Source organism: Echinops telfairi, unplaced genomic scaffold (assembly GCF_000313985.2).
Source record: "Echinops telfairi isolate 266 unplaced genomic scaffold, ASM31398v2 ScPeMD7_3533;HRSCAF=4204_0, whole genome shotgun sequence".
Taxonomy (NCBI): domain Eukaryota; kingdom Metazoa; phylum Chordata; class Mammalia; order Afrosoricida; family Tenrecidae; genus Echinops; species Echinops telfairi.
In genome coordinates, this window is record NW_022107431.1 from 2,041,184 (window position 1) to 2,111,393 (window position 70,210).

Here is a 70,210-nt window from a genome sequence, read left to right on the forward strand (position 1 = left end):
GCGATCGCTGACTGCTGAGATATTTCTTCCACTGCTGATGCTGTCTAAGGGAGTTTCTGGGACTCTATCAAAGCTGAACATTTTATACAATGACTGGACTATTACCACAGACTGTTGTTTTGCTGAAAGATCAAGATTTTGGACTTGTTAATTAATGCTATGATGTGATTGGAATGTAACTGATTTCTGTGTAACTTCTTACCTATATAATGTAACATTTCATGATTGGGATTTGATTAAGAAACATTTGCAAGGGTTTGAGGGAAACATTTCATTAGATGTTGATCAGCTTAAAGAGGATATTTTCTATACATTCAAAGACAGACTCGAGGCATCTCCTGGCTCTGATGTGATTAAGCAGTTGGTGAATGGCATGGAAGAATTGGATCCACATGCTTGGGTTGAAAGCATTTGACATAGCTTAAGCTCTAGTCTGACTGTGTTGTTTATTCATCATATTTTTGATGCCCACAGTCTCGTGTCGCTTCTATAGGAAGCTAAGAGATATGAAAAGAGACCATGTTGCCTTCGTGACACTACTAAACCTTAAACGTAATGCAGAAAGGGGAAATGTGGGATACTAGCACTGAGGGAAATAAAGCTGGGCTTATTCCCTGACTGGTACGAGGGAGTCTGGAAGGCCAGTTTCCAAGGTAGGAAGGCCGCCTCTCTGGGAGTTGGAGATATAGTCCAGGTCCATGCCCCTGAAGTTGTCTATCGTTTCCACCGTTTCTCCCTTAAAACTGTGCTGCCTTAAAGTGAGCACATGATTAATTTATTCTCCCGATAGAAGCAGACATTCCCATTTGGCTCTATTTCTTCCTGCCGCGGCATCCAGCCTCTCATACATTCCTCCAATAGCAGATAGGCATAAGGGGACTTATTCCCCAGCGCCTGGATTCTAAATGTTTCTATTAAGCCTGAATTTTTGGCTATATTAATTGGATCATGAAGTTTTGTCTTGACAGCATTTAATGTATAGAAAATAACCATGTCACCCATGTGGCTTTTGAATTTTATATATAAAACAAAAGGGGGACTTATGGGGGGAGGTCAGATGCTTACAGACCTCCTCCCTGAAGACAGTCACCAGGGAGTAGGCCCTGCTCCCTGCTGCTGGGGACAATGGATTACTTCTCCCTAAGGCTTGCGACCATTAGCTTGGTTCCTGTAGGAGGGGTTTACACCCTACTGCTAATGGCTCCTATGGAGATCCAGCTGCCATCCTGACTCTAGGTTCCGCCCATCTTGTCACAGGTATACCCCCAATCCCTCCTCTTCCTATTGCGTGTATGTCCCTAGACCACCCCCTCTCATTGCTGTATAACCTATAGTGCAACCCCTTCCTGTGACGTATGTCTTTACCTGTAATTAGTGGGCTTGCATGTCCCCCAAGGTATATAAGCCTGGGTTAGCAATAGAGGTCGCTCGCGCTGGTTTCTCCCCGCCTCTCTCCCTCTCTTCCCCTTCTCCTCTCCTGTCCTCTGTTTCCCTTTCCCCTTGTCCTCCTTCCCTTCCCCCTCTCTCCATGTGGACCACCAAGTGGGGCTGAGGTGAGCAATGCTACCATGAAAAGTGTCTGACTCCATTATCTTAATATCTCTTATCTCTCGTGCTCTCAATGACTTTAATATAATACTTATATATCTCAACCATACAATTGTGCTTACTGAACCTGAGACTAGCAGTGGGGGACTGGAACCCCCACCCACCTTTTACTACATGAAGTTCTATAAGTTTGATGACAAGCATGTACCCCAATATCAACTCAGCTGCCGAGTCAAGATCCAGAACTCTTCCATTACCTGGAGGGTTCCCCAAGGACCCTTCCAGTTGTCTTAGGCTGGTCTCTCTAGAGAAACGCAGCTAGTGGCACTTATACATGTAGACGCAGAGAGAGATTTATATCAAGAAAATGGCTCACACCATTGTAGAAGAGGTGAGGTCCAAGTCAGGGCAACTTCTAAGCCAGTGGATCAGATGTTGGTCTGAGGGCTCATCCTGACTCACGCAACTATTGGGGAGGGGCTGCTGATGGACCCAAGATCAGTAGGAAGACCACAGCTGGTGGCCGCAGGAGCCAATGAATCCAAGATGGGCAGGTGAGATGGCAGGCTTCTGCTGGCTCCCAGGATTGTCCGGCAACACGGCAGGCTGCTGCCTCAAGTCCAAAGAACAAAAGGTCGATGAGTCCGATGCAGGATCCTGACCCAGCACAAAGCACGTGAGCTCTTCCACAGGGTCCACTTATACTGGAAGCAGGTCACACTCCACAGGGAAACTTCTTTTCAGTCGAGTGCATCTGGGCTGTGACCTGAATGAGAGCATCACATCCCACCTCGCTCTTCCTTCAACTGTTTGGCTGTGATTACATTGTGTTAGGTCAGGTCATGGGGCATTATTGGCTGTTAACTGCCAACCCACTGAGAATCCTGGCCCAGACACATCAACACAAAAATCTAACGACCACACCAGTCAGGCCCTCACTCGGCCTCCAGATGCAGGAAGTCACATGATCTATCAGATTGACCCAGTCCCGCCCTTTCTAGAACGTCCCATGCATGGACTCATACTGTATGAGGTCGGCTTCCTCCACTCAGTGTGGGCTTGGACTTCCCCCCATGAGGCTGGGTGTATCCACAGTCCTTTCCTTTTTACTGCTGAGTAATATTTCATTGTAAGAACTTACCACAGTGAATGATGGGGGGAGTGCGGAGTGGAGATCCAAAGCCCATTACTAGGCCACTGGAGATCCCCTTGCAGAGGGGTCTGGGGAGGAGATGAGCCAGTCAGGATGCGCTGTAACAACGATGAGAAATACAACTTTCCTCTAGTTCCTAAATGTTTCCTCCCCGCTCCCACTACCATGACTCGAATTTGACCTTGCAAGTCTGGCTAGACCAGAGGATGTACACTGGTACAGATAGGAACTGAAAATACAGGGAATCCAGGGCAGATGAGCCCTACAGGACCAGTGGTGTGAGTGGTGAAACAGGGACGATAGAGGGAGAGTGGGTAGGAAAGAGGGAACCGATTACAAGGAACTATATGTGACCTCCTCCCTGGGGGATGGACAACCAAAAAGTGGGTAAAGGGAGACGTCAGACAGGGCAAGATATGACAAAATACCAATTTATAAACTATCAAGGGCTCATGAGGGAGGGGGGAACGGGGAGGGAGGGGAAAAATGAGGACCTAATGTCGGGGGTTTAAGTGGAGAGAAAATGTTTTGAGAATGATGTACAAATGCGCATTACACAATTGATGTGTGTATGGATTGGGATAACAGTTGTATGAGCCCCTAATAAAATGTTTAAAAAAAATAAAAAGGTATCAGATGAAAAAAAAAAAAAAGAACCTGGTTCATCCAGCCTCCTGTTGGTGGGTGGTTCTCAGTTGTCCGCTCGTGACTAGAAGCTCCCGTGAGCACTCACGTGAGTCATTCTATGTGCCATGTGTTTTAAGTGAATCCCTTGGGATGAGCTGGTCATCCTGCTCTGTGCCATCAGGTGGATGCCGAGTCGTAGTGGCCCTGGGAGGAGAGTCGAGCTTCTGGGCCGGTTTCCCGGGACATCGTCTTCGTAGGAGCAGAGCTTCAGCTCTTTCCCGTGAGCCGCTGGCTGGGTTCCAGCTGTGGACCTTTGGGCTAGCAGTCAAGCGCTTAACCACCGTGCCACCAGGAGGCCAGGGGTTTCTAAAGTGTACCTCAGTGAGGGCAGACTCCTTGGAAAGTCTTGAAGTCGGAGCTGGCCGCAGGGTCCTGCACCCTGGAGCTAGTGGGCCGTCTGGCCCTCCAGGTGGCCTCCATCAGCAGCACCTGGATGGGCGAAGCGTTTCTGAGGAGGAAGAGCTTCCTGTGAAAATGACCTGGGGAGGCTGGGGCTGCTGCGTTCGTGGGTGGCGTAGCGGCTTACTGGGTGGGCTGCAGACCGCAGGGTTCAGATCACCAGCCACTCTGCAGGAGAAAGATGAGGCTTTGTCCTCCGGCCAAGAGCTCGGCCGCGGGAACCACAGGGGCATCTCTGGTGTGTCCTTCAGGGCCGCTGTGCGGTGGCATCCGCTTGACGCAGATGGAACGGAATCTCCCCAAAGGTATCCTGAAGTCCAAGGCCCACCTGTACTGGGACCTCCTTGGAAACGGGGTGTTTTCAGATGGTCTCGGTTGGATTAGGATGAAGTCATGCTGGAATAGTGGGGTATGTCCTAATCCCACAGGAGTGGTGTCCTTAAAAGAGGAGACACAGAGGGAGTGGGCCTTGTGAGGGTGCCAGGAAGGGAGAGGCGAGGAAAGACCCTCCCCTGGAGGCTCGGGGAGGAGCTCGGCTTTGCCAACACCTGGATTTCGGATTTCTAGGCTGCAGGATTCTGAGAGAGCAAACGTGTGTTCTCATCAGCCACCCAAGACAGGGTATTTTGTCTCAGCAGCCAGAGACAAAAGCCGCTTTGGGCTTGGGGTTTTGCGTTTGTACGTTGGTGTGAAGTGTGCATAATGAACGCAGGGAATCTTTAACGAAGCGGTCCCTCCTCTCTGACCAACCGTCCAGCCTGGTGCTCAACGTGGTCTGGAGATACCCCCATCCTGTGGTGCATGCTCTGGGGACAGGTGACAGGTCTCCTTGCAAGCTTATAGCTTCCTTCTCGCATGCGGCATGGCAGGACAGCTGCGTGTCTGCAGGTGGCCTGAGAGGAACCCAGCACACTCAGTACCTGAGGGCTGGGATCCACCAGCATCTCCCAACCAAGCTTCCGCTCACACTCCCTTTCCAGGGAAGTCTGAAAGGGTTCGGCCTCCGCGGATGTGATGGAGGCAGGCGGTGCCTGGTCTCATGGAACTAAGACTGACCAGCAGCCTGAGGCACGTGGAACGTTTTAGAGATCAATTTCATTCCGCTTGGATCCACAAGCAACACCCTTGAGCCAGGAGCTGAGACCTCGCTTGATGACGTAGCACATTGGGCAAATCTGCTGCACAAGACCTCTTTGGAGCGTTCAAGAGCAAAGGCGCTATTCTGAGGACTAAGGGGCGCCTGACGCAAGCCAAGGTGCATGTGAACGTTGGCCAATGAGTAAGGAAGGCTGGAGACCAATCGATGTCCTTGAAGGATGGTGCTGGTGGACAATCCTGGACAGCCAGGTGAACAGGCTCCCGCGCCCTGTAAGAAGCACAGCTGGCATGCTCCTGAGAAGTGAGGATAGGGAGACAGGTGTGCTCATAGGCACCGAGGGCCAACGCGACACCTGTCTCATGGATTTTGGACATGTCCTCAGGAGAGACCCGGCCCTGGAGAAGGACATCGTGCTTGGTGAAGTGGAGGGCAGAGGAAAGAGGAAGGGCCTCACAGAGACAGACACAGCGGCGGCATCAATAGGCTCCCACCTAGCACTGGTGGCGAGGACGGTGCAGGGCTGGGCGGGGTTCCCTTGTGCTGTGTGTGGCGTCTCTGTGCATCCACGCTGACCCCTAATGGCACGTAACTGCAGAGGCGGTTACAAGAGCTGATTTCACACTGGGATGGAGCTGTGTGGACTCTCTCTGATGCACACACTCCTCTCGGGGCAGAAGGGAAAGCGGCTGACCCTCTGGCTGGGGCCACAGTGTGGACCCGTTTCCCACCTGCGGGCCTCTTGGTGTCAGCTCTGGCCATCCACACAGTGAGGTGTCCCTGCCTGGCCCCTTGGGGACTGGCACGTTGGCCCTCGGTTCCCATGAGCTTTGTCCTGCTGAGTCCGAATTGTAGGTTGTGGAGTTAGTTCTGACCACGCAGCCCCACGGACAGCAGGACACAGTGCTGCCCGGTCCTGTGCCGTCCTCAGGACCACTGTGTGTGCTCCAGCCCCTTGTCACGGGTCGGTATATCTCCAGGAGGGCTTCTCTTGTCTTCACGATTCCTCTCCTTCACCAACCACCTGTCCCCCCACCCCTAGAGGCTCGCCTTAGCTGAAGACGCGGCTGTCCACAGCAGGAGAGCCACACTCCGCCCCGCTCCCCTCGGAGAGTGTCCGGTGGCCAGGCAATGGGTTCTGAACCTGACCGCCTGAGTAACGAGGAGAGCAGGCCAGACACAGGGACACACAGACTTGGGGGTGGGTCTCCTACAAGCCGAAGAGTGGAGTAATGACCATCGGGCCACCCAGGTTGGGATTTTCAGATTCCAGAGCTGACAGGGAGCACATATCTGTCTGTCCCTCAGAGCCCAGCCCTGCACGACAGGGGCTTTGTGGTTGTCATGGGACCTGACCTGCAGAGCCACACAAAGGCAGCCTGCATTCCTGAGCGAGTTTGGAAACTGCAGGACACGTATCTACATGACAGCTCACGGTTTCCTATCTTTGTTGTCTCCTCTGCAAAGCTGCGGTCACACTCACCTGAGTGCTGGAAGTAGACAAGGGCAGGGAAGGTGACCTCAGTGTCCCCAGGTGAGCCCCCACGGCCCCTCATGCCTGGGGAAGACATTCCCACCGTGCAGCATCCTAGCCGGCGAGTGCCTGCTCATACCTCGCTCAAACACCCACCCACTGACTGGTGCCACAGGGAGACATCTCCCCAGGCAGGCACGGAGCCGTGCTGGGTCCAGGGACCCATGGGATGGAAGTCTCCTTGGTGGGAGCTGGTGCCCCTCACGACTGTTGACACCGAGCATGTGCCCGGCGCCAGGTGGTCGAGGTGTGGGTGTGCAGAGTGATGGGGAGCTGGTGGCCCTTGATGATGTCACCGGTATGCTTGCTTGCAGGTTGCAGACCACCGGGTGCTGAAGGGGAGGTGTAGCAGTGACATCATCTCCTGTCCACTTGTGAAGGGGTGGAGTTTAGCCCATCAATCAGGTCGCAGTTTGATGACCTCGTTTGGAGGCACTAAGGCAGTGGTCCTCAACCTTCGTAAGGCCACGACCCTTTAACACAGTTCCTCGTGTTGTGATGACTTCCTAACTAATTTTGCTACTGTTATGAATCAGGTGACCCCTGTGAAAGGGTCGTTCGACCCCCAAATGGGTCTCGACCCACAGGTTTGAGAACCGCTGCACTAAGGAGATAACTAGCTCCCTGGAGAAGGGACACACTTCCTCCCTTCAAGACATTCCTGATGACAAGCCTGATGGAGCTACGCTGATGGAGCCAGAGCCCTGGGGCTGGAGGAACCACATGGGGATCCACACCAGCACTGAGATGCTTCCGCCGCCGCTGGATCCACAAGACTTTCCACCCACTGACCTGTGATCTTCCTGCATTTGGCATCATTGCATGTGCTGCGTGAGTCTGAAGAGGAATTTATAGACTGGTATCAGACATATGGACTTGATCTGGACTGGACTGGATATTTTCTTACTATATAATTACTCTTAAATATAAAGCTCGTTCTTAAACATGTAAGAGTGTCTATGAATTTGTTTCTCTAGTCGACCCAGACTAACACAGAAGGCCACACCTGCCTTGGCTTCATCTGGACTCCTCATCGGGCCTCTCCTCCTGGGAGGGCACCTGTCCCTGGCGGATGACCAGAGACACAGAGGACAGCAGCCTGGAGGAGAGGCACCAGGAGGGGCCCGGCGGCAGAGCGGCTGGTTCTCTTGAGCAGTCCTCTGAGGGAGAAACATGCTGCACAACCTCCCCATCCTCCAGGTGAGCGTACAGAGGCGCACACACGAGTCTGCTTTGGGCCCAAAGCCACACAGACCACGTGTGCTGTGTTCAGGGACACCCACATGAGCCGCGCCATGAGACAGGATGTCTCTGCTATCACAAGGACTGGGAGCAGGCCTGCAGAGGAGGGCCATCTGCAGGATACTGGGTTGGACAGGAAAACAGGACAGGGGGTCCCGATGGCTGGCCAGCTGTGGTCACTGGATGCTGATAAGCTATGCCCATGGGTATAAAACAGCTGCCTGCCCCAGAGGGGACTAGAGTCTTCCCCATCCTGGCCAGGGGCTTCCAGGCTGGCCGCTCCCCTCCTTTATCTCCTAGAATCCAGGCCAGCAGCCACTGGAGTCACACTCTGCTCCACACAGGTGCAGCGCCGGCTGTTGGGGCCCAACCACCTCCCAGGTGAGGCCTGCAGGGGACAATGCGGTTGTGTGTGGCATCCGGTGTCACCCAACCCTGACCAGAGCCAGGGGCTGCTGCAGGAGTGAATTCCACTCCCAGGCCAGGGGGTGCTGGGACACCCATGATGCATGGACCCCCTGGGCCATGCTCTGTCCCTGAGACAGCTGGCTGGCCCAGGTGAGCCCATGGAGGCCAGCTGCCTGGGGTTACCTGGTCACCACGTGGAGTGGGACCACGCTCCGCTGACGGAGTCAGGATGAAGCGGGGCTCCACCTGGCCTTTTCTGCAAGGAAATTCCATCCACATGGATCACACCTCCCGCACATACCAGCCTTCCTGGTCAGCTAGCACCGCAGGCGGAACCAGCTCCCTGGTGGCAGGTAAAGGAAGCATCCCATGCCCAGGGGTCCATGTGTGAAACTCTGGTGGCCTTGCCTGCGCACGATTCTGCTGAGACCAGTTGGCTCACCATGTCCCCATGTCCAGCGCAGCCAAAGGTCCCAGACCTTCCCTGTGAGAACTCATGGTGACAGCTGCAGTGGCGGTCCATCGCCCTGAGGGCCTGCCTTTCTCGCTGCCGCCCCTCCACTTCACCGAGCAAGAGGTCCTTCTCCAGGGACCCAGAGGACCTGAGACAGTCTCCCCGTCCACAGTATGTGTGCCCGTCTCACCAGCCCCCTTCGCTTCCATTCCTCTTCTTTTTGTGGAATGCATCTGTTTGAAATGAACTTGTTTGTCAAGGGAGCGTCCAAGGGCCTCTCAGGTTACTTTCCCACCTTTATTTTTATTTTCAGCCATTCACACAGATATTCCATCTGAGGGGTAAGGGATTTGGAGGGAGTCTGTGTTTGTTTGTTGACTTCGCATACCGTACACACTCACACAGTCCACCTCAGCCAACCTGCAACCACATCCCTTTCGACTCTCCATAAAGGTGGTTCTCCCCACGCCCTCCTCCCCCCTCCTCAGTGTCCTGCCCCTCCCCCCCCTCTGTTTCTGCCCCTGTCCGGGGCCTTCTTCCACCAGCCATGGAAGTCTTCCCTTTCAGTGTGAAACCAGCGTTTCTTATCATCGTGGTGTGATTACGCATTTCGCCGTGTAAGATCGACTAGCTTGGCTCCACTGTTCTCTGATGCTGTGCCCGCCTGGCAGTGTTGAAGGGCACTGCCATGGTTTCCATCCCGCAGAACAGTCCATTGGGTCAACGCACCAGAGCTGGCCGATCCGTTGCTCTATCAACGGGGCTTGTGGTGGCTCCCGGGCTTTCTCTGGTACGGAAACTGCTGCAACAAACGTCGGTGTGCACCTGTCTGCTCGCTTTGTGTTCTTGATTTCCTTCGGGAACACGCTCGCAGAGAGGTTGCTGGCTCCTACGATAATTGTGTGTGCCTCTTCCTGCCTGCACTTCTAAGACAGATCTGTTTGCTATTCGGGCCGTCCCTGGCATCTTTAACCTCCTTCTCCAGCACCAGAACTCGAACACACCGACTCTTCCTCAGGCTTCTCTGTCCGCTGTCCAGCGTCCACACACACAAGAGGCAGTTGAGAACTCCGTGGTCTGGGCCAGGTGCACCTGCCAGGTGCACCTTTCGTCTCCAAAATGGCACCTCTGCCCTCCCCCACCTTCAGGAGGCTGTGCAGCAGACTTCCCCAGTGCGGTGCAGTGTTTGATTTCTCAACCGCTGCGCCCACGGGCACTGACTATGGATCCAAGTCAAATGAAATCCTCGGCAGCTTCAAGCGTTTCCTTATCAGTTTTCTTATCACGATGTTGCGTATTGGTCCCGTTGTCGTGATTTTTGTTTTCTGTGTGTGAAACTTTCACCTCCGTACTGAAAATGTGCAGTTTTTGATCTTCATCAGCAAGTGCTTCAAGTCCTCCTCACTGTCCGTGAGCAAGATTGTGTCATCTGCATATCGCAGGTTGTTAATAAGCCTTCCTCCAATCCTGATGCTGCATTCTTTGTCATATAAGCCAGCTTCCCTGATGATTTGCTCAGCAAACAGACTGAATAACTATAATGAGAGGATACAACCCCGTCTCACACACACACACAGATATCTTGATTTTAAACAAAGAATTCTTCAGTATTGAAACTAAAAGCTTAAATGTTTCCTCACCTCTAAATTCAGGCAAGGTATTTTCATGGTCCTACTTTGGCTCTCTCCGGAGACTCAAGCATCATTCCTATCATCAGGATCACATTTTCTAACTACCCGCCCTTCTTTGTCTCCACGTTTTGCCTCCTAACACCGTAACTATTAATGCATCTTGATAGCATATTTGTTCAATACCAGACTGCAGAAGTTAGTCAAAAACAATAACAACCCTTCAATTTCTTCATCTTTGGCATCTGTGGCCAGTGCATAAATTTGAATAATAGTCAGAGCTGACTCCACAGCACTTAGCAACCGTAACCACAGCAACCAACTCCACTGCTCTTAGTAAAGCACAGCACTCACTCCATGGCAACTGACTCCGCAGCACTTATCAACTGCAGCAGGCGTGCAAGGCGGACGGTGTACCCACAGCATCCCGGGGGGTGCGAGGAGCAAGAGCGGTACTGGCAAGGGCACCTGGGCATCTCCATCACAGATCTGCCTGATACGTCACCACGTGGCTCCGGCAGCGAGTTGGGAATGCTGGAAGGCCCAGTGAGGAGGACAAGGCCTTGGCATTGGGCCCCAGGGTCCTGCTTGGGGAAGTGGGTGTGCCTCTAGGTTCTGGGTATGGAAGTCCTTCCCTGGTCCTGTCAGGACAGGGCTGCTCTCAGAATTTGACACGGAGGACAAGGGGACCCCGAGGCCCCAGCATCTGGGTCCAGTGATAGCTCGCTGCCCTCACTGGGGCAAGTTTGGCTATAGGGGACAGTTCCCAGGCAGATGCTGGGGCCACACTGGCCTGTCTGCTTGTGTGCAGCGCTGGCCCTACGAATCCACCACGTAGAAGCTTGTCTCTCTCCACACCCCCAAATGTAAGTGCACAGGGGGCAGGGGGCTTCCAATAACCCCACCCTGAGGAGCAAGTACCCTTGCATCTCTAACAGATGAAGAGCAGGGGCGACCCTCACCATAGCACCTGCCCTGCCCCCGTGGGCAATGCCATTGGACCGCAGGACGGCAAACGGCTAACAGCCCACAGAGGTCCAGATGCCTGACTGGATGCCTGGTGTGTTAGACAGGGTTCTCTAGAGAAACAAAACCAGGACACTTATGATTTTATATATGTATATATGTATGTACGTACACACACACACACATACACACACACACACACACAAAGAAACAGCTAATTAGTCCACAGAGCAGTACAAATGGCTCAGTTCAACTCACTTCTGTGAGGCAGTTAATACACTGGCAGTCCTTCAACTCACGAGGGCTGCTGGGTGCAAGTCAAGGAAGCAGAGAGCGGAGCCTTCTGTGGAGCAATAGAGGCCGTCTGGCCACAGGCAGCAACAGCAGGGCAGGCCACCAAAGTCAACCAGATGACAGGGTCCCATAGTCCCAGCTCAAGTGATGTAGACACCTGCAGTGTGATGGAGGAGGTCTCGAAGGAACCTCACACTACAGTGACACAGTCCATGGATTGGGTGTCCCACAGGGAGTGTAGCTTGCAAATTGAGGCAGAGAACCAGCTAAGGCACCCCAACACTGGTCTGATCATCAGAGAGCAAGAGACGGAAAGGTGAGGCTCGCTGAACCATTTCGCTCTTTGTCCTTCAATTAAACTGCAACCTTATTAATTTCACATGTGTTTACTGGCCAGGTTGGCACAATAATCCTATATCCATCACACCTGGCCCCTCCGTGGTACAGAGAAGGAGAGAAGCCTCCGGAGAGGAATCACAGCTCAGACAGGAGCCCAGAGGCGCAGTGGGCTAAGTATTGGTTTGCTAACCACAAGGTCTATGGTTCAAACCCTCTAGCTAATCTGACGGAGAAAGATGAGGCTGTCTGCTCCTATAAAGACGTACAGGAAACCTGTCTACCGTTGTTGTGGGTCAGCGGGCATGAGGCTGTTTATCAGCAAGCTTAAACCCAACCTTGGAGTTACTTCTAACTCACAGCAACCTCCTACAGGGTTCCTATAAATCTTTACAGGAGCAGACAGCCTCCTTTGTCTCCCAAGGAGCAGCTGGTGTTCTCGAACTGCTGACCTTGCGGTTGGCAGTTTGATGCTTATCCGACAGCGCCACCAGGTGGTCACAGCTTTAACCACTGCAGTTACAGTGACTGGACTTCCAGCACACAGGCTTTTGTGAACAGTGAAAGGCATGAGCTCTTTCGGGGGACCGTTCCCAAACATTCACACAGCAAAGCACACCTTGCTTTGCTAAGCAGCCTTCTTTTATGTCTCCCACAGAAGCCCTTGGTCCCTGGGTGGCACCGGAAGGCCGGTGGTTGGAGGCTCAGAGAAAGGCCCGAAGACCAGCTTCCAACACAAACAGCCTGACACAAGGGCATCCGAAGCCATAGTGGGTGCCGTGGTGTGTTAGTCTGGGTAGACTAGAGAAAACAAAACCAGGGAGACTCATTTATGTATAGGAAAGAGCTTTGAATATTGAGAAAACATCCCAGTCCAGATCAAGTCCATAAGTCTGATACTAGCCCATATGTCTGATACCAGTCTATAAAGTCCTCTTCAGACTCACGCAACACATGCAATGATGCCGAATGCAGGAAGATCACAGGCCGGTGGGTGGAGAGTCTTGTGGATCCAGTGGTGGTGGAAGCATCTCAGCGCTGGCAGGAGTCTCCACGTGGCTCCTCCAGCTCAGGGCTTGAGGGTAGCTCCATGTGTCTTGTCAGCAGGAATGTCTCACAGGGAGTGAGCCTGAGTCCTACCTCCACGAGCTACTTATCTCCTTAGCCCCTCCAAATGAGGTCATCAAGCTGCAGCCTGATTGACCCCTCCACTCTGAAGTCTGAAATGGATAACAGATGGTGTAACCACCACACGTGGAAACGGGTCTCTCCTATCAAACTGGGGCATCCTGTTGCTTTTTGAGGAGCCCGGTGTCGTGGTGGGTTATGTGTTAGGCCGCGAATCAAAGCCACATGGGGTTACTGGGAATCGAGACTGTCAGGTGCCTTCCAGTCGGTTCCGACCCACGGGGACCCCACGCACATCAGAAGGAAACACGCCGGTCCTGCGCCATGCTCACCATCGCGCTGATGTTTGAGCCTGCCACTGCAGCACCGTGCCCCCCGTCCATCTGGTCCAGGGTCTTCTCTTCGGCTGCCCCTCCTCTGCACAGAGCATGTGTCCTTCTCCAGGGACTGGACTCTCCTGACAACCCGTCCAAGGCACGTGGGACCGTCTCGCCCTCCTCGCCTCGGAGGAGCGCTCTGCCGTGCTCCCCCGGCAGCTCCGTCTGTCCCTTGGGCCACAGTACTGTCAGGGTCTTCAGCACCAGAACTCAACGCGCGATTCTCCTCCGGCCTTCCTAATCAAGGTCCGCCGCCGTCGGCCTGCATGCGGCGCCACTGAAAACGCCACGGCTCGCGTCAGGCGTGCCTCAGTTAGAGGTTCGTAACTGCCTCTCTGCTTCTCCGAAACCGAGACGGCCTTAATTACCTCCTGGGCTTTGAGGGCCGCAGACTCGGTCTCACGCTTGGCTCAGGAACCGGGGTTGCGTCAGGCTGCGTGAGGCTGGCTTGGTTGGGAAAGGCGGACCCAGCAGCCATGCGGAGACTGTAGGGCCTTTTCCGTTCCTGCAGAGTCCTGCCCTGTTGTGCTTTGCCACTGGACGATCGAGACCCTCTCAAGGACAGTCCGACGCAGGAAGCGCAGCATGGGGCCTCAGGGAGCTGGGGCCGCGCCCTCGGCTCACCTGGGCCTCTGTCTGCGATGAGCCGGTTTGCCTTCACTGGACTGTCCCTGCAGCTCTCCCAGAAGGGACCTCAGGGCGAGGTCCCCCAGATCCACGGGGAAGTTCATGGAGAGCGAGTGATGGCCTACTCCATTTGGGGGGATTTGGGGGAGGTTTGCTTCAGCTTCCACAGCATTCGGGGTTGAAGCAAATGAACAGGTGGTGTGTGGTTGCAGGTCGGAAGTCGGGAGGGTGTGGTAGAGAGATAAGGAGCCTGCCCTTCGGAGTCTCAGGGCAAGCAAGATAAATCATTCCCTTGGGCTGTCACCATGGGAGGCAAAGCAGCCACAGGCCATGAGAGGAGGACCAGGCAGACCTCAGGCAGAGGACATGATGGTCAGTGCCAGCACTGGTCCTTGTCCAGACCTCCCCCCATCCTCCAACAGCTACCCCCTCCTCCTTGTTTGTTTGGTTTGGGGGTGGACTCGGAGGGAGCGGGCTTCGGCAAAGGCCCCTGGTGCAGAACTTGGCTGGACCTTGGTGGCAGGCGGCGGAGGCGGGCTTTTACGGGAACACAGAGCCCCCCGGTCGGCGTGGGGAACACCAGCCATCCATGAAGGACGCAGAGGGTCGTGGGGAAAAGGCAGGAAGGAAAGAGGAGGCAGACATGGAGGGTTCTGAACGGAGAGTAGCCGAGGCCCTGGAAGCAGTGCTGAAGCCACAGAGCAGCCGGCGGAGGGGACGTGTGGCAGTGAGACCCACAGGAGCACCCTTCCTCTCACAACAGGAGATTCAGGGGGGTAATAGCCAAACCGGGCTCAGCTCACGCCCTGCCCACTCACAGCCCCCCTGGGGGACAGGGTAGGACCGCCCTGTGGGTTTCTGGGGCTTGACTTTTTACGGGAGCAGAAAGCCCCTCTGTTTGCTGCAGAGCGACTGACTGGTGGTCCCCAACTGCTGACCTTGCTGTTAGCGGCCCGACACTTAACCCACCAGGACACCAGGGCTCATCGAAAGGCAGCTGGGTGCCCTAGCTGGATAGGAAAGACCAGTTTCCACGGCACCTGCTCTGGCTTCGGATGCCCTGGTGTCCGGCTGCTTGTGTTGGAAGCTGGTCTCCGGGCCTTTCCTCCCAGGCACTGTTTAGTAGATCTCAACCTCCAACCACGGGCCTCCCCGTGCCACCCAGGGACCAAGGGCTTCTATGAGGGAGACCAAAAAGGCCGCTTAGCAAAGCAAGGTGTCCTTTGCTGTGTATATGTTTGGGAACGGTCCCCCCAAAGAGCTCAGTCTCTGTGCTGGAAGTCCAGTCACTGTAACTGCAGTGGTTAAAGCTGTGACCGCCTGGTGGCGCTGTCAGATAAGCACCAAACTGCCAACTGCAAGGTCAGCAGTTCGAGACCACCAGCTGCTCCCTGGGAGACAAAAGAGGCTGTCTGCTCCTGTAAAGATTTATAGGAACCCTGTAGGAGGCTGCTGTGAGTTAGAAGTAACTAGATGGCAGGGGATTAGGTTTAAGCTTGCTGATAAATAGCCTAAATCCCATAGCCACGCAGGTGGTCCTGCGTGTTAGGCAGCTAGAATGGCATGGCACCACTGCGACTCCCAGCTCTTGGGGTCTTAGGCTTCTCATGCACAGCGTGCGCAGGAGGAGTCCTGTTGACTCCGTGGCTACATGCTCCACTGCTAACCGAAACAGTGGCAGTTTGAACCCATTTGCAGAGAAGATGAAGCTCCTGTCTCCATTAAAGTGCAGCCTCTGGGGCAGTTCTCCACCGTCCCATAGGCCACGAGCAGTGGAGGAGCCCTGGTGGCCACTGTTGGCTAGGCGTTGGATTGCTGATCAAAGGGTTGGTGGTTCAAACCAGCCAGCCGCTCTGCGGAGAAAGATGAGGGTACAGCTTACATGAAGATTTTTTGGCAGTGGGTTTTTGAAGTGTTATATTGATGGGTTTGAATTAAGGTGTTCTTGAAGAACACTGAAAGTACCAGGGGTTCTCCGAAGAACAAACTGCTCTGTCTTGGAAGAAGTACAGCCAGAATGCCGCGTAGAGGCAAGGATGCTGAGGTCGTTCTCAGGAGGGACCGGTGCTGGTAAAGCGGAGGGGCAGTGAGTGACGCGGTGGCTGCAGCCCTGGGCTCAGATGAAGCAGCAGTCACAAGGGTGGTGCAGGACTGGGTGGTGGTGTGCTGTCCTCGGGGATGTTCTCAGTGGCCCCTCAGAATAACCACAAGAATGAGGTGCCTGGTGGCACAGCGGTCAAAGCACTGGGCTGCTAAGCAAAAGGTTGGCAGTTCAGACCCACCAGCCATCCTGAGAGAGCAAGCTGAGGCCATCTGCTTCTGTCGAGATGACAGTACTGGGATCCCCTTGGCGCAGTCCTCCTCTGTCCTGTAGGACCTCTGTGAGCGGGGATGGACAAGGGCTCCACCTGGGGGGCACGCCTGCCGACAGAAAGGCGTGAGATATCCAGAGCCCCCAGAGCAGGGCCTGGCAAGGGTGCAGGCGCTACTCCCTGTCCATCTATCTGTCCATCCTTCAGCGCCAGGGCACTCTCACCACATGAGCCCTCGCTCCCAGTGGCTGCAATTCATTTGGGGAAGGACGTGGCTGAGAGGCAGCCCACCAGGGGGACAGCTGTCTCCACCAAGTGGCTCTGATCAGCATGGGCCTGTCCTGTCATTATCCGGCTGATGAGGCTCCCCATGGGAGAGTCTGCCTGAAATCACACACTAATGGCTGCTAATTACACGTCTCACAGCACGCTCTCCGCCCAGGCTCCGGGGTCTGGGGGGGATACCAGGCCGTGTTCAATCAAGAGCTTTAAGAAACGGGGAGCTCGGAGCTGAGTGCAGGACCAGCACTGTTTGCTTCTGTTGTGCATAGGCCGCTGTAGGTCGGAACCGACCCAACGCACCCCCCACCCCCTGCGCCAACCCGCAGCATACAACACCATAATGCAAACACATCTCCCACCCCACCCCCCCCACCCAGACTTCCTCACGCAGCGTCAAGCTTCCCCGTGCAGATGAGCGGAAAAGATCGTGGGTCGGCCCAAGCGCACCTTCATGCTCAAACGGCCCTCTGAGCCTTCGCACTCGAGTTCGACACAGCCTCTTTCCAAGGTGTCACTCCGTCTCCTGACGGCTGCGTCCGTGGGTGTTCGTTGTGGAGCCACGCACACGAACTCCTTGACAATTTCAACCTTTTCTCCACTCATCACGATGTTTCTTATGGGCCCAGTGATAAGGGTTTTGTTTTCTGTTGAGGTATAATCCACCCGGAAGGCTTTTGCATTGGATCTTCATCAGGTAGTTCTCTGCATAGCGTAGCTTGTTAATGAGCCTTTAGCCCATCCGGACGCCGCCTTCTTTACTTAGGCCAGCACCTTGAGTTATTTGCTCAGCATTCAGATTGATTAAGTACGGCGAAAGCATACAGCCAGGCCACGCACTGTTCCTGATTTTAAACCATGCACTTTACCATTGTCTTGCCAGAACAAGCACTTCTTGATCGATGGGCAGGTTGTACATAAGCACGATGGAGTGTTCCAGAATGCCCTTTCTTCACAATGTTATCCAAGATTCCGTTTGAGTCACACAGTGCGTTTGTGCAGTCAGATTTACACAGGTAAATATCATTCATCTGACACCTTCCCATCCTCCCCCAAATCTGGCTGGAATGTCCAGCAGCTCCCCACGAACTGAGTGCTGCAGCCCTTTAGAAGGATCTCCAGTATCTCTTGCTTCCATATGACAGCAATGATATTCTTTCATAATGTCTGCGTTTTGGTGGATTGCTTTTTCTCTCTTTGAAGTGGGCACAACTAAGGCTTTCTTCCTGTCGGTTGGCCAGGTAGCTGTTTTCCAGGTATTTTGGTATCAATGAGTGAGACCTTCCAGTTTTGCCTCAGTTTGTTGAAAATATCACTATTGGTATTCCGCCAATTGCTGGAGCCCTGTTTTGTGTTGTTGGTGTGTGTGTGTATCAATACCTTCAGTACGACTTGGACTTCTTCCTTCCCGACTATCAGTTCTTCCTTCCACAGAAAACATGGCCACCAGAGGGACCTTCCCGTCGAACTCAGCCAGTCTCAGCCAGAAGCTGGAAACAGCCCCAATTCCCATCCATAGAAAACTGGATTAAAAAAACCTTGGTTTATACACAGAATGGAATACTCCACATCCCTAAAGAACAGCGATGGAACCTTGAACCTAAGCATCAAGTCAGCTTCAACCCCTAGTGCCGTGCGCACAGCAGAAGGAGACACCCCGGAGCCCGCGCCGTTCGCCCATCATTTCCTGTGCCCCCGCCTGTGGATGAGCCACCGTGCCAGCCCATCCTGTTGAGCGCCGTCCTCTTTTGAGTCACCCCTCCACTTGGCCAAACATGATGTCCTTCTCCAGGGACTGGTCTCTCCTGAAATTCCACTTCTCCAAATCAATGTGGATTTCAAAACAACCCGGGGCAGAGCAAACATAGTTTAATCCAGTGAATGTTTGGAAAGTGGAATTGTCACCTGTGGCCCATGCAGGGTCCCGAGGAGGCCCACGTGGAGAGGTGAGTAAATTCAAAAAACACAGAAAATGGACTGGGGCCTCTCAGAAAGGCAGCTTGCTGGAGTGGGGCAGGTGGGCTGTGCAGGGCGGCGTCCATGGTTTGGTGAGGGGCCTCCTTTGGACAGCACTCCGGGGCATTTGAGCAGCGTGAGCCCCCAGGCAGTGCCCACAGTTAACACACCTGGCAGCTAACCAGAACAGAGGCAGTTTGAATCCACCCGGGGATTCCCAGGCAGGAAGAACTGGAGGCTCCTGTAAGGGACGCAGCATAACAAAGCATAGCTGTCCTCTGACCCCCACGGGGGTGGGGGTGGGGGGCCCAGGATACCATGAATTGGAATCAGCCAGTGGCACAGGGTTGGCTCTGCATGGGGAGCCCGCTGGGTCAGTGGTTACACGGCTCTACAGCCAACGGAAAGGGTGGTAGTTCAAACCCACCGCCCACTGTTGGACAAAGATGGGGCCGGTCGTCTGATTCGGCAAAAACCAGAGACCTGGAAACCACATGAGGTAGGTCCATTCTGCCCCAGGGAGGGGCTATGGGAGCTGGACCCGGTGGGTGTGAGTAGACAGGAGACAAGTGTGTCGCACAGCCCCCCCTGTTGTCTGGGTCCGGCCCTGTTTGTGTGAGGGCTATGTAAGGTGCTTCCAAGCCTGGTCTGACTCATAGACACCCTGCATACAAGAGAGCAGTGGACACGCAGTCCTGCGCCAACCTTACAACGCTGGTGTGTTGGCATCTATTGGTGCAGCCACCCTGTCAGTCCATCCTGTGGAGAGTCTTCCTCTCTGTCCCCGGCCCTCCATTGTACAGGACATGACGTCCTTCTCCAGGGACTGGTCTCTCCTGACAACATGTCCAAAGTACGTACGATAAAGTCTCCCCAGCTTTGTCTCTAAGGACATTCGGGATCTACTTCTTCCAAGACATTTTTTAGCAAACCATGGTGCTTTCAGTATTGTTCACCAGCACCGTAATTCACCCAACTGCATGAATTCTTCTTCAGCCTTCCTTGTCCAATGTCCAACTATCACATGCATCCGAGGCAAATGGAAATACCACAGCTTTGGTCAAGCACTCCTCAGTTCTCGAAGTCACCTTCTTTCCAACACTTGAAAGAGGTCTTTCTTGTACGGCGGGTTTGCTCTGGACAAGGCATCCCTTGATCTCCCGACTGCTGCCTCCGGGAGCACTGACCGTGACCCCAAGACAGAGGCCCCAGTCTGCGTCTTCTGGTCAGCTCTCCTTGGAGAAGGCAGCTCTCCGCGTCCTCCTTGGATTCGGACGGGGGGCTCATCCTCTGGGGCTAGTGTCGACAACACCGGGCTTCTCGGCATGAGGACTTTGGTGTCTGACACGGTTTCGGTGCTAACCATCAGGTTTGCAGTAGCTAATTAATCTGAAGTGGACAGCCTTCTGTGTCGCCTGTTGTTCGTCTGCTGAAACCTGTTCACTCTGCGTGGCCCTGCTGGTACTCGCAATACCAGGACACAGCTCCAGCATCACAGTGACACACAAGCCACCACAATATGTGTAGAGCACAGCATGTGCCCAGCCCTTCTCAGCAGTTATGGGCGCTTGGTCAGGAGTGGAAACACGCACAAGAAGGGGTGAGGATGGTGAGGTGGGGAATCAATTATCTAGTCTCCTTGGAGGAAGGCCGTGCCCATGCAGGTATTTCCAATGTCCCCTGCATGGCCGACCCCCTTGGCCCCATCTTGCAGGAAGCCATTCTGTGACCTGCAATGTTAGACCCCAAGGATTGCCAAACACCAATCAAGGCCACTCGGCACATGGGCAGGTAGATGCGCGATTGGCCAGGTAGCTGTCTTCCACCCGTCTTGGCCTAAACCAGCAAGTGAGTGCTTCCGGTTCTGCCATTCTGCGTCAGTTTGTTGAGACAGCTGAACGGACATTCAGTCGATTCCTGGAAGCTCACCGGTCGTCAGTGCCCTCGGCGCAGCGCGGCCTTCTTTCTTCAGAAAGGTGAAGATGGAGGGTGTGGTTGAGCATCGACCAACATTTTTTGGTAGTGACTTGTGTATTTGTATTCGTTCCATCTTCTTTTGATGATCCCTGCAGCGCTGAATATTTTATCCGTGGATTCCTTCAATGCTGCGACTTGAGGCTTGACTTCTTTTTAGTTCTCTCCGCTTGAGAAAATGCTGAGAGCTTATGTTCTCATTTGGTTTTCTAATTCCAGGTCTTTGCACCTTTCATGATAGTGCTTTGCTTTGTCTTCTTGAGCTGACTTTTGAAACCTTCTGTTCAGCTCTTTGATGCCATCATTGCTTCCCTTTGCTTTTGCTGCTCGGTGAGGAAGAGCTAGTTTCAGAGTCCCTCCTGACACCCTCTTAGGTCTTTTATTTCCTGTCTTTGCGTTTCTATTTGTTTGTTTTGTTTTGAGCAGAGGCCCAAAGTCCGTCCACTCTCTCAGTATGTACATTGACCAATGCCTCTATTTTTATGAATTCATTAGTTACACATGTGCACACTTATGCTTATTCCTCTATTCGTGGCTTTGCTTCCTTGATCATTGGTTTCCTTTTCCCTTCCTCCTGCCCCACCTTCACACTCGCCCTTCTTCTGCCTCAGTAACTCCTCTCAGCTAGATTGCTGCTGCTCCAGCACCCACATCTTTCCCGTCTCTGTGATGACCTCTGTGATGACGGGTGGTGGTCTTGGTACCCTCCCACAGCTCATCAGGCCCCCTGTCATCAGTGTTCAATGCGTCCGAGCTCTTCTTGAGACGGTCTCCGGGCCACGTGGGACAGACACAGGTTATTCTTGGCTCTCGGGGACTTGCTTTAATTTTCTCTGTCTTTCACCTGAATTTGAAGACGAGCTGATCTGGTCGGACTAATGGAGAGAGACAGTCATTGTACTCCTCGGTATCCCTCCCAAGGAGGCCCACACGGTGGGTAGTCTCGTTTATGTGGCTCAAGAAAGGGTATCTGCGGTAAATTAACTGCTGGTCTTTCAAAACCCGATCGCACAGGCTTTAGAGGCGTTTTGATCACCAAGGTCTTGTCCTTCAACCACTGGATCTGCTTCTTCGTGTCCGACTTTCTCATTCCGATCGCCGGTCTTTACCAGTGGACCCTGATGGCACGTTTGTCTCTGCAGATGGCCGAAGCTGGTGGAAAACCCCCGACTTCTGCATATGCAGCCGTGGTGGCCGCTGTCTGCGTCTGACTCATGGCAGTATTAACTGCTCTTCACCGACCGGACAGTCTTCGCTCCATTTGTCATGAAGTTGCTCACCGAGACAGGGCTGCGGAGTTCTCTCCACCTTTATGGTCATGTCCAAACAGCCACCCGCCACTGGCCAGCTCTCAGACCGTCATTCTGTGGTGGCTTCCTGATGCAAAGCACGATCCGTGCTGAAGGCCCCATCTTCGGGGTTCACACGCAAGTGATTCAAGTCTTGATTACACTCGGTAAGCGGGGCTGTGTCATCGACCCACTGCAGGCCTTCCTCCCACCCTGATGCCATGTCCCCTTCACACAGTCTAGCCTCCCAGATCACCGCTCCACATGCAGACGAAACAAGGATGGTGAGGATGTACAACTTGGCCCACCCCTTTCTGGATTTTAAACCACACAGTGTCCCCTATGCACACAACAGCCTCAGATAGAGGCCTGGGTTTCTCAAGAGCACAATGAAGTGCCTTCACATAGTCGCTAAAACACAAGTCAACGCCTCTCTGGTCTTCGCACCTTCCAGCCAAGACCGAGCTGAGGTCAGCAACGCCTCCCTCATGCCGCCTGCTTTTTGAACCCAGCCTGGATCAATGGCAATTCTGCTGCAACTGTTCTTCTTTAGCAAAACGTTCCTTGCGCGTGATATCGATGATAACAATGTGCAATTCCTGCATCTTGTTGGATCGCCGTTCTTGGAAACGGACACACATATGGATATCTTCTAGTTGGTGGTTACGAAGCTGTCTTCCAAATTTCCTGGCACAGACAAGCAGATGCCATGGTGTTTCACCTAAACGGTATTCCATGAGTATATTTTCTGCTGATGTCATCAGTGGGGCTTGGGCATCCTCCTCTTGACAAGTTTTGATTATTTGCTGCCTTCTGAAATGATTGAGTGCCAACCGGTCCTCTCTGGAACCCTGGTTTCTCTGTATTCCTTTCATCTTCGCTGGATGATCCACCAGTTTCCAATATTTTGACCTTAGAATGCTCCAATATTACAATTGAGACTTTATTATTTTTCCCTTCAGTCCTTTCTGCTTGAGAAATGGCGAAAAACATTCTTCCCTCTTGATTTTCTAACTCCGTTTGCGCAAACCGTTTACAGTCGACCTTTCCTTGTCTCTTCAAGCTCCCTTTTGAGATTCTCCACCCGCTCTTCACTGCAGCATGTCTTCCATTTGCTTAGCTGCTCTACAGGAGCAGGCAGCGGGTTGGTTTGAACTGCCAACCTTGCTTTTGTCACCAGGGCCTCCTAGACCCTGGCATATGCCCTTGAAGAAGGCACCTCGTGGAGTTATCACCGCAAAGTGAGAATACTGGCTTATCTGATGAATGTTGCAGAGGGGAGCGGCTCATCCGGGGGGGCGGCGGAAGCTGCCCCCCACCCCCACCTAGTGCTTCACCACCAGGACCTCCCAGTCGGCCAGATTATGAGCAATATATATATCCAACAGTCCAAAAAGAAGGGCTACACCCCAGAAAGCACACTTTTGGCAAGTGCATTCAGGAAGGTTTCCTGGGCATCCCCAAACGCCGCATGGCCACATGTTTGAGGAGTGAGGTTTGAACACGGACACGCACTAAGTGAACACACGCATACAGCCGGCATGTGACAAACGAAGGCTGGCTCCTGAACATCCTGCAAACACTCACTGGACCATAGCCATTCAAACCCACCCAGGGCCCTCGGACAAAGGCCTGCTGAGCTGTGTCCGAAAGATCCCAGCCCCCGACAGCCCAGTGGAGCAGATCCACCCCGCACACGGGGTGACAGGGGTGGGGGGGTGGGGCCGCGGGGAGTGGACTCCACAGCATCCAACCACAAGAGCACTTATTTGGAGCTGTTCATCTGTATGCAATGAGCCCCAGCAGTGCAGTAGATTACCTGTGTGCTGCCAACCTCTAGGCCAGCAGTTCGAACCCACCAGCTTCCCCTTGGGAGAAAGATGAGGCTCTCTGCTCCCGTGAAGGTTCAGAATCTCAGAAACTGACAGGGGCAGGTCTACTCTGTCCCAGGGGGTTGCGACTTGGTGCCTGCTGTTCTTAGGTGCCGGCCAGTTGGTTCCAACTCAAAGCCACCCAGGCACAACGGGACACAACCCTGCCGGGCCTGCACCTTCCTCACCATTGTGCTTACGTCGGAATCCGTGGCTGCAGCCACTGTGTCCATCCATCTGCCCAGGGCCTGCCTCTTTTTGCTGCCCCTCTGCTTGACCAAGCATGCCGATGCAAACGAGTCCACGAGAGCCAAACCACGACCTTGAGTCTATCCCACATGGACTTCTAGGACATCTCCAGCACAGACTGGTTAGCTCTGAATGCTAATGACAAAAGACCGATGACCTCTGAGAGGACGTCCAGACCAGCATCCATGAGGAAAGCAAAAGGTCATTTAAAAGACAGGAAAGAGGGAAACAGTTGAGTGGATGTGGGAAGAGTCTCTTTGTCATGGAGCAGCGAGGGCCCATGGAGGAGATGGTGACGTCAAAGACTTGAACAGAGGATTTCAAAGGGCAGCTCGCTCGAGAAGACTCAGGGGCATGGTGGGGAGTTTGTGCATGTCCATGTGGACAGTGAGCTTGCCGTGCTCAGACAAGGCCAGGAGAGGTGGGCCTGGGGCTGGTGACCAGGCCGTGCTTGGGAGGAGAGAAGGGGAGAGAGTAGAGAGCTCACTGCTGGCCAGTGACAGCCAGGTTCAGTGCCCTTCTGAGATCAGCTGACCCCAGGTCACTGTTTGTGAATGGCCAGCCCTCAGGCATCGGCACCATGCTCAGACCTGGGCCAGTGGCAAGGAAAGTGGGTGTCCTGAGCAGCTCACCAATTTTCTACATCCCATTCTTTGCTGGCAGCCAGCTCCAAGCTCACCAAAGGTCGACAGGTGTCTTTGCCACAGTGGCCCCGGGGGGCTGGAAGGTCATTGTGCCTCCATCTGGGTCCTTGTTTCCTGCTGTCCTGCACAGTCCACCGTGGTCCACGAGAACACCCCTTTGCTCAATTAGCTCACCATCCCTCTGGCCTCACCTCCCTGCCTTTGCCTCTTCCCCTTCTTTTTGTGACAAGGGTTTTAGAATCGACACCTGGCTGGGGCCAGCATTTGTCCGGGGTCCGTCTGCAGGGCTGCCAACTGGAGCCACCTCCATCCCAGAGGCAACACCACCTCTTCTCTTTCCAGGGGCATTTCTGTCCCCTCCCTGAAATGGACAGCACAGTGGTGGCACAGGCAGGGGAGCAGCTGTGAGGACGGCGCAGGCGGCACCGTGGTTTGTGCGGCTGGGCTCGGGGTTGCTGTGGGTCATTAGAACATCATCACTGAAATGGGATTCCTCTTGCAGGTGAGGCAGAGCCGAAGCGGACCCATCTGCTGAGAATCGGCTTTGGGGCTGACACCCACAGGGTCAGTGGTTGGGACTCACAGGAGCTCCCGGGAGAAAGATGAGGCTGGGAGTAGCCTGCCTCTGTCCCACGGGTGGCAGGGTGGTGCAGAACGCCAAAGTGTGAACCAAGGGAATGAGACGCACCCATCTACTGTTACTGGGACACGGTGATGTGAGTGACAAGGGTGACATCTGTCCCATGGCGGCCTGGGGCCTGCAGTCCCTGATGGCGGCAGTCACTTGCTGGAACCTGTGAAGAGGAACCAGCCCGGCACTGCATGGTCCAGGGCCCAACCCTCTCCCAGAAAGGACTGCCCAGGGGGAGGCTCCCACAGAGGACTTCCAAGAAGACAGCTCAGCAAGTTGTCCAGCCTGTTCCCGAGGAGATCAAAGCCGTCCTCCCTGCCCAGCAGCAAGCGTCCCAGAGGAGCGCAGGGACAGACAAGGTGAGCAGAGACCCAGGGCCACAGCAGGTGTCCAGCACCTGCCTGGGGAGGACGCTGTGGAGGTAAGGTGGATGAGGAGGTCCCTGGGAAGGGAAGGTGGATGTGTTCTTAGAAGAAAAGACAGCCCTGGTGGCTGACACATCGCACAACACATGTCTTTCCATGATGATTGGTCACAGGGAATGAATGGGCCCAGGCCCCATGTCTAAGGGGGGGCCAGGGCCAAGGGGTGGCTCCAAGAACTGAGTGGGAGACTGCAGTTCACAGCCCCCAGATGGGGCCTTTTTTGAGTCCTTGTGCCCAATAGCTTCACTGCAGGGGGGGGAAGGCCCAGGAGGTCCAGCCGACAGAGTGGGCTGTGCAGACCTGCAGGGCCCGGTGGGCAGACAGGGCTGTGATTTGCGATGTGCGATGGGGCAGTCATGGCATCTGTCTCTGTCCGACCCCTCAAGGGTCTTCAGAGGGGACGTGGGTGTGAAAACGATACTCCTGGGAAGAAAACAGCATCATGTAACGTGGAAGCCAACATCACCAGGGAATTGACTCAGATACAAGGGCACCCACGTGTGCCGGTAGGACTGTGCTCCTCTGGGTTTCCAACGGCTGCTTTTTTGATGAGAGCACCATAAAACTTGCTTGTAAGACGTTGAACTTCCTTGCAAGACATTGAACTACCTTACAAGACATTGAACTACCTTACAAGACATCGAACTACCTTGCAAGACTTGAGGCACATCAAAGAAGCAAGCACAAGAAACTCCACTTTAAAGAAAAAATAAAATGTAATATTGGGACCCAGGCCAACACTTACATCAAAGAAGCCACCACAAAAATGTGAGACCCCTGATAAGACTGAGCTGAGACCTGACGGACACCCAAAAACTAGCCGAGTCACCTAAAGTGTGGAAAAACCCCGATAAGACTTGACTGGGACAGTGAGGACATCAAAGAGCCAGCCAAGCTGTCCATTTAAACCCGGGTAGAGACCCTGACCTTTAGAGAGCTGGGAACCAAGGAGACATCAACTCCTGCTCTCTCCAACGCTACCTGGGGTGAGTACACCGATGAGGCAATGCTGGTTGGGACTATGGTGCTATTACAAAATGTGTGAGAAGTGTTATTACTATGCCTTTATGCTCATAGTTGTTACTCTGCCCTTATGCTTATAGTTGTTTGCCCGTAGTAGTTTGGGTACTATTTTAGATTGTTTGATGTGTGTTTGCAGTGAACAAAACGAGCATTCGAAAATGTCTAAGAGGGTTGAGTAATTATTGATCACGCCGCTCATGACATTTTTCACACGTAGATCTCCTGCTCCACTGGGTTTCCAACAGCTGCTTTTTCACACGTAGATCTGGTCTGTCTGTCTGTCTTTCCTTAACAGTTTTATTAGCACTTCATCTACCTGTCATACCATTCAATAATTCAATCATGCCCTGTCATCCCTTCCAAGGAGTTCCTTGCAGGATCAAGCCTACAGTCTCAGCCCAGGAAACTTGGGTTAACCGTTATCTCCACCCAGAGACTCCAGAGTAGAAGTAGGGTGTGTAGTCCAATCGATCTGGCTCACCATGACCCTGTAGGACACAGGAGCAGCCTCCCACAGGGGCCTCGAGGGGAGCCTTAAGGCGCCCAACAGGTAGAACCAGCAGGCCAGGTCTGAGACAGCTTCTCAGAGCCAAGCTTCTCTCTGCATCTTGCCCATCGCCCGTGAGCTCCTGGGAAGGAGGACCCCACCTCATCCTTGCATCTGTAGTTCTTGGTGCTGGAATTGCCAGGAGGCGGGGCTGCCTCCGTCGTGGGATATCGTGGAACCCCTGCCTCCTGTGCAGGGGCTGCTGGTCCGTCCAGTCCGTTCTGACCCGACGCCCTGGTGTGCAGCAGGAAGAGGCGCTGCCGGCCCCGCCCCGCCCTCACAGCTGCTAGAGCTGTGCCCATCAATCCCACATCCCACACACATTGCCGCATTGCAGCCCACTGCGGTAGCCACGGCACGAATTCATTCCTCAGGGGCCTTCCTCTTTCTCAGTGACCCTCCACTTTACCGACACGAGACCCTTCTCCAGGGACTGGCCTCTCCTGCTCTCCACCTACTCATGGCTAAGGAGCACGCTGGACCTCCCCAGGGGCAGGTGTGCTCATTCTTCTGGAAATCCACGGGGCATTCAAGATTCTTCGCCAACGTCCTCCTTCAGCTGCATCGAATCTCGGTCTTCCTTATTCACTGTCCAGCCTCTCCCTGCCTCAGAGGGCAGTGGACGCATCACAGCCGGGGGCGGCTGCTCCCACGTTAGCTCCCAAACTGACCTCTTTGCTTTCCTAGACTCGAACGAGGCTGTGGTGGTCACATCATCTGTTGTCAACTCGAGACAATAAGAGTGAAGGGGTGGAGTCTAGCTTGCCAAACAGGTCGCAGCTTGATGACCTCATTTGGAGGTGGGACACATGCTCACTCCCTGCAAGAAGTTCCTGTTGACAAGCCACATGGAGACACCCTGATGGAGCCAGAGCCCTGGAGCTGGAGGAGCCACCTGGAGACCACGCCAACACTGAGATACTTCACTGCCACTGGATCCACAAGACTTTCCACCCACTGGCCTGTGACCTTCCTGCATTCGGCATCATTGTGTGTGTTGAGTGAGTCTGAAGAGGACTTTATGGACTAACTTTGGACATATGTGCTAATATTGGAGACTTGTTCTGAACTGGGCTGGGGTGTTTCTCAATATACAGTCGCTATTTAATGGAGAGCTCTTTCCTATACGTATATACGTCTCCCTGGATTTGTTTCTCTAGTCTACGTGGACTAGCACAGGGTTTTTTGCTGCAGAGAAACCCCACATACCGCATCGCTTGATTTCTCGACCACTGTTTCCACGGGCATAGAATGTGAACCCAAACTTCATGAAATCCGGGTGGCTTTGATCTCTCTGTGTGCATCCTGATGTTCACACTAGGCTGTGATGAGCTTGTCTGCAAATGTTGGTAAGAATCTTCCACATCTTCATCTTGGTGCACCCAAGTGAAGAAGTCGCACGAACTCACCTTCCTCATGGGCATGTGGATCTTCCCCTATCACAGACGATGAAGTAATTCGGGAGGCAGCATGCAATGTTCCTAACAAGAGTTGCGACACCATTCCACTTCAATGTGCCACTCCCACCGTAGGTGTTACAGGTGTGGCTGACCGTACGCTGAGTCAAAGGTATCAATGGCAGTCTCTTTCAGCTGGCCCTCACTGAGTAGCCGTGGTGTCGTCGTGGGCTGGCTCACGTTGGTCTGCTAACAGCACTCACGTCAGCCATGAAAACCCACCAGGCCGCTCTGCAGGAGAAAGAGGAAGCCCTCTGCTCCTGCAAAGAAGATGTGCAGCCCTGGAAACCACCCGCGGGTGTTCCCCACCATCCCAGAGGCGCTCCAGAGGTGAGATCGAGCAGGGTCAGTGGAGTTGGCACTGTTGTGTTTGGGTTGATGCACAAGATTGCCATCTTTATGCATCCCAGTGCATTGTTGATGGCCTCAAAGTTCACTAGAGCTTTACTTCACGCGTTCCACATTCTGATGCTCGTGGGTGCTTGCAGCTGTTTCTTTTCATTTGGAGCCACGTCAATGAACAAAGGCCCCAAGGCTTTGCGCTGACCACGTCATCACGACCCCATCAGACCATGACATCATCGCAACCACGTCATCAGACCACGTCATCACAACGATGTCATCCCAACAACACCATCAGGCATGCCATCACAACCACGTCAACAGACCACGTCATCACAGCCACGTCATCACAGCCACGTCATCACAGCCACGTCATCATAGCCACGTCATCAGGGGCGACTGCTTGGAAGGCAGCTCTTTCCCAGCAGGATGTGCCTACCAGCTCCAGGACTCCTCTTCTGGCTCCCTCCGAAGACATGGCTCTCCTGTTCCTGAGGTCCCCGGTATAGCTGCTCTTTGGGCCACCGACAGGATGGAGGCAGCCTGGTGGTGCAGTGGGTCACGAGTTGGACTGCTAGCCGCAGGGTCAGCAGTTCAGAACCACCAGCCACTCCTCACAGAGACGGCTCCCGTAGAGTTACAATGTCAGAAGCTCACAGGAGCAGTTCTACCCTGTCTTATAAGGTCGCCGGGAGTCCGTACTGACTCGACGGCAGTGGGTCTGAGTTTTGGGGGTCCACGGGGGATATCATATTATTAACTGACCAATCAGGCTAAGAAAAACCCTGGGTATCAGGGCTACTGATGGTCTAAGTGCCCTGTGTGGCTTCCCCCTGGAAAAGCATGGGCTCCACTTTTAGGGTCCAGGCCACTGTCTGGGTTCCAATCTGGGGTGCAGATCAGCTAGTTAACCAATGTGGGGTGTAAAGAACATTCCGGAGACATCTCTGTGGCAGGTTCTTTAGGTCTGCGCCCCCAGGAGGCCCCGGACAGCACATGTGGATAAGCGCTCACCTCCCTCCAGGCTGGCTGCTTGGGAAGGAAGAGTTGGAGTTCTGCTTCTGAAAGGGCAGGGCGGCGGGAGTGGGGGGCTCTGGGAGTTGACTCGACAGCATGGGACAGCCCCCACCACAGGCATCCTCTTCACACAAAGGGCAAAGGGTCCCCTACCTTGTGCCCGCTCGACATGCAGTTTACAGCCACGTCTCTGCAGTGACCCTCCTGGAGAGTCAGACCACAGGCTCAGAACTCTCACACCGCATTGTGAGTCATAATCCTCCCCTAGTCCTCATAAGCCGGGGTTTTCTCCTTAGTGGAACCAGAGCCAGGCCCTGCCATCTCCTCTGCCCCTTCTCTGCTTCCTGGCTCTTCCTACTGAGGGCCAAGATGTACCCCAGGTCTGAGCCCAGTGACCAGGTACAAGGTACCTGCCTCAAGGCCCAGAGCAGCTGAGAGTCTGGGACGGGGAACCACGCACCCTCTGCCTGATCCGGTGCCCAGAGGACAGCAGCAGGCAGATGGGGTCCCGCTCTGGGGGGGCTGTGTGGAGTGTGAAATAGGACATGGGACACCTTGTGAATGTGTCCTCTCCCCAGCTGCTCTTGCTGCCTCTGCTGGCCAAGGTTCCCGGAGGAGCTGTCCTGGAGGAGATGGAGGTGGGGCGTAAGGAGGTCAGGCGGCCCTGTGGACTACTGGGATGGGGCAAGGGGACGCGAGGACTTGGTCTGCCAGGATGGGAGGTCTGGGCAGGGCTCTCCTGGTGCTAGGCTGCCAGCAGCTTGGGGTGCTGTGCTCCCCTCTGTTTCTGTTTATGCACCGCCCAGGCCCGGAGTGCTTCCAAGAAGCAAAGTGGGTTGCCATCGAGTGGACCCCAAACCTTGCACCCCATGTGTGTCTGGCACAGCGTTCCGTGGCTGGTGTTTCAGAAAGAGATCTCCAGCCTTTCTGATGGACTTGACCTTCCAACCTGGGGTCGGCAGATAACGGCTTAACTGTTTGCACCATGCAGGGACACCGCTGGTGGGTTTCAACCACAGACCTGGCATTCGCCCAGCGCTCAACCCACAGTGCCGCCAGGGCTCCTTGTACCGAGTGTGTTCTCCTTTAAAAGACCGTGTGCATTGTATGGGGAGGTGGGGGGGTGTCCTTCTTTAGCCAAAGGACGGGAACTCCGTGCCCAGGCATCAGACGCGAAGGGAGAGCAGTGCCATCCGCAGACCGCTCACCCCGCCTGCCCTGCCCCAGTTCTCCGTCCACGCGCTTCTGCAGCCGTTGTCGGGTGACCTCCAGGAACATTGACCTGCGTGTTATGTGAACGATGCTGTTCTTTAATGTGACCTTCTCTCGGGTCCTCTTTCTTTGGAACGGGCACAAATACGCATCTCTTCCAGTTCAGTTGGCAGGTAGTCGTCTCCCGAATTTCCTGGCACAGGTGAGTGAGCGCTTCCAGTGCTCCACCAGCTTGTTGAGACATTTCCACTGGTAGTCCATCGATTCCTGGAGCCCTGGTCTTGGCGAATGCTTTCTTGAGCGTCTTCCTTCAGCACCTTTGGTTCTTGCTCATGTGCTCCCTCCTGAAATGGTGAGGTGTCAACTAGTTCTTTTTGACACAGTGACTCTGTGTGTTCCTGCCATCTTCTTTGGATGCTTCCTGCTTCATTCAATAGAATGCATCATTGCCCATAGAATCTTTCAATATTGCAACTCAAGGCTTGAATATATTGTATACTATGTATACAAGATATACTATGTGTTTTGTACATAGTATATATTACATAGGACCCTTAGTAGTTACTCATTCAACTGTGTTCCATGAGGTTGGCAGTTCAAAACCACAAAACACCTCTTGGGAGGAAGATGAGGCTGTGTATTCCCATAAAGAGTTACAGTGAGTCAGCATAGACTCAATGGCAGTGAGTTTGGCTTGGGTTTTGTGTTGTTGTTGTTGTTGTTAGGTGCCATCAAGTTGGTTCTGACCCATAGTGACCTTGTGTACAACAGAAGGAAGCCTTGCCCAGTCCTGCGCCAACCTCACTAGTCTTACTGTGCCTGAGCCCGTGCCAATCCATCTTGTCTTCCTCTTTTTTGCTGCCCCTCTACTTTGCCAAACATGATGTCCTTCTCCAGGACTGGTCTCTCCTGACAGTACGTCCAAAGTATGTAAGATGAAATCTCACCATCCTTGCCTCTCAGGAGCACTCTGGCCAGACTTCTTCCAGGACAGATTAATGTGTCCTTTTAGCCGCCCACGGTGCCTTCAAGATCCTTGTCCAGCACCACCATTCAAATGCAAGGGTTCCTCTCATACATACTGGATACTACGAATCCTTGGACAGCATAACAGACATGCACACGACAGAGTGCACTATATACAGTCCAGCTCCATGCCCTCCTTCGGTATTCTCACCTGCTTTGGGCTTGTGATCGGAAGGGGAGGGACTGCTAGCCCCTGGAGATGGGCATCATGCTTGGTGAGCAGCGGGGCAGTGACAAAGAGACAAGTGACAAAGTGACAAAGAGAGATGGTTGGCACAGGGAGATGGTTGGCACATCCTCAGGGAGATGGTTGGCACAGAGCCTGCAGCAGTGGGCTCAGAGGGTACCCTGACTGAGAGGAGGGTGCAAGGCCAGGCCAGGCTTCCTGCTGTTGCCCTTGGGCCGTGGGGGCTCTGCGCTGACTGAGGCTGCCCGGCAATGCATGCATGAGGTCACACGCACCCCATGCACCTACCAGGAAAGGGACGCGTGCTCCTTTCATCCTAAAACGAAGCATTGGATTTGAATAGACGTCTACACAAAGCACTCTCGCTCCATCACACCCAGGAGTCAGCAGCCTCTCTTTCCGCAGTGGTCAGCAAAGCTCTCCCAGGGGTCTGAGTGGTTTCCAGAACAAGTTCTGATGGAGTGACCTGCATAAGCCACAAATGGGCTTTGCTGCCTCCAGAAGCAGAGCAACTGCTGTCCAGCGATGTCCCGGGGGTGATGGGGAAGCAAAGCAGCAAAAGCCGTCTCAGGGTCCCCAAATTGATAGGGAACTGCCAGAGGTTCAGGCCAGGTTCTGAAGAGATCATGGAACAAGGGAAATTCATTGCCGATGTCAGATGGACCCAGGGTGAAAGCAGAGAATACCAGAAAGATGTTTACACGTGGTTTATTGACTATGCCAAGACATTAGACTGTGTGGATCATAGCAAACGGTGGATCACTTTGAGAATTCCAGAACACATCACTGTGTTCATGTGGAACTTGTACGTGGATCCAGAAGCAGTTGTATGGACAGAACAAGGGCTTACTGCATAGTTACAATCAGGAAAGGTGTGTGTCAGGGTTGTATCCTCTCGCCGTATTTATTCAATCTGTGTGCTGAGCAAACAATCAGAGAAGCTGGATTTTATGAAGAAGAATGCGGCATCAGGATTGGAGGAAGGCTTATTAACAACCCACGATATGCAGATGACACAACCTTGCTTGCTGAAAGTGGGGAGGACTTGAAGCGCTTGCTAATGAAGATCAAGGAGGGCAGTCGTCAGTGTGGATTGCAGTTCAGTGTAAAGAAGACCCAAATCCTCACGACTGGACCAGTGGAAACATCACGGTGAATGGAGGAAAGTTTGAAGTTGTCCAGGGTTTTGTCCTGCTTGGACCCACAATCGGGGCTCCTGGAAGCAGCAGTTGAGAGATCAAGAGACAAGTGAGGTAATTCTGCAGCACAAACCTCTTCAGAATATCGACAAACAAGGGTGTACGTCTGAGGACTAAGGAGGTTCAGCCCAAGCCATGGTGCTTTCCACAGCCTCATACGCATCGAATATAGAAGGATAAAGAAGAACGGATGCATTTGAATTGTGCTGGGGAAGAATATTGAAAGTACCCTAAAAGGACAAACAGATCTGTCTTGGAAGAAGTACGGCCAAAGTGCTCCTTAGAGGCAAGGATGAGGAGACTGGGTCTTACATACTTTGGACATATTGTCAGGAGAGACCAGTCCCTGGAGAAGGACATCGTGTTTGGTCAAGTGGAGGGGCGGCAGAGGAGAGGAAGGCTCTCAAGGACATGGCCGGACACAGCGGCTGCATCGATGGGCTCTGGCTCTGGCATGGGCCGACGGTGAGGATGGCGCAGGACCAGGCCGGGCTTCATTGTGTTGTGCAGTTGGTGGGGACCAACGTCATGGACCCCAATGACCACCACAACCATGTGGCCCCATCCCTCCCCCATAAAAAACAGGTTCTTCAGGGATCACAGGAAACTGATCTCTATCTACAGTTAATGACAAAAAGCTATAGCTACATTTCTCTAGTCTGTCAGATCACCACCCCCTGAAGCCCCCTGCCTCCCTACTGAATGGGGCATGCTGCCTGCCTGGCTACTTCTCTGCACGGCCTTGCTAGTCACCACCCTGACCCATGAAGCTTCCAGGGGCATTTTGCTGCCAGGGAGAGGATTGCCCCATTTCGGATTTCCAACAAACTACAGCTGAAGGTATGTTCCACATCCAGAACTTGGAGTGGCAGCAGGATACGTCTCCCACCTCCCCATGAAGCGACCTAACATCACCGGGGCTCTGTCCATCCTGAAGCCACATAGCTCCCTGGGACGGTGTCAAAGGCCATGCCAGCTTCCTGGCCACTTCTCTGGGCATCGCCACAGACGAGTGTGTTGTTGTGGTCCCGGGGACTCCCACACACCAGAAAAGAAACACAGCCCAGTGCCCGTGGCAGGTGCGTGTCCGACGCTCGTGATCCGGAGGGTTTCCGTGGCTGGTTTTCAGAGGTACATCGCCGGGCCTTTTTTCCTCATCTGTGTATGTCTGGACGCGTTCAGCACAGCAGCGGCCCAGCCTCCGCTGACCAGCGGGTGGTGGCCAAGGATGAGAGGGACACTGCCCGGGGATCCCCCAAGGAAGGCGGGGACTCTGCCACTGAGCCCCACTGCCCCCATTGTCCAGAGAACGGCCCTCCCTCACAGGACTGTGGGCTGCTCGGACGTGCCTTGTAAACTGTGGAACTGGTGTTTCCAGTTTCTGCTGAGACAGCCTGTGTAGGTGGGCCCAGAGGGCTGGGCAGGTGTGTCACCCGTTGGGCATAGCCCTGTAGACCTTGCCGCGAGCTGGGTGTGGGCTGAGGGAGGGGGCGGCGTCTCGGCAGTGGTACTCGGCCGCCCTGCATCCTTCTTGGCAGCACTGGTTTCGGCGGTGGCCCGTCCCAGCCCCCACCTGCGCACACGTGCTTCCTCCAAGCGGCTGCTGCTTGTGAGTCAGCAGAGGGGTCCTTTCTCGCCCTGCTGGGGTGTGCATGTGTGTGACCTCAGTCACCTAGGGCATGGGATAACAGAAAACAATTTTCTGTCTGGTGGATCCTGGCTCATGGCACCCCAGGTGAGCAGAGTGGAGCTGTCTTCCAAAGACTCCCCCACGCTGCCCCTGTCTTGGGGTGCTCTGGGCTGGGTTTGAGCCCCTGAGCTTGGGTTTAGCAGCTGAAAGCTTAAGCCCCTATGCCACTGGGGGGCTTCTCTTGCCTGGGAAGGTTGTGGGGTGTGTGGGTGCATCTCAGGGGGTCGGTTGGTGCGTACATGTGTGTGTCCCTGCAGGTGCATGCCTGCATGCTCGCCGGCCCGGTCAGAACCAGGGATCTCGCTGTTCCCACTGCATACACATACCGGGCTGTGGGTGGATGTTGATGGGGCTTCAGATGTCAGGCCTCCCAGACAGGGGGCGGGGAGCAGGGGGCAGAACTGAAGCCCCAGGGTTTCTGGCACTCCCTGGTAGAGTGAGGGGCACCTGGGCCTCATCAACCATCCCCGGACAGGTGTCCGCCGTTCTCAGAAAGCCCAAGACTGAGAAGGCAGGAGCTCACAGTTGTCCCAAATGGAAGCACGTGCCAGGGTTCCTGGGGGTGGGCGAGGTGCAGGGCCTCTGGCACTGGACATTGCCCAAGATGGAGGATGGGAGGGTCCCCAGAAGGCCCAGACTGTGGGTCCCCTCAGCATTCCCCAGTGAAGGGTCTGCCTCTGAGGAGAAAAGGTGAGCGAGAGGTCTCAGTCAAGACCCCACAGAGCCCACTCACACAGATCCCCCCAAAGAGCTCTGTAGGTCGGAGAGGGGAGAGGGGCATTTTCTGCAGATGTTTGTCCTGCTGGCTGTGGTCATGCTGGCTTCCTGTGGCTCCTCCTTCCCCTCTGCTTTCTCCCATTTGCACTCGGAATGTTTTCCTTGGAATGGGAATAGCCGCCCTGGACTTTGGAAGCAGATAGCTCGAATCCTCGGTTTCAGAGGTCGGTACTTAGAGAGGGATTTTGCCCCAGGATAGAGTCCGCCCATCGCCTCACCTGCCCAGATAGGGTGGTTCAGAAGCTGTGACTTGGGGTTCAGAGCTGATGTTGGAGTGGGCTGGGATTTGGGGGAGAATGGGAGAGGCGGATGCGTGATGTCTGAGGGAAGAACTTGACTGCAGGGAGGAGGGAGGTCAATTGGTGGGGCTTTATAGAGTGAATTGTGCCACGCCTCCAGCTGTGTGTTGGAGTCCTAACCCCCAGAGTTATGAATAAGGAGCCCTAGTGCTACAGTGCGTTGCATACATTGGGCTGCTAACCCCAAGATCAGCAGTTCGAGACCTACACCTGGTCTGTGGGAGAAAGGTGAGGCAGTGAGTGTTTTACAGCTGTGGGTACAACCCTGTCGGCTGAAAACAGGACTTCTTTGTCATGATACTCAGACCATATCAGAGGTAGAGTGGATCCTAGCCCCAGTCACCTCTGAGCTAAGAACAAACAGGCAGACACAAACCACATGAAGTTCCACAAGCACCCAGGGGGCCCAGGAACATGGGGGTGGGGCGCAGGGTGGTCCCAACGCTGCGGGAGACCGAGATCCTCCCCAGGCCCAACAGAGAGAGCCTGCCCCTTGGGCCAGTGTTCTGAACTCGGTCTTCCAACTGTGAGAAAACAACCTTCCCTCCTACACAGCCCTCCCCGGTGCCTGCTGTCTTCCCTCAGCCCGGAAGAAGCCGAGGTGGGCGGTTACATGCGTGCGTACCCTATCCCACCTCACATGCTCGTGTGCACAGGGTGCCTCCCTCCTATTAGGGAGGAAAGGGCTCTGAGGCTTCTGCAGGTCTTGTGGTGTCGACAGAGGGAGTGGGGTGAGGGAGCACATTCCCGGCCAGAAGCAGGGCAGTTAACGACAGGGGCACGTGTGACGTGGAAAAGTAGACCAACAGCTTCCAGGGTTTTCTCTGTCCGAAGACCCTAGAGCCCGGGGCAGGTGAATTGCACCAACAGGTGAGAATAGTGCCTCCGAGAGGTAGCTGGCAGACTCCTCCCATCGAGTCAATGCTGGGGCAGGGTGGAACTGCCCTGTGGGTGTCTGAGACCCAACTCTTTACAGGAGGAAAAAGCCCGGTCTTACTCCCAAGGTGCAGCTAGTACTTTCGAACTACTGACCTTGTGACTTGCAGTCCAAAGCATAACCACTCGAGCTTGTGAGACTGAAGGAGGGAGTTCTGGAATCAGCCGTCAAGGGAGGGAAGGCTGGGACGGCAGGAGAAACTCTGGGGAAGGCCTTGTGATACCCCCATGGTGGCGTGGGGTCATGAGACTTCAAAGGGTCAGACCCCCGGCTGTGCAGATAACTTATACTCTGCTACCAACTAGAGGCTGGGATTCAAACCCAACCCGGTCACCGGGGAAGGAGGGCCTAGCAGCCTGCATGGGTAAAACATTAAACTAGCCAGTTTCACTGCGGAAGGCTCCGGGGTGGTGGTGTCAAATTATACAGTCTTGGAGAACCTGAGACTTTGGCCCCTGGACCCTAAGGCCATGTGAACCCCTTTCCGCAGAAGGTGAACTGTGTATCTTGAGGTTGGCAGGCACACGGAGTGCTTTAAGACTAAAGTGCACTCCAGGTTCTGTGCCATTGGCAACTTCTCTGCATGTGTACGGCACCGCCGTACGTGCGTGAGCGTGTATAAAATGCAAAACATGGCAATAAGCACCCGCCCACAAGGAATCGCCAGGCCGGCGAGAGCTCAGGATTTCTTGCCCCATCACCAAGTGGCAACGGGGGCCTGCGGGTGAGGGGTTCATCCAGCGGCCCTCCTGGGTCTGGCGGGCATCCTGGGTGGCAGCGGCAGGAATGACTCAGGCGAGGGGGAGACTGACATTGGGGAACAGTCAGAGAGACGGCTCCTCCTGCCTGTCATTTTAGGGGGCCCCAGAGCTCCTCGGTGGCTGATGCTTGGCCCTTGACCTCGGCACCATGGACCCCAGCCTCAAGAACGTGCTCGTGGTTTCCTTCGGCTTCCTCCTGCTGTTCACCGCCTACGGAGGGCTGCAGAACCTGCAGGTGAGTGCATGCCCTCTATCCCCGCCCGCCCCCCCAATGGCAGGACGGGGAGAGCGTGGCTTCTTTGGATCCAACCCCCCCTCAAGTTTCTCTCCCCTCCAAACAGCCCCTTGGAATAGCAGTGGTCTTCATGTTTGCTCCCCTGCAGCGTCCCAGGCAGCTGTCGGGGGTACAGATAGCTGTGGGCTGGACAGCTACCTGGAAAGTCCATGGTCTAGATGGTCCATGCTCCCAGAAGGTCCCAGCCTGTCACTGGCACACCCTAGGGCAGGTCTGTCACTGCATCCTCGGGGACCCTGAGGCAGAACCAGCCAGCAGCAGCAGCCAATGCTCCAGGAAGGACACACTGCTCCGCCCTGGACCAGGCTCAGGGCTAGAGATGGGAAGTCAGGCTTCCCTGAGGAGGAGAGCTGGGACTACGGCCCTCTCCGAGCTCAGCGACAGATGCACGTTTTCCTCCGGCTTCTCGCTCATCCCGCCTTACCTGAGGTTTTTAGACTGTGAATACAGGGAAGGTCTCTGTTCAACAACCCATAGCTATTTGGACATACTCCAGGCCCGTGAGCAGCCTCGCTCTCAGACAGCGAGCGCTGCAGAGTGGCTGTGGCAGACGTGGTTATGTCCTCCCCCCCTTCTCCCCGTTCCGAAGTCCTTCCTGTTGCTCAGGTGAGTCTCCGCGCTCCTGTCCGTGGAGGTCTTTCTGTCTGTGTCTGGTCATCGTTGTTGGGTTTTTGCTTGCTCGCTTGCTTCCTGCCTGGGTTTTGGTATGGTTTTCTGCGTGTGAATCCAGGACAGGGACATCTGTAGAGGCAGTGGGATTCACGATTGCCCAGGGGCGTGGCGGGGGAAGGGCGGGGATAGGGAGCTGGCAACAGTGGGCACGAGAAGGTGTCCTGAAAAGGATTGGGGTGATGACTGCTCACGCTCTTTAGGACCATCAAAGATTAAATTGTGTGGTACGTGAGCTATGTGCCAATAAAAATGTAGTAACAATGATGGAGATGTGGGGGATGGGCTGCAAGAGCTGAGCTCAGTCCTGTGATAGACACATTCCTGTAATCATGATGATCCACAGGTGGGTGGGTATGGACAGACAAGCTGAACCAGTGTGGGAAGGACAGTGAGACTACGCACGCACACACACACTCACATATGTGCACATCTCAATGTGTGTGTGGGCGTATGTGTATATATACATATACATGTATATGTGTATGTGTGCATATATATGATTGACAGAGGACTGTACCTTAGCATCCTCAATCATTTGAAATCCAAAGGGCAGCATTTGCCGGAGGACAGAGTTCAGATGCCAGGAAAGTTTAAGCACAAACACGGGGAGGAGGTGGGGTGAGTGATGGGCCTTGTGGGGATGTCACGAGAGGGATGCAGCAACGTGTGGGTTTCTGAATGGAGCCTGGCCCTGCTCTGTCAGCCCTTCGCTTCATTCACAGTGAGATGTCACAGAGAAAACAGGACTGCAGAATCTCGGGGGAGCGACTTGAGGGGTTGCTTGCTGCAACTGGCCACAAGTCCCTGAACTCAGAGATGGTGTGTGTCTCAGCTCCCCTCTGCAGAGGGGATTCACCAGACACTTTGTCTCTGTGGGGACCCTGAAAATGGATCTTGGGTTTCCACTGTTACCCATAGCCTTCTGCAAACCGGGTGTTCACACTGTAAGCTCCAATACCACTCCCTCCTTGGATTTATCCTTGGTTATCGACAATCCTTGGATCACACAGGCTGGTGTGCTTCTTCCATGTGGACGCCCACTTAGATGGCTGCTTGCTAGAGATGAGCCTTTAAAATGCCAGACACTGTTCTATCTGACTGCCAGGCACGCAAATGCAGGGAAAGTGCTTGCAGCTGGCCTGCCTCCAAGTGACAGCACAGGTGTCCGGACAAGGTGACTCATCTCGCAGAGAGAGGTGCGTTTGCGATCACCTAGCAAAGATGGGTGCTGTTCCCACTTTGGATGTTCAAATGTCTTCCTTTTAGTGGTCTGAAGTCCACTCAGTTCTAAGGCATGCGTGGACTCAGAGTTGAGTCCCTGCCAACGCACACTGACTCAATATGGCAGATGAGGACTGCCCCCAGGATTTGCAAGGCTGTAAGTCTTTCTGGAAGCAGACCGCCTCATATTTCGCCCATGCACCCATGGTTGGATTTGAAATGCCGGCCTTTTGGTTGGCAGCTCAACGTGGAATCCACTGCACCCCCAGGGCCCTCCGAGAGACCAAGACTGCTGCTGCTAGGCACCATCAAGTTGGTTCTGATCCAACAGGATGAAACACTGCCCCGTCCTGCACCACCCTCACAACTGCTGCTGTGTGTGAGGCCACTGCTGCCGCCCCACGCCTCTCCGTTCCTGTGAAGCTCTCCTCTTTTCTGCGGAACTGCTTTACCCAGCAGGGCGTCCGTTTCCAGGCCTGTGTCCCCAAATTCATGAGACAAAGCCTCGTTGAGCCAGTTTTGAGGGCTTGCTTGCTTGTTACATCGAGTTGTAATCCCACATTGAAGGCTTCAATCCTTGATCTGCATCAGCAAGCCCCTCAGGCCCGCCTCACTGTCTGCAAGCACGGTTGGGTCACCTCCGTCTCACAGGTGGTTAATACTCCTTCCTCCAATCCTGATGCTAAATTCTTCTTCAAACAGTCCAGCTTCTTGGATTATCTGCTCAGCACACCGACTGAACAAGTATGGTGAGAGGAGACAGCTCTGACGCACACCTTTGCTGATTTTAAATCATGCAGTATTCCTCTGTTCTGTTAGCAGAGCTGCCTCTTGATCCATTCACAGGATCCAGATGAGCACAGTGACGTGTTCTGGAATTCCCACTCTTCTTAACATTTGTTGTGACCCACAAAGTCAAATGCCCAGGCATAGCCAATCGAACACAGCCAAGACCTCTTTCTGTCCTCTTCTGCTTTCAGCCACCATCCATCTGACATCAGCAATGATAGCCCTTGTTCCACGTCTGTGTTAGTCCAGGTAGACTAGAGTAACAAATCCAGAGTCACTAATATGTGGGTAAGAGAGAAATTTATATCAAAGTATACTTTTATATTAAGAAAACATCCCAGCCCAATCCAGATCAAGACCGTAAGTCTGATATTAACCCATATGCCTGATACGAGTCTGTAAATTCTTCTTCAGAATCACACAGCAATGCAATAATGCTGAATGCAGGAAGATCACAGGCCAGTGGGTGGAAAGTCTTATGGATCCAGTGGCGGTGGAAGCATCTCCACGCTAGTGTGGGTCTGCAAGTGGATCCTCCAGCTCCAGGGTCCTGGTTGCCATCAATATAGCTCCATGTGTCTTGTCAGCAGCAGCGAGTGTCTCTGTGTCCCACCTCCAGCGAGCTATTTATCTCCGTATTGCCTCCAAATGAAGTCATCAGGCTGCGACCTGATTGACAGGCTAGACCCCACTCCTTCGCAATTGAGAAGAGATTATGTGACTGCCACAATGTCCTCTTCGGGATGTGACTGGAAATTCTGGCAGCTCCTCGTCTGTGTTCTGCCGTAATTTCTGTGGGATGATCTTTAGCAAACTTTCACCTGCGTGTGACATTAGTGATAATGCTCCCGTAAGCTGAGCATTCTGTTCGATCACCTTTCTTTGGAATGGGTGCCAATACGGATCTCTTCCAGTTGATTGGCCAGATTTCTTCTCAATTTCTAAATTTCCTAAGTAGATGAGTGAGTGCTTCCAGGGCTTCACCAGCTCATGTGCACACTTGACTTGGTAGTCTATCAATTCCCCGAGCCTGGTTTGAGGCTCTTTCCTTCAGGACCGCTAGGGCTTCTTCCTTCAGTACCTCTGGTTTGTGATCATACGCTGCCTTCTGAAATGGTGGAATGTTGACGCATTTTTTTTGGTACCGTGTCTCTGTTTATCCCTCCATCTTCTGTTGAAGCCTCCTGCATCATTCAATATTTTGCCCATAGAATCTTATAACATTGCAACTTAATTTGAGGCTTGAACTTTTCTTCAGTTCTTTCAGCACAAGATCTGCTGAGCGAGCTCTTCCTTTCTGGGTTTCTGACTCCAGGTCTTTGCACGTTTCACTGCAATACTTTGTCTTCTTGAGCTGCCCTTTGAAATGTTCTAGTCAGCTCTTCGCTATCGCCATTTCTCCCATGTGCTTTGGCTACGCACCATTCGAGAGCACGTTTCAGAGTCTCTTCTGACACCCACTTGGGCCCTTTCTTTCTTGTCTCTATCCTGTAGGGTGCTCTTGATGTTGTTCCATAGCTCAACGGGTCTTCTGTCATTCAGGTTCAATGCACCAAAGCAGGTCTTGAGGCGGTCTTGAAATTCAGGGGGCATAGACTCAAGGTGTATTTGGCTCTTGTGGACTTGCTTTAATTCAATTTCACCTGGAACGTACATATGAGCAATTGCTGGTCTGTTCCACAGCCGGCCTCTGGTCTTGCGTTGGCTGCTTATCTTCAGCTTCTCCATCGTCTCTTCCCGCAGACGGAGTGGATTTATGTGTATCCATCCTGAGCACTCCATGTGTACAGTTGCCATTTGTGTTGTAGAAAAGATGTGTATGTGATGAAGAAGTTGTTAGTCTTGCAAAATTCTATCATGTAAACTCCACCTTTGTTTCTATCACCAAGGCTGTATTTTCCAAACTATTGTTCCTTCTTCTTTGTTTCCAACCTTTGCATCCCCATGGCTAGTAAGGATCAATACATTGTCATTGCATGTTTGTTCAGTTTCAGACCAAAGTAGTTGATAGAATTCAATTTTTTTCATCACTACCTTCAGTGGTGTGTGGATAAATTTGAATAGTTTTCGTTACTGGATTTCCTTGTATGTTTATTGATATTATCTAATCCCAGAGAGTGTTGTACTTCAAGATAGATATCGGAATATATTTTTTGGCAATGAATATGAAGCAAGTTCTCCTGATTTAGTCATTCCCACCACAGTCAACCATATGACTGACTCAAATTGGCCAATACCAGCTTATTTCAGCTCACGAATGTCTAGAATGTTGATCTTTATGTGTCCCATTTTATTTTTGATGACTTCCAATTTTCCTAGTCATACTTTGTACATTCCAAACCCCAATTATTAATAGATGTTTGCAGTGGTTTCCTCTCATTTGGAGTCATGCATACGAAGGTAAAGGCTTGCTCCATCCACATCATTACGGTCGACCACATGGGAGGAGTCATCTCCTTCTCCATATGTTGACTGTCTTCTGACCCGAGGGGCTCATCTCTGACAATGTTCTGTTCCTGTTCCTGAGATTTCAGGGTCTGACAATGTTTTGCTGCTATCTGTGTTTTTCTTTTTTTAAACATTTTATTAGGGGCTCATACAACTGTTACCCCAATCCATACACACATCAATTGTGTAAAGCACATTTGTACATCGTTTCTCAAAACAGCTATCTGTGTTTTTCAGCAGGTTGTTCTTCAGACGTGGGTAGTCTTCGTAGGCTGTTCTGACTCTGGAAGCTCTGCTGAGGCCTGTTCACGTTGGGTGACAGTGCTGGTGTTGGAAATCCCAGTGAGCAGCTTCCACACCCCAGCCACACACAAGCCACCACAGTGCACGACACACGGGCAGACAAGGGACTTTCGAGTTTTTCCCTTTGCTGCAGCGTAGGGAGTAGAAAAGAATTTGAATCATGGTTTTCAGGGCAGAGAAATGCTGCGGCATTTCCATCAGCAAACTGAGAAGGGAGCCCATCGACACATGCTCATGTGAATATATATTTTTAAAAGCTGAGCCACCTCTCTCCCGCCATACCCCCGAGCACAGAGCTATAAGCAGGCACTCCCAGGTAACCCCGACTCTAGAGCATGGTGATCAGTTTCCATTTCCCACCAGACTCCAGAGTTTTGAGCCCACTCTCCATTCTTGCTTTCGGTGTTAATTAAGCAGCACAAATTGTGTTGCGGAGCGGGGCTCGCGTTGAAGCAGCGCCCTCCCGTGCCTTCACGCGGGCTGTCCTCCAGCTGCCTGACACGGAGGGAAACCACGTGCCTGTAGGGTCAGCAGTTCTCTGATAAGCCGAGAGAGCTCAGCTCCACGCACAAGTGTCCCAGGGGGCCCTTGATGACAGGGGGACCCCTTGACCTGTGTCTGGAGAATGGGTGCTGTGTGGGAGGAGAGGTGAGCATGGACAGAGGTGAGGGGCTGCGGTGTCTTCTTGGAGAAGGTGTGAGGTGCAGAGCCAGGAATGAGGGGGGCCAGGCTGAGTGAGAATCCATGCAGGGGAGATTGCCCTTGACCCAGGGGATGGGGAATGATGGTAGAAAAAGAAGGGATGCTTTAGGGTGTGGGATCCAGAACTGTTGTGCTGTGTCTCCTGGCAGGAAGGGGTTTAATGGTCTGGGCACTGGGAGTGTGGCCGTGGGGTCTCCTGGGCACGCGTGGAGGTCTTTCTGACCATTACCGAGCTCTGTGGCCGGGGCCTTTCTCCATCTTTAATGTGAGGTGTGGTGCCCCCACTGTCTTCGCCATCTCCCCAGTCTCTCCATGCCTCCAAGCTGCCTCTTCTTACAAGGACACCGGCCATCTCAGAGTAGGCCCTGCTGATGGCCCTCGGCAGGACCTGGTGGGCAGTGGGTAACCGCAGCCATTCTGAGTCAGATAGGCCAGTCTGTCTGCGCCCACACCAGTCACAGCCCTGGAAGCACCATGAGGCAGAATGGAGTCTCAGGCAGATGGGCTTTGGTTAATGGACAGCTGGGTGGCACAAAGAGTTAACATGCTGGACTTCTACCTGAAGGGGTGGCAGCTTGACCTCCGCTCCCCTCATGGCCACCTGGAGACGGGCCTGGTGGCTTCTTCAGAAGACGCCAGCCTCAAGGACCCTGTGGAGCAATTTGCTCCACGCTCAGGGCAGCCACAGGTGGGAACCGACGTGTGGGCAACAGCTCGGCTCTGCGAGGACAGTGCCTGAGAAGGCTGCTATGCTGGTGTCCGGCCCCTTGCTGACCTGCCAGGGCGGCTCTCTCAGACGGGGTCCACGCCCCCTTGGGAGGGGACCCTGTGGCAGCCACTTCTGCTTCCCTGGCGTGTGACTGACGTGTCCTGGAGCACATGCATGGGGTGGGGGAGTGGGGGGTGTCTAAGCTGGGCATGTGCGATCATGAGACAAGAAGAGATGGAAGGAACTGCTGGGTTCAGGCCTGGGGGTCATTCTCCTCCTCCTCTTCCTCCTCCTCTTCCTCCTCCTCTTCCCCCCACCCCCAGACTCTCACTCTCCCAGAGGCATCTGGGAAAACCATGGCTTCCTCCTCATTTCAGCGCCCTCACCCACCCCTGTCACCGTGAAGACAGATTCCTCTGGAAGCCAGAGGCCACCCTGCTCGCTGGGCCAGCCCCCAAGCGCACCCCCCCCCCAACATGAGCACCCCTGAAATGTAGAAAGGGCTCTCATGAGCACTTGCCTAAACCGGTCCTGGGGCCATGGAGGCGAGGCCTGGCGACTAAGACTACAGCCCACGGAGCCGTGCCGCATGGGCCACCCACGAGCGGAAGGAGGCTCCACAGCAGTGGGTCCACGAGGCTCAGAGCTTACATTCTGTGTCCTCGTCACACCTGTCACGAGGCGTTGGGGCACGGAGGTGGCTGGGAGCGAGCCCGTGGCTGGTGGCTTTGGCACATGGAGGTGACTGGCCCCTCCTGTGGCTGGTGGGAGGGGGGGATGCCCTCTGACTGGCTATTGTCTCCACAGAGCAGCCTCAACAGTGAGGAGGGCTTGGGGGTCACGGCCCTCAGCACCCTCTATGGCTCCATCCTGCTGTCCTCCATGCTCCTGCCCCCCGTGCTCATCAAGAGGTTCGGCTGCAAGTGGACCATCGTGGGGTCCATGTGCTGCTACGTGGCCTTCTCCCTGGGCAACTTCAAAGCGAGCTGGTAAACCCGCCCGCCCGCTACCCCGCAGTCCAGACACCTCGCTCCAGGGGCCTCTGTGTGCCCAAGGGCAGCTCTCCAGCCCTGGGCACTGTCCCCACTCAAAGGGAGGCCTGGTGGGGCGGTGGGATAGCGTGCAGCCGCCAACCTAGAGGCTGGCAGCTCAGACCCCACAGCCGCTCCTGGGGAGAGAGAGGCCTCTGCTCCATGAGGTCAGCCGCCCGGGAGCCTGGGTTGGCCCTGAGCCTGGGCCCACTCTCCGGAGGGGCCTGGGTTTACTTTCCTGTTTCAGGGCCTGTTGTCCCCATTTCTGCAGCAGGGCACCGCGTTGCCTGCCTTCCTTCCAGTTCTGAGGACGACTTCCCCAGAGCAGGCTGGCTCCGATGAGTCCTGCCGGTGCCGCAGTTAGGCGTCTGGCTGCTAACCAGGAGGCCTGTGGCTGGAGCCTACCTGCTCTGGAGCCCACCTGCTCTGGATGCCCACCTGCTCTGGATGCCCACCTGCTCTGGATGGGAAAAGGCGGCGGCGGCGGTCTGCTTCAGCAGACAGCAGTGTAGGCAGGCCTTCTGGGCTGCCCTGCATGAGATTCCCACTTGATGTCAACTTGAAAGAGTCTTGGCTAAGACTCCCCTGGCCACACCCAGGGTTGGCAGTTCAAACCCACCAGCTGCTCTGCAGGAGAAAGATGAGGCTTTCTGGTCTCCTAACGCCTCCGAATCCCACAGAGGCCGTTCTGTCCTGCACTTCAGGGTTTCTGCAAGTGCGAATCAACCCCAACTCAGTTCGTATAGTTTTGCCTTTTAATCTTGAATCCAAGATGCCACCGTGGTGCAGACGTTAAGCACTGGGCAGTGTCAGCCTGGGCTGACAAGAGAAATCCAATGACACTCATCTCTGTATAAGAAAGAACTTTATATAAAGAAATAAGTATACATCCAGAAGGCGTCCCAGCCTGCGATACTAGCCCCCACGTCCCTCTTCAGACTCACACATGCAGCAATGCCGAGTGCAGGGAGGGCAGAGGCCAGGAGACCCAAGGTCTGTGGGAAATGGCTGGGCTGTGGCAGCTCTCAGGGCAGCCAGCCAGCAAGCAAGAGAAGCAGGAGAGAGAGAGAGAGAGAGAGAGAGAGAGAGAGAGAGAGCCACATCCCCCCAAGGACACAGAATCAGGCTGTGCCCTGAGTGACGGGTTTGACTCCGCCCCTAGCCAGGAGTGTCGACTTGACCTAAAATCATGACTACCACAGGTGGCTAAAGGAAAGCCAGGGATTGAACCCACCAGCCACTTTGAGGGGCTAGAGGCTCATCCAGAGGGCCGTCTGGAAACCCTGAAGGGCAGGTGCGTGTGGTCAGGCTGCAGCGGCCAGTTGAGATGCAAGCAACCCAGGCACCAGAGAAGGAAACACTGGCCGGTCCTTTGCCACCCTCACCGCAGCCACCATGTCAAAGGCCATTGTCACACGGCCTACAGGGCACTTGGGGTCGGAGTCCACTTGATGGCAATGGTCATGGGGGCCACTTGGGATGCTCAGTGGCACCTGCATCAGGCCTGGGCTTCCTCCACCCAGCCCCACCCCCCCACCTCCATGCACGGCTGGATGGTTGGCGAGGTGGCCTGCTTTTGAGAGAGTGTGTCCCTGCCTCTCTCTCCAGGTACACTCTGATCCCCACCTCCATCCTGCTGGGGTTGGGGGGCGCCCCGCTCTGGTCTTCCCAGTGCACCTACATTACCATTTTGGGGACCATCAATGCCGAGAAGACAGGGCGGGCCAGCAAGGACGTGGTCAACCAGTACTTCGGCATCTTCTTTCTCATCTTCCAGTCGTCCGGCGTCTGGGGCAACTTGATCTCCTCTCTGGTGTTTGGCCAGACCGCCACTCCAGGTGAAGGGCCCAGGGCGGGAGCAAGGGCCGGGCTGTGGGCAGGCATAGGCCTGGCCCTCATGCTGCTGGCTCCTGGGTGGTGGGAACTGTCCACCTGCTGGCCTTGCAGCCAACACGTGGGTGTTGACCCCTGCAGGGCACCATGCTCTCCTCTGCAGAGGCTCTGCCCTGCTGCCCACGGACACTCTCCCAAGGCCCACATCGCAATCCTGGGGCAGCTGAGCCCAGACCCTGTTGAGCACCAGCATGACCTGGGAGCACTTTTTTTTTAACTTGTGTTTTTGATGGCCAAGTTCAGTTTTGTCAGGAAAAGGGGCCCATTACCTGCACTTGTTCCCAGAGCCTTCTTCTTTGAGTGTCTGCAAAAAAGAATAGCAGCTTCTACCCCCCATCCCCAGAGTCCGACCTCCCTCACCTGGCCCTCCCCTCACCTGACTCTGTCTGTGAGCACCTGGCCCTCCTCTTACCTGTCCCTCTGTCCCTGAGCACCTGACCCTTCCCTCACTTAAACATCCCCAAGTGTCTTCCCCACACCTGTCCCTCCATCCCCGTGCACCTGTCCCCTGCCTTACCTGCCCACCACTCCCCCTGGCACCGGCCTCACCGTGTGCTCTGTCCCTCCCATCCGCCCCCCGCTCCCGCCCCAGAGTCCATCCCCGAGGAGCAGCTCCCGTCCTGCGGGGCCAGTGATTGCCCGACGGGCGGTGTGTCCAACAGCAGTGGCAACAGCACCCAGCGCCCGGCCGAGAACCTGGTCTACACTCTGGTGGGCATCTACACAGGTGTGTGCGCTCAGGGGCCCTGGCCGAGCAGACTCTGTGCCTCCCAGGCACAAGCTCCTCGCCAAGCCGGGTCTCCGAGTCCTAAGTGGCTGAACCCAGAGCCACCAACAGCGAGAGGGGGGTTCGAGGCCACTGGGGAGAGCCTGGGAGGAAGGCCGGCGACCCGTCATCTTCTACGCAGATCCGGTCTGTCTGCCTTTGCAGGGTTCTTTTGTTTGTAATCTGCACAACCCTGGCTTTCTACGATCACGGGGGCTCTGCTCTTCCTCAGCAAGGGCTTCAAGCCCCCCTCATGCTCAGCAAGGGAGGCTGAGCCATCTGCATGTGGGAGTGGTTTGTAAGCCACCCTCCAGTCCTGACGTCACACTCTGCTTCAGACAGTCCAGCTTCCCCGATGATTTGCTCAGCATGCAGATGGACACTCTTCTTGGTGTTAAACCATGCTGTCCGTCCTGTTCTGTCCAAACGGTTGTCTCTTGGCCTACGCACAGGAGCCGCCTGTCCTGAAAAGTCCCGTTCTTCCCAGTGCTGTCCGTAGTTGGATATGCTGCACACAGTCGAAAGCCTTTGCTTAGTCAGCAAAACACAGGACGCCTCCATCGGCTGGAAGCTGAGAGGCTCAGGTTGGACGGCACCCCCGTGCTTGTGTCAGAGCCCAGGACTGCAGCCCCCATCTGCCCATTCACCCAGGGCCTTCCTCTTGCCCACTGCCCTTCCCCATTAGCAAGCATGGCATCCTTCTCCAGGGACTGGCCTCTCCTGACAACAAGGTGTGTGAGACAAAGTCTCACTGTCCTCGCCTCTCAGAAGCGCGCATGCCTTACTACTTCTGAGACAGATCAGTTTGTCCTCTGGCAGTCCGTTCTCCTCCAGCACCGTCACTCAGATGCCTCCATTCTTCTGTGGGCCTCCTTGTTCAAGTCCAACACATCTGGGATCTCCCACGGCAATGCAGATGAAGCCATTGCAAAGACCGTGGTGTGGGTCAGGTGGAACTTAGTCTTCAGAGCAAGCTCCTTGCATTTCACATCTTTAGAGAGGTCTTGTGTGGCAGAGTGGCCAGTGCAGTGGGTCTCATGACTGTGGCTTCCATGGAGGTGGTCTGTGGGTCCAGGATCGGAGGGTGGGTCTGTGCTTCCAGTAGAAGTGCTTCATCTCAGCTGGGCCCACAGGCAGCCCTCGCTCTGATCCTCACGGTCAGCCATGCAGTCTTTGGCCAAGGGCCTGCTCAACACAGATACGGTCTCTGTAGATGCTAAGTGCCCATGGACAAGTCTTTCCAGCCTCAATGTCCACCGAAGGCTTTGGCTCTAGCCCCAGGGTCAGCAGACCCAGCTCCCTAATTAAGTGTCTGGAGGTACATCCTCTGCAAGTGAGCACCCTCCACCAAAGCCCCCAGCTTGACGCACCGCTCCACAGACGGAGGCCCACCACTCGCTTCATCTGGAGCTCTGGCCCTTGGCTCCACTGCTGTCAGGGCTCCTGGGTTGTGCAGGGACCACAGGGCCCAGAGGACATGCTCCGCCCCGGCTCTTCACTCTACATGGTGAAGGGTTAGGGAGAGAGAAGCCCAGGTGGCAGTGATAGACACGAAGGTGGCCGGCTGGTGGAAATACCTGAAGGACCAGGTGCCTCCAGGGTCTGACGTCTGACAGGTTTCCCAAACAGGATGGCGGCTTCGTGGCAGACGGGGAAGCTGCAGCCAGGCGCTGGCAGCAGGGTCCTCCCCAGCCACACAGTGGCCCCCTCCATCCCCGCAGGATGCGGCGTGCTGGCAGTCTTGCTGATAGCGATATTTCTGGAACCCACAAAAAATCTCCAGCAGAGAAGGGAGGAGGATCAGAAAACGTCCCTCTTGTCCAACGTACTGTCCACGTTCAAGCTGCTCAGAGACAAGCGGCTGTGTCTGCTGGTTCTGCTGCCCCTGTACAGCGGCTTCGAGCAGGCCTTCCTGTCCGGCGACTACACCAAGGTAGGGGGGGCCCAGACAGCAGGGGACCGGTGGGTGGCACACGTTCTGCGTGTGACTGAGAAGCAGGCCCTGCGAGGCCCTGGTCAAGGTCATGGTTCTGGCCATCAGCTACTTCCCAGGAATGGCCAGCTCCCTCGGGCTTTATCTCGAGAACAAACGCCGCACACACCTGTTGCCATTTCTTCAGGAGAAGCCCCCAGGCTGACTGGCAGGCCTGCTGGGTCCGCACACATGGCACGGAGCCTCCCTTTCACTGCAAGGGGCACCTCCAAGTCCCTGGGGCACTGGCTCCCCTGAGGCTGCAAGCTACCAAGCGCCCTGGTGCACACAGAATGGACACGGAGGCCCTTGAGACTGACCCCTCACAGGGCCCTCTTCCTCCTCCTGGCCTGAAGAGGACACCAGGCACCCCAAATACCGTTTGCCTGATTAGACTTGGTGTGCTGGCCACCCCACCCCCCCAGTGGGACCTGCTCCATGGGGCTGGGAGAGGACCTGGACTCACTGCAGGGTGACCTCCTCTGCTGAGACCCCTGCCCCCTGGACTCCAGGGAGGGATGCCCCACTGGTGGCCCTTGCCCCACAGCCTATCTCCTCTTTGCAGGAGAGTGGTGGGTCCCTCTTCCAGAAAGGATGGGGGAGCAGGAAGAGTCCGGCAAGGGTGCACTTGGTTGCTGTGCCCCATGTCCCATCCCTGGAGGGCTAGCCCACCCCATCCCACCCCATCTTTCTTCTCTCTACCCCAGCAGTCCCTTCCCCTCAGGAAGGCTGGGAACAAAATAGAAAGGGGGGGGTGCATTGGGTTTGATGATGGGTACCTATCATGCATTTGGGGTGCACGGGCCAACACAGCATCTGAGGAGAGCATGACTCCACCCCATGGTGTTTTAGTTCCATTTAAGCCCCCTGCCCTCGGGGTGCAGAGGGGGCTCAGGTCCCCCCCCCCCAGTGTCATCCATCCTCACTTGCTGTCCCAGCCAGACCTGGGCAGGGGCCCATGCATACCCCAGGTCTAGGTTGTCCAGCCATGAGATGAAGCTGTCCATCGAGGGTCCCTACACACACCCCTGGCCAGAACATCCGGAGTGGCCGAGACCAGCCCAGCCGCTGTGAAAAGTGGCAGGGGCAGGGCAGAGGGCAAAGACACATGGGAGGAAGTGTGTCCAGACCAGAGTCCCAACTGGACCATCTCAGAAAGACCAGCCTTGCTCACATGCCCTGGGCACCAGAGGGCCCAGCGGGTGTGTTGGCTGCTACCTGGTAGACACGGTCCCCTGGGAACCAGAACCCCTGTTCCCGGGACCCACCCCTCAAACCTGCGCCTGCCCCACAGTCCTACGTCACCTGCGCCCTGGGCATCCACTTCGTGGGCTACGTGATGATCTGCTTCGCGGCCACTGACTCGCTCTGCTCCCTGCTGTATGGGAAGCTGTCCCAGTACACGGGCCGCATCGCCATCTATGCCCTGGGTAGGTGTGTTGAGGTCCCAGTCTGTCACGCTGACACCCTCCCCTCCCAGTCCCCATTCCTAGCTTGGGGACAACCGCCCACTCCAGGGGGTCTCTGGTGGTGCAGCCTCTGTGCAGCCCAGCTGTGTGTGCAAATGGACTTGGGAAGGGCACCCCCAATTTAAGGGAATCGCTTCACCGGGGGCTGCTCACCTGCCTGCAGTCCCCGCTGAACCCATAGGCTCGCTCAGCCACCTCTGTCCCCGTCTCCACGGTGGTGGACACTCACTGAGCTGTGGCCCATGCATCCACTCACAGCCCTTCCCCGCAGGTGCGCTGACCCACCTGGGCTGCATCACGGCCCTGCTGCTGTGGAAGCCACGTCCGGAGCAGCTGCCGGTGTTCTTCGTCTTCTCCGCCCTCTGGGGGGTGTCGGACGCTGTGTGGCAGACCCAGAACAACAGTGAGTCAGGCGGCACACCGCCCGCCTTGGTTACTGCGGGCCTGGGCAGAGAAGCAGGAGGGGGGCTTTGTGACAGGGCCAGCCAGTCCCTAAGGAAGGGGACATCGTCTACCCAGGGCCTGAGGAAGCAGCCAGGGACCCAAGACAGACTGGTCATGAGGGGACGCCAAGGTCTCAAGCCAGGCCGGTGGGGCTGGACAGGGGGACAGCCAAGCACTGCCCCCCATGCCAGGTCTGAGACCGCCACTGCGTGGTCACTCAGACCCTGATGTCACAGGGGTGGCCGGCTCCTCCAGGCAGCGTCCCCTGGCCACAGGCCTGCACTGCTTCCTGAGGGCCACCCTTGACTGTCGCCGTCCATACCACAAGCCGCACAGGGCTCCATCAGGACTAGGGACATAGACGAGTCACGCTCAGGCTGCAGCTGGGAGCCCCGGGGAACTGCCAGCCCACGGGCCTCTGCGGGAAGAGGAGTCATCAGGGGGTGCCCCCACCTGAGTGATCAGGAGCAGCTCCTGCAGGGCTGAGATGTCATCAGACCCTGGGTGTGCACCTGGCCATGGGCAGGCTGCAGGTGGGTGGCGAGTCAAGGATATGCAGCCGCTGCCTCCAACCAGATGCAGCAAGCTCCTCTGGGGATCTTGGGGGGCTCTGGTGGTGCAGTCACTTAGGCATAGGGGTGCTAACTGCAAAGTCAGCAGTTTGAAATTACCAGCCACTCCTCAGGAGAAAGGGTGACAGTCTCAGAATGGTCCCCACTCGCCCCGGGGCGGTTATATCCTGTCTACACCGTGGCTGTAACCACAGGCTCAGACACAGGGACAACTGGGAGGCTGGTGCAGGGCCAGGCAGTGCTTCCTTCTGTTGTGCACGAGGGTCGCGGTGGGTAGGGATGGACTCAGGGACATGTCATGACAACAACAATGGGGTCCTGTATTTGTAGGCACTGGGTGGCCCTGCGTGAGGGAGAGGGACCAGCGCTGGGCCCCATGGGGCAGTCCTGCCCCACCTGCAGGGTCTCTGAATCCCATGGGGGAAGTTCTTCCCTGCCCTGCAGGGTCTCTGAATCCCATGGGGCAGTTAGCCCCTGCCCTGCAGGTTCCTGCTGAGTCTGCATGGACTCACTGGTCTTGGGTTTGGATTTGAGCCATGAGGAGCCTTGTTCGTCCCTCCCTGGACCCCCAAGAATCCTTGTGGTCGCTCTACCGGGTCTTCACCGGCCAGGGCTTCTGTGAGGCAAAGGCTTAGTCAAAAGCAACCAGCACCCACCCACCCACACCTGCTGCCCCACGTGTGTACTTGGCCTCACAGAGACCCCTCCAGGGTTACCGAGGCTGCTGGGCTTCTTGGGAACGGACCGCCTCCCCGCTCCCTCCTCTGGGGCGGGCGGCCTTGTGGGAGGCGGGTGTGCACGTAGGAGGGGCCTGTGGTGACAGTTTAGCAAGGCAAGGGCCTTCTGGGCATGAGGGCAAGGAGGCTTGGTGACATCGCTGGGCAGGACCTCTCACCTGGCCCCTCCTCCACAGCTCTGTTCGGCATGCTGTTTGAGAAGAACAAGGAGGCGGCCTTTGCCAACTACCGCCTGTGGGAAGCCCTGGGCTTCGTGGTGGCCTTCGGCTACAGCACGTACCTGTGTGTCCACGTCAAGCTCTACATCCTCCTCGGGGTCCTGGCTGTGGCCATGGCAGCCTACGGCGCCGTCGAGGCCATGGAAGCCAGGCCCCAGGCCCAGCCTCTCACCATGCAGGAGATGGACCCTGCCCCGGACAAGGGGCCCCAGACACACATGTGACCCCGGTTGTTCTCAGAAAGTGTCCCCACAAGGGGTCCCTGGAGGCCCCTCAAGGGGCATGGGTATGCTTACGGGGATCCCAGCAAGCCCTGCGGCCGTGCTAAAACATGCTCTCCTCTCCGCCTCCACTCCATGCACCCCGGGAGCTGGGCTCCAGAGCAAGGGCCGGGTGGGGGCAGCTGCATGGGACGCAGAAGGATACCCGGGGGCTGTACGTGCTCTTGCCACTGTTCTGAAGCCGGGAAACACTGGCTCAAATGTCTAAGCCTACCTGCCAGTCCTGTAGGCGGGAAAAATGGGTCGCCTCCCTCCACAGAGGGGCAGGGACACAGCTGGGGCCAGCAGCCCCACTTCCTGAAAGGTGTCCGACACAAGTCTCTAAATAAATGCAGTCACACGGAGCACGTGTCCCTGTCCAGGGTGTTTGTTCTCAGGCTTCACCTGGGCGTGTGCACACACACACACACACACACACACACACACACACACACACACGAAGCAGGGCTGGGGAGCACTGGGGCCCTGGCCACAATGGCTGGTCTTTCCCCACCCCAAACCAGGTCTTCAGCCCTTCCTGCACACCCAGCTCTCCCCACACCAGCCCATCTTGGGGAGCCCAGGCTCCAGCCCCTCACGTGTCTGAAAGTGCAGTCAGTGCTGGGCAGGGTGGCCCCCCGTCAGCCCTGCCATCCCTTCCTCCGACTGCTCCCAGGACAGCAGCTCACGGACATGGCCCAGCACAGCCCAAGGTTGAGAGCTGAACCCGTGTGCACGTGTGTGTGCACACAATCTCCCCTGTCTATAGAGAGACTTATACACGACGAGTGGGTGTGTGTGAGAGAGAGAATGAGAGCATGCCTGGGTGTCAGTGGTCAAACGTTGGTCTGCCATCTGCCAGGGCGGCAGTTCAAAACCACTAGTCATTCCCTGGGACAAAGACAAGGATTTCCCCTCCCGTAAAGAGTGATACTCTACAGTTCTACCCTGTCCTATAGGGTCGCTTTGAGTCAGCATCAGCTCCATGGCAGTGAGTTTTAGGCATGCATACACACGTGCACACACACACATACACAGGGTTTTATATACAGAGAGGGTTTTATTAAATAGAGTCTTATATGAATATATACTGAGATATATATAGACACACAAAGTTTTGCATAAATATACGAAGTTTTATATATACACAGATATATATAGACATAGTTTTATATATGTATATATACACACAGTTCTATATATGTATAGTATACATGTGTAAATGTAAACAGTTTTATATGTATCTTTATATATACAAAGAAAGCTATATATACATACACAGAGTTCTGTAAATGTATACATATATGTGTGTATGTATATACATATATATAGTTTTTATATGTATATATACAGATATACACAGAGAAGGTACATATATGCAGATGTACACAGAGTTCTACATGTTATGGGTATTCCTATAGACAGTTTTCATATGTATATTTATAAATACAGCTAGACACACACAGACACAAACACAAAGAGAGAAGTAGGGCTCACGCCAGCCTGAGAGAGGGTGGAGGCACCATCCTGAAATGCTCGAGCCCATGGCCACGCTGCCGGGGACAAATGGGACTGTCTGCTCCCACAAAGGTTAGAGCCTCAGAGGCCCCTGGGGCAGCTGTCTCTGCTCTGTCGGGGGCTGGGATTCTGAACAGACTCCACGCGGCGGCTGTGTTCCCACATGTCTCCAGTTCTCGTCACTCAGTGCTGACTCAGCGGCCACTCCAGGGCCCACTAAAGCCGCTCTCAGGCTGTCCTCTGTCCGGGGCGGATGCCCATCTCTCTCCCGTGACAGGTTCCCCCTGCTGACTCTGTGTGTGTGTGTTACAAACGCAGACAGGACAAGACCGCCCCTGAGTCTCTACCACCACCACCGTCATCATCATCGTCTCTGTGGCATGGACTATGCCACACACAGCACTGTGCCAGCTGCCTGGCCAGAGCTGCCCGACACTCAGTCCCCACAGCCCCATTTGCAGCTCTTCTCTACCTCCGGACACTGTTGGTGAGCCCACTGTTGGTTTCACTGCTGGTGAAAGAGGGCATGAAAAGTCCCGCCCTCCACACATCAGTGGCCACCCCCTGCTTCCCCCAAACAAGCATTTCACTTGCCTCTGCCATCGTGTTTTTCCCCTTCCCTGCACCTCTGCGCCACCCGGGTCAGCAGCGTCACCCTCAGAATTCAGCTCGGGGCTCCTCTAGAAGGCTTGGTCCTCTGGCACCAGCCGCCTGGGGAGGCTCCTCTCCCAGGGCCCAAGCCAGCGGTTCCTTCTGCTGCCTCGGCCCTCGGCCCTCTCTCCTGTGGTCACATGGAGCCAGTACGGGGCGAGCGGTGAGAACACACAAGCTGTGCATAATCTGGGCCCCGTTCTCTCCCTCCTTCCTGCTCACGAGCTCTGAGTGTACAGCAGGCATGGTGGTGGATCATGAGAAAGCCCACTGGGGGCATAGGTCCTTGAGAAAGCTTTCCAGAAGGCCAACCAGGCACCTTCATCCAGGTGAACACCCGCTCTGGGGCTCCAACGTCCAGCGTCTGGAGGCAAGAAATCATGTCGGGCACCAGTGCCCCTGGAGGGCAGGGCTGGGCAGCCCAGTCTCAGTAATCATGCAGCAGAGCTATGTCCTACTGGCCAGTGCAGACTGTCACCTGCTGACCAGTGTTGCCTGATGGTCAGGGTCAGCCAGTGCTCAGTGTTACCTGGAGGCCTGCGTTCCAGTGTCTCCTGGTGGCCAGTGTCACCTGGTGGCCAGTGTTACCTGCTGACGATCATTACCTGTGGCCAGTGTCACCTGGTGGCCAGTGTTACCTGCTGATGATCAGTACCCGTGGCCAGTGTCACCTGGTTGGGGGAGAGCAACACTCCTTCCCATGTCCGTGTGGAAGGCTCACGTCCCCTTGCTTTTGGCGGTCACTTTATGGTCCCTTTGACTCCAGTGGACTGAATCTGACTGGACACGCTCCTCCCTGCCCCTCTGCCTCCCTGCTGGGCGCCAACAGCCCTTGGAGCAGCCCCGTCTCTGTCCCGTTGGTCGCTGTGTGGACTGGCAGGCCGTGCCCTAGTTAGAGAAATGCGCTGCCCGCCCGCCCACCCCCATGGGCCAGGGCAGGTGTTGGGTTTCTTCAGCACCGCCATTGCCCTGAAAGATAACCGACAGCCTGGAGGCTTGGACACCCAGCCGCAAAGAGATGGTAGCCTGGGTGCCAGGGAGAGAATGCCACACCAAGGGGGCCCGCGGAGTCCAGGCCGGGCTTTGAGAAGAGTGTGACAAACAGGGCCCTTTCCCCGCCCCGGTCGTGACGAGAAGCCCAGGGCCACCAGAGTGACCTGTGCCCACTGTGCCCCTCTCAGACCCCTTCCCGGCCTCCCCTTGTTCAGCCCTATGCCCCAAGCCTAAGGTGACCAGGCATCCCGCTTTTGGCAGGACAGTCCCGATTTTTAACAATTTTTCCTGTGGCCCGCGGTGTTTTTAAAAAGTCCCGATTTTTGGAAAGAATGCACGACAAGCTAGGGAATACGGGTTTCAGCTGCCATGTGGCTATTTCTCCAGGATATGAGTTTTATCAACGGTGTCCCGCTTTACCAATGGTAAAATCTGGCCACCTTAACCCAGCCCCTCCTGCAGCTAGGAAGGAGGCGATGTCCATGTTGGTCCTCCTCCGCCCCAACAAGCCCCACCCTGCTCACTTTGTCCCCAGCAGCTCCTGTCACGCGGGGGACCCTCCTGGTGAATGTACATGTGCAACCAGTGCTTGCTGGCCCTTCCTTACTGGGTGCCGCGGCCAGTGCAGCAGGGGACAAGACGGCAGTGCCTGCTGTTGGGACAATTGATCCTACAACGCAGTGTGTCACGGGGTGTGAAGGGCAGTGTCCTGGGCAGGGTGTGGAGGCTGGACATGCCGACCCCTCTCAGCCTGAGAAGCACAAGGGAGAGGCCAGACGGTCACCATCAGAGTCCAGTCAGAGAAGCCGTCAGTGCCAGTGGCCAAGGTAGCCGGGCATAGTGTGTCTGCCATGTGGTGTCAGGGGACAGTGGTGACAGATGGAGGTCCGAGAGGAGCTGGCCTAGTTCTGACTGGTCAGTGAGAACTCAGACATCCTGCACCAGAGGCAGCACCCACCAGTGCCAAAAGGTGGCAGCGTGGTCCATATGCACACACTGCAAAGCAAGCCTGCTCTGTGCATTCAGTGACCGAGAAACCCTGGGCTTGGAAGACTCACGTGGGGCGAGCAAGTCAGACACTGGAGGGCAAGTGGCACAGTGTCATGGAATACACTGGTCCTGGAGGTCTCTGCCAGTCGGCCCCGGCTCCGCGGCAGTGAGTCCGGTTCTGAATGATCAATTAAGCACAAGGGGCTTCTCCGAGTCCACACCCTTCACCCGCCAGCGACGGGAGCAGCAAGGCCAGGTCTGGCACTCAGGACTCGCCCTGGTCCGCATGGGCCTTTTGTGAGACCGAGGGTCAGTCTGGCCCAGGAGGCTTTGGGGCGGTGCCTCTCACGGCAAACCCCGCCATGCAGTCGATGCCGGCTCGCAGTGACCCTCCACGGCGGTTTCGGTGAGTGGCGTGTGTGTTTCATGACACTGTGACATCTGCCCTTCGGTGTCTGACTTGGGGACTGGCCTTGTAGGTCTCTAAGGCTGTCACTCCTCCTGTGAGGGACGGCCCCATCGTTCTGAGAGCTCGTGGCTCCCAACTCTGCCGCCAGGGCCTTCAAACAGGCACCCACTCTCCCTCCCATCTGGCGTCTTCGAGATGGGAAACTGAGCCCCACCAATCCCCCCTCCCACAAGTCCCCTGTGAACCCCTAAGAAAAGGACCAACCAAGAGCCATTTCATACATGGAGTTGATGTATCCCCATTGGCGAAGTGCGTAGGGTGAGAAAGAAAGAAGCGGCGTGCTCACGCTAAGTCAGCCGTAAAAAGTAGAATGAGCACATTGTGCTTTACAGAGCTGACGGGACTCCCTGTGTGTCTCTGCTTCTCTGGGCTGCGGCTGGGAAGGGCATGCCTCTATGGGGCAATGAAGGAGGGGGCTTGTTTGGCTCCCCGAAGACTTCCCTGCTCCCTTACGGAGAAGCCCAGGCAGAGCTAGCTGCGGGACCAGTGAGCAGTGTCGCACCCTCAGTCGCCTTGCTGAGGGAGCTCTCAGAGGCATGGGGCAGACGTCAGTGGCCCCTGCAACCACACCGCTTCTGAGAGGTCTCTCAAGTGGGTAAGACCTCAGCTCTTGGCTTCCCACGAGGAAGAATCCACACTGAAGCCCGTTTTGTAACCCAAGTGGGTTGTTTTATCAAGGACGGGAGAAGTTTCAGGTTTTACAGTCCCGAAAGAGTACACGCTATTTCAGGGAAGCGTGCCAAGCCACGCAGAAGCCGTGCTGGGGCTCACAGCTGATCACGAGTGGCCTCGTGGGGCCGCACACCCCCACTTGCAGAACTGGAGGAGGGGTCGAGGTAGAAAGCACAAGAGGACTGGAGCCAGACAGAGCGGATGGGTGAGAGGGGCTGTGGCCCTGAGTAGGCCCAGAGCTGGCATATGGGTGCCTGCGCGGGAGAGGGAGAACCTCACCCTCCAACCTGCCGCTGACCAGAAGCAGGGTAAACAAGGGCCAGAGGAGGTCCCAGAGCGCGCTCCCTGCCTTGGTTCCAGCCCAGCCCCTGGCTGGGGGAGGTGTGGTGAAAGGTATTGGTTGACCTTATTGGTTGTATTATGCCCTCCTGGGTAGGGGCATGAGCCTGGGCCTAGTTTAAGCAGCTCAGGTGCATCTCCCACCTGGCTGTGGGCTTGAATTTGAGCATGCTCACTTTGGGGGTCTTCATAGGTGTCTAACGGTCACCTGAGGTACTCCCAATCCCCTCTATGGGGCCTGGGCAGGCATGGGAGGGACAGTCCCCCTTGCCCCTGATCTAGCTACCTCACCCTTCCTCCCTGGGGTCCCTGGCAGGTGGACTTCCTTCCCCTCCAGCCTCAGGCTTGGGAAGAGCAGCGAGGCTCACAGGGTGAGAGAACATCGGCATGTCGGCCCTGGAATAAACATCGCATGGACCCAGCAGAGCCCAGGGTTGCCCATGGGCAGACTGGACACTCACCTCCGAAGCTGGGGCAGACAGGCTGTGTGAAAGGGTAAACGCTGGACCTGTCCACCCCATGGAATCTATAGGACCTCGCCCAGGGCAACAACTGGAAGAGGAGAGGAAGGCCATCTCAGGCCTGGTGGCCAACGTGTGTCCTGCCTCAGAGTCCCAAGCCAGTGTGGCTGGCCAGCCATTGAGGGACCTGCACCCTGGTCAAGGCTTCTCGAGTCTGAGAGGGGGTTGGGAACTGAAGGCCAGCAGAGCATGGGGCCCAATAAATGTCCATAGGAACCAGAGGTGGACAAGAGCCCATCTGGGGAACAAGGGCTCATTTCCTGAGAAGGGCCCACATACTTGTCCTGGTCACTGGTGTTCCCCTCACCCCTACCCCCAAGTTCCTCTGAGCCCAGAGTCCGCAGCCAAGGGCCAGAACCAAATTGTCCAGCTCAGGCGAGCCTCTGAGGCCAGAGGAAACGCGATGTGATTGGACAAGTTCAGGGTTTGCACACAGCTGGGCTCCACCAGCCAGATCAGAGCCCCGGCCCTCGGATGCTCTGCTGGGCCGGCCTCTCCACCCATGCCCACTGTGTGACCTGCACAGCTGAGCTGCCCTTCCTCCCCGGCTCCCAGAGGTGAGCATGTGGGGGACTGGGAGCAGAACATAGCCCCCTGTCACACTGTCTCAGCACACCTGGCCGGAGGCTGCAGCCATTAACCACTGTGGCAGGGACATCATCTCCTGTCAACTTGTGAAGGGGTGGAGTCTAGCCTGTCAATCAGGTCACAGCTTGATGACCTCATTTGGAGGTGTGACAGAGATAAATAGCTCACTGGAGGCCCAGCACACACACTCTCTACAGTGTCTTCCTGCTGACAAGTCACATGGAGGTATGCTGATAGAGCCAGAGCCTGGAGCTGGAGGAGCCATGTGGAGACCCACGCCAGTGTTTAGATGCTTCCACCACCACTGGATCTATAAGACTTTCCACCCACTGGCCTGTGATCTTCCATTGCATGTGCTGTGTGAGTCTGAAAATAATTTGGGCTAATATTGGACTTAGAGACATGATCTGGACAGGGCTGGGATGTTTTCTCAATATACAATTGCTCTTGTATATAAAGCTCTTTCTTATACACATATGAGTGTCCATGAATTTGTTTCTCTAGTCCACCTGGATTAACGCAGCCACTGACCACGTCTGCCCAGGGGAAAAGGCCCACAGAGCCCCTCCTGGTTCCTGTCCCCTCTGGGCTGCTCGTGGTAGAATCCTTCCAGTACCACGTACACAGATGTCATGCGGTCCTCTTTGGATCCTGGGAGGCCCACATGTAATTAAATCAACAGCTGAGGTGAGGCCAAGCCTGTGGCAGATGGCAGGGCTTGTGCAGACAGGCATGTTGGCCCAGCAGGAAGGCTGGGCGACGGGGGCTGCAGGTTCCGGGGTGAGCCAGGTGTGACCATCACATGGAGCATGGTTTTCTGTTGGCCACAAGATGTTTCAGAAGCCACGGCATGAAACCCGAACACAGGAAGCCCACTGCCGGGGTGGCCTTCCCTCGGCTGCCATCTCAGCAGAAGCAAGCCACTGGGCCTTTCCTCGTGGCACCGCTGGGTGAGTTGTTTTGGCCAACCTTTGGATTGCAGTTGAGTGTATGCCATGTGCACCAAGCAAGGTGCGCCAGTAGTGCAGTTGGTCCAGCAGTGAGCTACTGCCACAAGGTTGACGGTGCAAGCCCCCAGCCCCTCTGCAGGAGAACATCGAGGCTGTTTGTGCCCACCCGGATTGCTAGCCTGGGGAATGCTATGCAGGGTCCACGAGTGGGAATGGACTCGCTGGCCGGGGTGGTGGTGGGAAGGAGCTCAGAGTCCTCTAATGTGAGGTAGTGGAGGCCCGGTGCCACGTGGTTATGTGCTGAGCTGTTAGCCTCAAGCCGGCAGTCAAAACCACCAGCCATTCGCAGAAAGACGAGGCTGTCTGCTCTTTGGAAGAGTTACAGTCTCGGAAACCCACGGGCCCGTTCCACCCTTTCATGTAGGGTCCCTGTGCCGGTGTCCACTCAATGGCAGGGTGTGTGGTTTGGAGTTTTGAGGCTGCCTCACACTGTCACCTGGGGATCAGAGCCAGAGACGAGGAGATGGGACGGCAGGTGCCTGGCCACACCACGGTTGCCAATGAACCAAGCAAGATGCTTCCCCAGCACCAACAGAGAGAGAGGACTTCGCTCAGGGCCGGGCCCTGAATTCTAGCCCCCTACACTGGGAGAGAGCCCGCTCTATGCGACGCAGCACCTCCTGGTGGCATGTCTGGGGCAGCAGCACTAGAGAACCTAAGCCACCGCTCGTGAAAGGGACCCCGGTAGTGCAGGGGGTTAGGTATTGGGCTGCCAACTGCAAGATCAGCGGTTTGAGCCCACCAGCCACTCCACGGGAGATCAACGAGGCTGTCTGCTCTGGTAAAGAGGAAAGCCCACAGGGCCAGTTCTACTTTGTCCTGTGGGGTCCCTATGAATCAGAACTGACACAGGTAGTCTGGTCGTCTGGACAATGTGGCTCTTTGCTGCCACGAAAACCTGTGTCACTGTTGTCCTCGGTCACCGGGCCTCCCCAGGCAGGCCGGCAGGGGGGTGGGGGGGAGAGATGCAGGCCTTACCTGGGGGCAGGTGGACCTCTCTACTTGCCAAGCATCAGCAGTGAGGGGGCCGTCGAAGAGGGAAGACACTGATCAGCAAGCCGGCTGGTCCTGCCTCGGCCACCGAGTGTGCTGGTGACAAACACTATGAGCATGGCTTCGACTGAACACTCCCCTACCTCTTATTCTGGGGCAGCGGAACCAGGCAGGGGTGTGGCAGCCGGGTCCCGGGTGTGTGGCGATGGACTCTCTCTCCTGTGTGTCCATGGCCTCTTTGCTCACAGTGGGGTTGGGGGCCCACCCTGTCACATGGCCGGGTCTCCTCAACAGGAAGCATGCAGCACACCAACAGGGGTGAGGGTGACCACAAGCCCCCAGCAGGACTCTCGTCCCAAACATCGCCCATGGGTGAGGGTGCGGATGAGGACCCAGCTCCCAGCATACCCTCTGCAAACTGAGCCCACAGGGGGAGGAAAGAAGCTGAGTTCAAAGCAAGACCTCCCTACGGAGACCATTGGGGTGAGCCCTCAACCCATAGAAGGACCCTCCCTCCCCACAGGGAGCCTCTGAGTGGTGACGACACCCCACCTTTGTGAGGAAGCGGGTCTCTGTGTTGCTAAGCAACCAGCACCACCTCCCAGGCCACCCTGCTTCCACAGAGCAGAGATACGCTGGCACCCTCCCGGGACCGACTGGCGCCTGCTGGACACCAGTGCTCCCTGCCCTCTGTCGGCAGAGAAACGTGTATGGGCACCACTGTCCAAGCTGGAGTGTGGTCTTCATCCCAGGAAGGGTCGCTTCCACAGGGCTGAGGGTCCTGTAAGTACGTCTCTGGTCCTCGGCCGTCGTGGGTCTTGCCTGCCTGTGGGGACTCATGGGAGAGCACCCACCTCCCCGAAGTGTGTCCTACGAGGGGCCAGGCACCCACTCGGCCCCCGCCAAGGCCTTTGTCACAGAGGAGCCTCATCCAGGAGAGTGTCAGAAATGTATCTGTTCACAGAACCAGGTGACCCAACTACATTCACCCCAAACACCCCAAGCCCCAGTGATCCCCGCTCCGCAGCCCATTGGATGCGGGCAGCCCTGTGGACCCCAGGAACACCCATCTGGAGGGCGGCGTGGTGTTTCCCATCAGTGGGCACGACATGCCGGGGGCCCCGGGCAGGACAAGCCCACGCTGCGTATTGCGGGAGAGAGCAAGGCTGCAGGGCAGCCTCCCATGTGGCCGTGTGTGGCTGTGATCTGTGGGGATCAGAGGGGGGTGAGGCCACAGGTCTGGAGAGCTGACAGGGGTGCTGAGCCAGATGCTGCAAAGACGCCACCACACCCTGCTGCTGTATGAGTGGCCCAGGGAGGTGTGAGGAGCCACCCGCTCCTTCAAGATGCTGTCCCGGGTTGGGGACAAGCCTCGAGCCTCCATGGCCATGCTGCCATCAACAGTGTCCCCCCAGCCACTCCTCGTAAGATGAGCATGTTCCTCCCTGCACGCAGGCTAGTCAAGGGTGGGTCCTCAGCCTTGGTTGGGTATTCCCGCCCGGGTGAGCACCTGGGGGAACTGGTCAGAGTCGCTTCTTGGTCACGCTGTGTTGGGCTGGGTGTTCTAGAGAGACCAAACCAGCGAGGTTGACGCTTACTTAAAGAGAGGAGGTTATATTGTTGAATTGGCTTACACAGCTGGTAGGAGCAGGTAAGCCCCATTGGGTTTCAAGTCCCTGATTTCTTCTCAAGGACAGCAGCTTTAGGGGTGCCGTGACCCCAGGATCAGCAGGGACCCCACAGGCTGCAGACATGGGACGAGTCGAAGGTCAGTGGGTCAGACGGCACATGGCTCTTGGAGTTGTCAGGCAATATGGCAGGCCACCAGCAAAAGTCCCACAGACCCAGCGGTCCAAGAGACGGTGGCAAATCCCGATCCAGGCACACTTCCTGATGGCCTCCACTTAAGTAGGAAGTAGGTCACATCCACAAGGAAACAGCCTCTCAGTTGCATCAGGGCCGTGGCCTGAGTAAGGGGGTCACCTCCACCCTCATCTTCTTAAAGCTGCCTTGGCTGCTCACAGCAGATCCCATTATGAAGTTGATTCCATGGTGTTAGGTCATACCACAGGAGGTTCCACGCTGTTAGATCATACCACAGGGGGTTCCACGGGGTTAGGTCATACCACAGGAGGTTCCACGCTGTTAGGTCATACCGTGGGGGTTCCATGGTGTTAATCATACCAAGAGGGTTCACTGTGTTAGGTCATACCACGGGGAATTTCATGGTGTTGGGTCATACCATGGGGGTTCATGGTGTTAGGTCATACCACGGTGGGGGGGGGGAGTCCACGCTGTTAGATCATACCACGGGGGTTGCACGGTGTTATATCATACCACAGGGGGTTTCCCAGTGTTAGGTCATACCACAGGGGTTCACTGTGTTAGGTCATACCACAGTGGTCCATGGTGTTAGGTCACACGATGGGGGTTACTCGGCTTTAACTGACAAATCACTGAGGATTCGGACCTCGTCGAGTTGGCAGGAAACCTCATAGCCTAGGGTAGAGAAGGAAGACTGAAGTACTCTCCACCTCAATGGGTGACTTGTGAGCCCTGAAGATATATCACAGTCCTGTGCCTCTCAGATCAGACAGGTGGGCAAGAACCGTGGCATGGTGGTGGCAATGGTGGCGGTGACGGTGGCAGGTGCCTTGGGTCAGTTCTGACTCAGAGTGATGCCCCGGACAACAGACCAAGCTCCACCCTGCCCCGTGGCTTCCTCACCACCCCTGCTGTTCTGTGTGAGCCCACTGCTGCTTCCTGGAGGGCTTTCCTCTGCTTTCCTGAGGGGGGCAGTATCCTAAACACGCCCAGAGCATGCAAGGGGAAGCCCTTCTATCCATCCCGCACACCGGTGGTACTAGTCAACCAGGGACTTCGCGCATTGTCAGTACAGTGATGCTTTGTCTCAGCCTGGGCTAACCTGGATGTCATGCATGGCTGCAGCCAAGTTCCAGGTGGAAGGGTTTACGCTCTGAGATGAAGCTCAGTGAGATCGCAGAATGCCGTCTGGGGCCTGTGGTAACCCTATCCACCAGGCCAGGCCATCTCTGTTCTGGCTGGAGTCTGAGGTGGGGCAATGGGCGTGGTCTCATCTCCCCACACACACCCCATGTTGCCTGGTGCAGACACACAGCCACCCTGAGCACAGTGAAGGAAGTGTGGCTGCCTGGGGCATGGGAGACGAGTTCAATGGGAGCGACCCCATGTTACAATCCTGTCACATACATGCGTGTGATTTCATGTAGGTTTGCACCACATTGTACATCCCCTTCCCTTCTCCTCCGAGCACTGTGAGCCCAGTTTGATCTCTTTGGATCATCAGATGCTGTCACGAGCAGCGGCTAATATAAATGGGTGCCTCTGGGGTCTCGGCAGGATCTTAACCTCCATGGGGGAAGGTCAGTTGCTGTAACAGCGTACGTTAAGGTCTACCTTCAACCAATTAGGTTGTGATCCCATTGATCAGATTCTAGCACATGTCATCGGTTCCTCATTAGTACGTCATAGTCACTACTAGCTTGAAGTCTTTGGAATTGATACAAAGAAAGATGGATTGCTACTGTTAAGTGCGGTGGGGTCAGTTATGCGGCCGAGGAGCCCATGTACAACAGAGAGAAACAGTGCCCCATTCTACACCACCTTCAGAACCTGGGTTTACTCATCAGCAATTGGTGGTCTGCTCCCGTTGGCCCCCGGGCTCATTTTAGAGGCTAATATTGAGCTTCTCCACAACTTCCCACATCAATTTGATTTCTGTTTATTGCATCTGGACAAGTCCGTGTGTAAGGTCATCGTTTGTGTTGCTGAACGTGTATTTTTTGATTGAAGAAGTCACTGGTCTTCATTATGCAATCTCCAGTTTCATTTCCATCACCAAGACCACATATTCAAAGTACTTTTCCTTCCCCTTGGCTTGCAGTCTCTGTATTCCAACTACTGCAGGCAAGTGGTGGAGATAGGTAGATAGATTATTGATAGAGATGAGAGATAGCGAGATAGAGATATTAGATAAGTTGGTAAGTAGATATATGAAGGATGGATGGATGACAGATGATAGAGATAATAGGCAGTAGATTGGTAAGTAGATAGAAGGATGGATAGATAATTCATAGATATAATAGATAGACTGTAGATAGATAAATAGGTAAGTAGATAGATATATGAAGAAGGATGGATAGATAATTGATATGATAGATATCAGACAGTAGGTGGATAGAGATTATAGTAAATACATAAGTAGGTAAATAGATACATGAAGTAGGAGGGAAGGACGCAGACAGTAGATAGTTAGACAGACAGCAGAGGCACGCATCCTGGTGGCACAGGATTGAAATCGTTGTTGATGGCCACTGTTTATCAGCTGGTCTGTCGTTAGTGTTTAATGTGCCAGATTGGCTATGGGGAGTTGGGCTTTGTGCCAACTCGGCCAGGCCAGGATTCTCACATGATGTGACCTCCCCTGAGGTCATCACTTCCATAATGGGATTTTCTGTGAGCAGCCGAGGCATTGTGGGAAGAACAGCGGGAAGCTCTGTTATTAGGTCCTGTTGACTTGGTTCTGACCCACAGCCCACACCCAACAGAACAAGCCTCCTCACAATGGTTCCTGTTGGAGTCCATGGCTGCGGCCACTGTGTCCGTCCACCTCCTGACGGACCTTCATCCTTTTAACTGCCCCTCTAGTTACCAAGCATGATGTCCTTCTCCAGGGATGCCTCTCCCTCAATAGCATGTCCCATGCATGTGAGACACAGTCTTTGTGTCCTCTTCTCTAGGGGACACTCTGGCTGTCCTTCCTCCAAGACGGGTGTGTTTCTTCCGGCACTCTATGGCGGGGGTCCTCAAACTTTTTAAATAGGGGGCCAGTTCACTGTCCCTCAGACCCATTGAAGGGCCGGCCTATACTTAAAAAAAACTATGAACAAATTCCTATGCACACTGCACATATCTTATTTTGAAGTAAAAAAACAAACGGGGCAAAAACACCCGGCGGGCCAGATAAATGTCCTCGGCAGGCCGTAGTTTGAGGACCCCTGCTCTATGGTATTTTCAATATCCTTCCCCAGCACCATAACGTAAATGCATTGATTCTTCTTCGGTCTTCTTTATTCAATGTCCGACTGTCACGTGCATCAGAGGCAGTGGGAAATACCCTGGCTTGGGTCAAGCACACCTTAGTCCTTAAAGTAACATCCTTGCTTTTCAATGCGCTGAAGAGAGCTTGTACCACAGGATTGTCCAGTGCAATCCGTCATCTGCAGAGCACAGGGGATTAATAGCATTTCATAACTAAAACCATGGCAAACACTCACTGTCATCAGGTGAGTCTGAATCAAAGTGTCCCTAATGGGCAGTGTAGAACCACCCTGGCATTTCCAAGACACTAAATTTTACAGGAGCCAAACGTCATCTTGTCCCAGGCAGCAGCTGATGGTTTTGAACTGTTGACCTTGCCGTGAACAGGCCAATGCATGACCCACTAGGCTGCCAGGGCTCCTGATCCACCCTAGAAAACTCTGTTCCCAAACGGGATGGCCGGCACAAGGACATGGCTGCTCTTGTGCAGTGGTGCTGATTGGAATCCCGGTGGCCCGGGCGGACGGGGTGGAACTGCCACAGACTGCCGTGGTCTGTATACCTGACAGCAGCGGACTGCCTCGTCCTCTCCCTCACAGCGGCTGGTGGGTTCGAACCAGGGGCTGCCTCTGCCATTAAGAGCTCACTGCTTTATCTTGACACAGCTGAGCCTTCTTCAATCACAGCAAGCCCCTGCCCCAGTCCAGTCCAACCCATTAGACCCGATGCGGGGTTTCCGGGGCTATAAAACTCCATGGGGGCACTGGGCCCATCTTTCTTCCCCGGAGCAGCTGGTGGGCTTGAACCACCGGCCGGTGGTCAGTAGTCCGACGCTTCAAAACAGCACCACCCAGGTTCCAGGTGTCTGCCTTTGGGATCTACCACCATCTCCCAAACACCCTGTGACTTCTGCCAGGTGAGCTCTGTCGGCGGCCAAGCAAGAAAGGTTAGGCCTGCTGACACCACCAGAGGGACCCGCTGAGGTCTCCAGAGTACAGGGGCTTGGTGGGCAACCCTCCTCAGGCCTGAGAAAGCATGCCACTCCTCCCCACCCCAGGAGACGGGATTGTAATGAAGCCCGCGGTCTTGGCAGCTATGATGACCCCACTCCCCGTGTCTTCCTCTGCGAGCTCGGGGGACATCAAATCCTTATCTCCCACCTTCTCTCTCCTCCTGCGAGGCCCAACCTTCCCAGCAAAGTTTTCACCAACTGAATTTTTAGAAACCCAAAGACTTGGTCTCAGTGATTTCCCTCACAAGCCGCCCATCATCAGAGCCTGGCCCCTGTCCACCAGCTCTCTTCCAGGGAGCCTGGTGTGGTCTGTGGGCATGTGGAGGACCTCTCTGGAGACCGAGAACCTTCCTGGGACTCCGAGGAGCATCTGGTGCTTGCCCGTCGGTTGACGTCACTTAAGCCAATGGGCAGTGTAGTCACCAAGCGGGCATTCGGATCTTGATCTGAAGAGTGGTCACCTTCTGCCCCAGCGGGGTCCTTGCACGCTGATGTAGTCAGCCATTAGCCTTGGCACGCAGGAGTGCCACCATGAGAATGTCATGGGTCCCTGGCACATGCAGAGAACCTGCAGGTTGGCGGTTCAAACCCCCCAGTGGGGTTACAATTCAAAAGGCCTGACCATCTGCACCTGTCGAGATGGGCACTGTGGGTTGGTGAAGGTCACAAGGGACGGTACAGACGAGACAGATGGCTGGACAGCACCATGCCACCTGGCAGTGTGTGTGTGTGGGGTGTCCCCGCTAACCCTCCTCTGCTGTCTCTTCCCAGAAAAGGAAGCCTGCTGGTTTGGGGGAGGACAATGAGCCCCCGAGGGCCTCCCCGAAGCCGGTGTTCCGTGTGGACGACACCACGCCCGAGGTGGTGCAGAGCGTCCTGCTGGAGCGGGG

At 55.2% G+C, this 70,210-nt stretch overlaps 2 protein-coding genes across 3 annotated transcripts in view; both read left to right on the forward strand.

The window, feature by feature from the left end:
* Window positions 1-37,100: 37,100 nt before the first annotated feature.
* Window positions 37,101-54,847, forward strand: UNC93A (unc-93 homolog A). Of its 2 annotated transcripts, none has more exons than XM_045294646.1 (9): window positions 37,101-37,153; window positions 38,079-38,216; window positions 45,928-46,109; window positions 47,760-47,989; window positions 48,637-48,771; window positions 50,532-50,743; window positions 52,077-52,212; window positions 52,523-52,654; window positions 54,181-54,847. In XM_045294646.1, the coding sequence occupies exons 2-9, from the start codon at window positions 38,130-38,132 to the stop codon at window positions 54,444-54,446; spliced, it is 1,380 nt and encodes a 459-aa protein (XP_045150581.1). In that variant the 5' UTR covers window positions 37,101-37,153; window positions 38,079-38,129; the 3' UTR covers window positions 54,447-54,847. The 2 variants fall into 2 exon arrangements, with proteins under 2 accessions (XP_045150581.1, XP_004702137.1); XM_004702080.2 differs by lacking the exon at window positions 37,101-37,153 and adding an exon at window positions 37,881-37,944.
* A 15,112-nt stretch (window positions 54,848-69,959) lies between these two features.
* The window catches only part of TTLL2 (tubulin tyrosine ligase like 2), a 3,662-nt gene continuing 3,411 nt past the window's right edge, over window positions 69,960-70,210 (forward strand). Inside the window, exons 1-2 of the mRNA XM_004702081.1 lie at window positions 69,960-69,968; window positions 70,092-70,210. The exon at window positions 70,092-70,210 is cut by the window's right edge and continues 1,464 nt beyond it. Coding sequence (XP_004702138.1) covers window positions 69,960-69,968; window positions 70,092-70,210 — 128 coding nt within the window. The remainder of the gene's footprint in view (window positions 69,969-70,091) is intronic.

What these genes read in the sequence shown, in the direction of transcription:
- UNC93A (XM_045294646.1), top strand. Translation starts at nt 38,130, where the DNA reads ATGGACCCCAGCCTCAAGAACGTGCTCGTGGTTTCCTTCGGCTTCCTC. An exon ending in TGGCCAGACCGCCACTCCAG is followed by an intron (nt 47,990 to 48,636) that starts GTGAAGGGCCCA and finishes CTCCCGCCCCAG; the next exon opens with AGTCCATCCCCGAGGAGCAG. An exon ending in CATCGCCATCTATGCCCTGG is followed by an intron (nt 52,213 to 52,522) that starts GTAGGTGTGTTG and finishes CCTTCCCCGCAG; the next exon opens with GTGCGCTGACCCACCTGGGC.